We start from the raw sequence: 72,089 nt of genomic DNA on the forward strand, positions 1-72,089 counted from the left end.
AGCAGGCTATAAAATCAACACACATGAATCTAAAGCAATTTTACACGCAAGCGATGAAACAGCTGAAAGGGAAATGAGGAAAACAACTGAGTTTGGAAGAATAACAAACCCAGAATAGCTAAAGCAATCCTTAGTAGGAAGAATGAAACAGGGGGTATCGCAATACCAGAACTTCAACTATACTACAAAGCAATACTAACAAAAACGGCATAGTAATTGGTACCAAAATAGACAGGTAGATCAATGGTACAGAATAGAGGACACGAACACAAACCCAAATAAATACAATTTTCTCATACTAGACAAAGGTGCCAAAAATATGCAATGGAGAAAAGATAGTCTCTTCAACAAATGGTGCTAGGAAAACTGGAAATCCATATGCAACAGAATGAAACTAAACCCCTATCTCTCACCCTGCACAAAACTCAATTCACAATGGATCAAGGACCTTGAAATCAGTCCAGAGACCCTGCATCTTATAGAAGAAAAAAGTAGGTCCAAATCTTCAACTTTTTGGCTTAGGATCAGACTTCCTTAACAGGACTCCCATAGCACAAGAAATAAAATCAAGAATCAACAACTGGGATAGATTCAAACTAAATAGCTTTCTCTCAGCAAAGGAAACTATGAGCAATGCAAAGAGAGAGCCTACGGAGTGGGAGAATGTCTTTGCCACTCATACTTCAGATAGAGCACTAATTTCCAGAATCTATAAAGAACTCAAAAAACTCTACACCAAGAATATGAATAACCCAATCAACAAATGGACTAAGGATATGAACAGACACTTCACAGAAGAAGATCTACAAGCAATCAACAAACATATTGAAAAATGTTCACCATCTTTAGTAATAAGAGAATTGCAAATAAAAACTATCCTAAGATTCCATCTCACCCCAATTAGAATGGCGATTATGAAGAATACAAGCAAAAATAGGTGTTGGCAAGGATGTGGGGAAAAAGGTACACTCATACATTGCTGGTGGGACTGCAAATTAGTGCAGCCACTCTGGAATGCAGTGTGGAGATTCCTTAGAAAACTTGGAATGGACCTGCCATTTGACCCAGCATTCCCACTCCTAGGCCTATACCCAAAGGACTTAAAATCAGCATACTACAGAGATACAGCCACATCGATGTTCAGAGCTCCTCAATTCACAATAGCCAGACTGTGGAACCAACCTAGATGCCCTTCAATTGATGAATGGATAAAGAAACTGTGGTATATATATATATATATATATACAATAGAATATTACTCAGCTATAAAGAATAATAAAATTATGGCATTTGCAGGCAAATGGGTGAAATTGGAGACTATCATACTAAGTGAGATAAGCCAATCTCAAATATCCAAAAGACGAATGATCTCACTGATAAGCGGATGATGACACATAATGGGGGGTGGGGGGGTAAGAATGGAGGAAGGAGGGACTGGATAGAGGGAAAAGAGAGGTGGGTGGGGTGAGGAAAGGAAAAAATAATGGAATGAATCAAACATCATTACCCTATGTAAATGTATGATTATGCAAATGGTATGCTGTTACTCCATATACAAAGAGAAACAACATGTATACCATTTTTTTTACAATAAAAATAAATTTAAAAAAAAGAATTAAAATTTTAAAAGTATTAAGAACCCTAAAAAAAAAAAAAAGGATGGATTGGATGAAACCCATGACCACTTACATCACAGTCCATTTATTTGAAAACTAAATATGAAAAAAAATTCTTGAAAGCCCTGAGGGTTTCTATCTGAAACCATGGGGGCCAGAAGGAAGGAGAATGATACTTAAGTATCTTTTTAGAAATAGAGATGAAAATGCATCCTGAGAAGAAAAGTGAAGAGACTCTGTCTCTAGATATTTTTTAAAAAGCAGTAAAAGAAATTTCACAGGCAGAAAGGAGATGAAAAAAATAGGGGTTGAGGTATGGCTCAGTGGTTGAGGGTAGAGAGTGGGCCTAGCATAAAGCAGGCTCTTGGTTTGATCCTTACCACCAAAACAGCAGCAGCAACAACAACAAATATACAGAAGGAAAATTGAAACATGATAAATTTTAAAAGGACAGTGTAAAGGTTTAAAAATAAATACACATACACACAGAAAAAGAGAGAGAGACCAACCTGAAACCTAAAAGAACTGCCATGGCAAATAAATCACATTTGTATTAGTTTATCATCCAAAATACAATGTAAGTATGAATCCAAACTTACCCGGTTGCATGATTGAAAAACTATGTGGAAGAGAAAGGACAAATCTTACACCAGAAGAAATTTCAATTGATAAATCTAGAAGAATTGAAGGTAATAGAAAACCACTGTTAGAATAACACATTTTATCAAATGCTTTTTCTGCATCTATTGAAATAATCATGTGATTCTTCACATAATGGGGGGGAGGGAAGGGTTAGTGTTAGGGTTAGAGTTAGGGTTAGGGAGGGGGGCAAGTATGGAGGAAGGAAATACTGTATAGAGGGTAAAGAGGGGTGGGAGGGGTGGGGGGAAGGGAAAAAATAACAGAATGAATCAAACAACATTACTCTATGTAAATTTATGATTACACAAATGGTATGCCTTTACGCCATGTACAAACAGAGAAACAACATGTATCCCATTTGTTTACAATAAAAAAATAAAATAAAAAAAAAAAGAATAACACATTTTAAAATAGCTGCATTGAAGATTCTTAGTAATTGGTAAAATTACTAGTAAAGCTTTAAGGAGAAGCAGGATGACTGACTCTTCATGTAATCTCAAATAATCTTCCTCAAAATGTGTATTAATTACTGGACTCATTTTAACAAATTTCTTTAATAGTAGTCCCTCTGGTAAGGGAACTTAATTCCTCCATCCTTGAGCATGGTCTGAAATTAGTGATTTCTCTCTAACAAAGGGAAATGAAGAGTATTAACTTTATAGTAAAGAACATGGATGACATAACCACAAGTGGTCCTAGCAGATACTATCAATAAATAACTTGCACATATTATAGGATGCAGTAAGAGGAAAACCTCATTTTTGTGTTGTTTTTCCAAACTCCATAGCCTAAGTATAATCATGAGGAAACAGCAGAAAAACCTAAGTGGATGGATCTTCAAGATGTCTGGCCAGTCCCTTTCGAAATTGTGAAGATCACAAGGGACAAACACAGACTGGAATCCTACCACAGCTTGGAGTTGAGGAAGGGGGAATGATAACTCATACAATGATTTGATTATGAAATAGAAAAAAATACATTAGCAAAACAAAACAAAGTTGGTTAAATGCAAGAAACTCTTTAGTTTCATTAATAGCATTGAATCAGTGTTAATTTTTGTAGTAACACTTTATACATTTTGATACATGTGTAATGACTATGTTGGATGCTAAATCTAGGGAAACAGGATGAAAGGCATACACATGAATTCACTTACACTTTGCCATTTTTATGTGACTTTAAAATTTTTTCAAAATAAAAATGTAAAAGTTGTCATATTTTATATAGAAAATTGGACCATGTGTTGCCAATAAATAAAGATTCAATATAAAGACAGATAAATTAAAAGTAAAGGAGTGGAAAGTATATATTCTGTGTTAAGAAAATAGTAGTGACTATTTCAATATTGGCCAAAGTTTACTGCAGAGCAAAGAACATTTCCAGAGGAAATTTTATAAATATAATTACAAATATAAATATATTATTCAACAGTACAAGGTATTTATACATCTTTTAATAGCATTTATAAATAATTGAATAAAAATTATATGCCAGAGGAAATAAATAAAACTATAATGATGGTGGACAATTTCAATATTCTTCTTTTAATAAATAATTGATGCAACAAGTAGACCAAAATTAGAAGGGGCATAAAAGAGATGACAAAATTATAAATAAAATTGACCTAACTGACATTTATATGACACCAAATAATAGCAAATGGTCATGTAGAATTTGCAAAGGTAAACGTTATTTTGAGTCATAAAAAAGTCTCAGGGTATTTAGAATGATTCAAGAAAAAATATGTTCACTCTTTGAACACAGAAGAGTTCAATTAAAATTATTAACTTGTATTAATGATAATTGCCATTCTAATTGGGATGAGATGGAATCTTAGGGTAGTTTTGATTTGCACTTTTCTTATTACTAGAGATGTTGAACATTTTTTCATATATCTGTTGATTGCTTGTAGATCTTCTTCTGTGAATTGTCTGTTCATATCCTTAGCCCATTTGTTGATTGGGTTATTTGTATTCTTGGTGTAATATTTTTCTGAGTTCTTTATAGATTCTGGAGATTAGAGCTCTACCTGGAGTATGTGTGGCAAAAATCTTCTCCCACTCTGTAGGCTCTTTCTTCACAACGTTGATAAGTTTCCTTTGCTGAATGGCGATTATCAAGAATACAAGCAAAACAATAGGTGTTGGCGAGGATGTGGGGGAAAACGTACACTCATACATTGTTGGAGGGGATGCAAATTAGTGCAGCCATTCTGGAAAGCAGTGTGGAGATTCTGTAGAAAACTTGGAATGGAAACACCATTTGACCCAGCTATCCCACTCCTTGGCCTATACCCAAAGGACTTAAAATCAACATACTGCAGTGCTGCAGCTACGTCAATGTTCATAGCTGCTCAATTCATAATAGCTAGATTGTGGAACCAACCTAGATGTCCTTCAATTGATGAATGGATAAAGAAACTGTGGTATATATACACAATGGAATATTACTTAGCCATAAAGAATAATAAAATAATGGCATTTGCAGGAAAATGGATGAAGTTGGAGAATATCATGCTAAGTGAGATAAGCCAATCTGAAAAAATCAAAGGCTGAATGATCTCTCTGATAAGCAGACGATGCTACATAATGGAGGGATGGGAGGGAGGGAAGAATGGAGGAAGGATGGATTATATAGAGGAAAAAGAGGGGTGGGGGAAGGAAAAAAATAACAGATTGAGACAAATATCATTACCCTATGTACAAATATGATTACACAAATGGTATGACTCTACTTCATGTACAACCAGAAGAATAAGTTTTACCCCATTTGTTTACAATGAATCTAAATCAATAAATTAAAAAAAAAATTGTTAACCAACTGAGCTCTGGAATATTTCCAAGTATTTAAAACTATGAAATACTAAATAACCCATGTGTCATAAACAAAAAAAAATTCAAAAGGGAAAAAAATATTAAACTTGTTGATGTTCATGAAGTTTGGGAGGAATAGAATAGGATTAAATTCCTTTATATTATAAATAAGAAAGGTCTCAAATCAATGACTTCATCCTTCACCTTAAGAGAATGGGGATGGGGAAAGGGTACAAATTGCACCCCAAGGAAGTAGAAAGGACACAATAAATATCAGCAATTCAAAAACAGAAAAACAATTCAGAATACAAATGAAACAAGTAAAAGATTGGTTCATTGAAAAATCAAGAAAATTGATAATTGTTTATCTGAATTGATCAGTATCAAAAGATAAAAGACTCACATGACCAATATCAACTTATGGCTTCAAAAATTATTAACCTGACAGTAATGAAATAGAATTAGTAACTTTGTATTAGTAAATTTCACAAATAAGGAGTTGATGAATTCTTGGAATGGTACAACCAACCAAACATCTTTCTGTAAATATGTGACCTGAACATGACCAGTATCAATTAATGAAGGGCATTTTTGAGTTAAATAATTCTAAAAGGATGTTAAAAATCAATAGAGAAGGATCTGTTAGGTTTGTTTAACATTTAGAAATTAAGTTAACTGACAGTAACAAAGTAAGGAGAAAAAGAAAGTTATTATCTCATGGAGAAGAAAAGGATAACAACAAATACCAAAAAATTACATCATTTTTTCATAATAACAAAAAAAGAATAAGAATATCTAATGTCACCACCGAGGGTCTAGCCAAGTAAATAAAGTGAGAAAAAAAAGAAAACAAAAAACAGGATCTATTAAGCATGAAAAGGTGCTTCACCATTGGTTTTTCACCATTGGAAAGGATCATCAGTGTAGAGTATCTGAGAGATTGAAACACACACACAAAGACAAATACACACAGAAACAACACACAAGTATACACAGAGACAGAAAAAGATAGACACAGAATCACACCCACAAACAGAAACAAAAACTCACTGAAAAAGACACACTGACAGACACAGACACAGAAATAGAGATAGACGTACAGATAACAAAAATATAGACATAGACGTACAGATAAAAAGACACTTAAACAGACACAGAAAAAGACACACGGACACAGAAATATAAGACAAAGACATACACAAAATCACAAAATAGATTCACAGATACATGGATAAACAGAAACACAAATACACAAAAATAGATATAGAGGCACAGACACAGAAACACAGACATGCAGACGGAGACACACAGAGAGACACACTAACACAGGGACAGAAGACATTGATACAAACACAGAGAAAGACAAAGATCCAGACACATGGAGACACACACAGACAGACACATATACAGGTACATTCATATAGGAACAGACACACAACAAAGAAACAGAAATGGACACTGACATATACAGAGGCATACAAGCACAGAAATACAGGCATAAATATACAGAATTAGAAAAAGAGTGCACAAAGACAGGCACATGGACATGCATGTACACACAGAAAAGACACACAAACAAATATAGACCCTGAGTACACACAGACACATAAAGATACAGTCACACAAAAACAGATATACAGACCGACACAGATGCACAGTGACAGAACACAGACACCACACACAGATACAGACACAGTAAGAGAGAAGCAGACAGAAAGAGATGAACAGAGACATAGAGGCACAGACACCTATATGGAGACCTGAAAACTGAGAAGCAGACACAGTGACACACTGGCATGGAGACACACACAAACACACAGACACAGAAACATAACACAGAATAAGACACACACATGCAGAAATGCAGTAAGAGGAACACAGCACACACACACACACACATAAAACACAGATAAACAGGAAAGGTGCAGACTTAACAAACACAGACAAACAGAAACATACACAGACACACTGACACGAACCCAGAAACAGACACAGAAAAGCCAATACACAGACACAGACACACATGAACACACATACACATAAGAACACACCAAAACAGACACTTTGACCCAAGACTCAAAGGCACATAGAAATAGATACAAACACACAGACATAATGACACAGTGATATTGAGACTCATATCAACAGATACACAGGCACACATAAACATAAAAACACAGAAACACAGACACACTCAGAGACACACAGACATACAGATGAACACACAGAAACACAGACATAGACACAAATATAGACACAGAGGAAAACACACACAAACACAAACACAGATCCAAGAACAGAGACACAAGCACACATCAACACACAGACACACCAAAAAAGATGCACACATACAGACACACAGTAACAGACACATGGCACACAAACACACAGTTACAGAGACAAAGACACACATTGACACACACATAAATGCATGAACTCACAGACACAGACACCCACACACACAGGCAGACACACATACAGAAATGGACATACATGCTGACACAGATATGCAATCACAGATACACCCAGAGACAATGACATACACAGACACATAGAAACCAACACACACACACACACACACACAAAGACCTGAAAACACAGATTCACATAGACTTAGAACACATGCACAGACACCCAACTCCCCCTCACACCAATATAGACATGGATCAATATAGACACAGACATACAGACACACAGACACACAGACATAGCAGATACATGGAGATGGAGATATAGATATGACATACAGAAACATACAGAGATACCCAGAAACCCAGACACACAGAAATAAACACACCAACACACACAGATGAAACAGTCTCACAAAGAGACACACACAGAAAAACACATGAACACAGACACATACACAGATGCAGACACATAGATACAGACACTGACACAAAGACACACTGACACAGACATACAAAAACATACACAAGCATAAATAGAGACACATACGAAGACATAGAAGAATAGACACAGACTCACAGATACACAGACACACATAAAAAGATATATACACATGGACACACAGAACAATACAAACAAGTACAAACACATACATAGACACAATGTCATAGAGACACACAGATGCGCACACGCACACACACACACACACACACACACACACACACACACACAAGGACCCAGGCACACATAGCCAGAAACAGACACGAAGACATGGATGCACAGACACAGACACTTAAACATACACAGAGACACACGAAACCCATACAAAAGCACACAGACATAGGCATACAGATGCAAAAGGAGAGCGTGCACACACACAGACACACACACACATGCACACAATGACACAGACATTGACATAGACACATGCATGCACATAAACACGTACAGATACCAATACACAGAAACACACACAGACACAGATACACAATGAGAAATACAAAGACACTAACATACAAAGAGACACACAGAGAAACATGTGCTAACACAGACCCGCATACAGACCCAACACACACACACAGACACAGATATGGACACATTGACATAGACACATGTACCTGGAGCCATACAAAGACACAGAGACAAAAACACAGACACATATTCACACATACCACACACACACACACACACACACAGACATGAAGACACAGGCACACAGTCATAGACATATCAAGATACACACTGACACAGAAACATGCACACAAACTATTCAGTAATACACCAGATATGTATATATACAGTTCATCTACAACCTATGGTTGTTTTATTTATAATTTTCCTGTTGTAACATGGAGTGAAAGTGATATGCATTCTGTGGAAACTATTAGGTGTTGTGATATTCTCTTATGATGCTGATCTGTGGCAGAAATCCACAGCTCACATTTAACTACACAGCTCACAGTTTAATAAATATAATCAGCTGATATGCTACAATGTTGCTAACCTGTGATATTTTGTAGGTTAGACACACCAAATACATTTCTACCAGCATATAATATATATGGTATGTACTATTACAGGTTATTACCAGTATAAAATACACAAGTGATTTATAATTTATACATCCTTTATGTGTACATATGTATATATATATGCTTAAAATTTTAATCAGAAATTGAAATAAAACCATTTAAAATGAAAAGGGAAGTAAAAGGGGATAAATCTGATGAATGCTGTAAAAGACATATGCTGAAAATTGTAAAACCTTGCTGGGAGAAGTTTAGAAAGACAATTATACAATTTATCATTTATATTATTAATGTACACAAATATTGACAGTAAAACTATAAGATTTCTGAAGGAAAACAGTAAAAAAATAACGTTAATACCTTATATTAGGAAAATATTTATTAGTGATAGGATCAGGACATAAAATCCATTAAAGGGCAGTTGCTCAACAACATTTTATAAAGATAAAAACATGTGGAGCATGGTGGTGCACACCCATAATCCCAGTGGATCAGAATGAGACAGGAGGATTTTGAGATCAAAGTTGCCTCAGCGATTTAGTGAGGCCCTAAACAATTTAAAAAGACTCTCTCTCTAAATAAAAAAAAAAAAAATTTAAAAAGGGATGAGGATGTGGTTCAGTGATTAAATGCCCCTGGGTTCAATTCCTGATAACGAAAATAAAATAATATAAGATAAAATAAAAAAAAACATGCTTCTCAAAGGATACTATTAGCTGGGTGCAATGGAGCATGCCTATAATCTCAGCAATCCAGGAGACTAAGGCAGGAGAAATGTAAGTTCAGGACCAGCCTCTTCAACTTAACAAGATGCTCTCTCAAACGAAGAAATAAAAAATACTGTGAATCTAGCTTAGTAGGAAAGTATCCCTGTGTTCAATCTCCAGTCAAAACAGCAACAACAAAAACAAACAAAAACACTGTTAAGAAAATGAAAAGGCCACAACTGGTATAAAGTATTTGCAAAGCATAATTCACCAAGGATGGTATACAAATGACAAAGAACACAAAAGATGCTCAATATTATTAGCCATTAGGTAAACACATTTTTTTTTCTTTTTCATTTTTTTGGTGAATGCAATTTAACTACAATAAGATACCAGTACACTCATATTAGAATAGCTAAACCTTAAAGAGATTGACTATACCCAGTGTTTTCAAGGACCAGGAGAAACTGAATCCCTCATGTGCTGCTAGTATGAAATATCACAACTTTAAAAAGGTTTGTCAATTTCTTTAAAAGTTACACATTCAGCTACTATATGATCCAATTATCCAGTTTCTAAGAAGTAGTGAGAAAACTTAGGTCTGTCTATACGAAGTCTTCTATATAAGTATTCATCACAATTTCATTTCTGATGGCTCCAAACTGAAAACAAATTGAAATGTTATCAGTAGATAAATGGTAAAACAAACAAACAAATGAAAAAAAATGGTGACATTCAAACAATGGAATGCTGCTCAATACTAAAATGAGTATAAACTCTCAGTATATATCATAACATGGAAGAATCAAAATAACTATGCTTTGAGCGAGAGGCAGCTTTTACAAGTTTAAATACTGCATGACTCCATTTATACACAATTCTAAAATGTGCAGACTACCCTATTGTGTCAGAAGGCCGATCATTAGTTAAATGAGTAGGCAAAAGTGAGTGGGTGGGGAGCAATAAGAAAAGGGCATAAGGAAAATTGAGGAGGTGGTGTACCTATTCATTATCTTGATTGTGGTGATGGATTCACAGATATATGTATCAAAAATTGTCAACCTGTGCACTTCAAATGTGTGCAGTTTATCATGTATCAATTATACTACAATGAAACTGTTAAAAATCAGCTATGGAGCTTTACATGTGTGGAATGACAGTTATGGATAAATAAGATATGGGAATGTCAAGGTTTTCAATGGCACATATTAAATGCTTTCTGTCTATTCACTCTCTGATCCCCAATGAATGAGCAGAGTTTCAATGTCCTGACAGGATACCTGTGGTTCTAAACTCCTGTCCTCTATGAGAGTAGGGCATTCTCGACTTTTCCTGGAAGGTAGAGATTTCAGTCCAAAGAAGGCTGTGGTAGACATCAAATATACAAAAATAGAATGCCAAAAAGGGGGTGACGATTAAGTAAGTTTTCGATTAGAGGTGGTTGTATAATTAAGAATTTGTCTCATATTGTTGTAACTACAGAAACCCTTGTAATTTCTTGATTTATAGGAGTATCTTCATTACACTAATGAGATGACTTATGGTAACTAGTTGATAGCTTAAGAATGGGAGCACATTACTAGGAAGGTCTAGCAGGGAATTGGAGTAATGGGATTTCCAACTGCACAAACTTCATTTGGGTTGGTCAATGATCAAAGTAATCATGCCTAAATTATGTAGCCCCCAAAATGTAGATAACTGATACTTCCTCATTTGTGAATAGATGGATTCAGTGGGAGTGCAATATGTCCTGATTGACAGACAGAGTTCATGGAAGCCTTGCCCCCTCACAGGATTCACACTATGTATAGCCTTCATTAGAAAACTGTAATTCTAGGCATAAAATTTGCTGTAAGTTCTATGAGTCATGCTAGAAAATCATTTAGCAAATTATTGAACCTGAAGGAGTTGTTGTAAACTCCAAATATACACATAGTCAAAAGTATAGTTGCCCTGGGTATCTCTAAAGTGTTATGGGCATCTGATACAAAGACCTTCCTATTGGAAACTATGACCTTGAAATTGTGAGATCTGTGCTGAATCTGAGTGATTACTGCCATAACTGAATTACAGTACATCCAGTAAGGTTGAAATGGAGTAGAGGCAATGAAATAAACCTAAAGCAGAATGGTACTGATCAGTCTCTTCAATTGGTTCATTAATGAAAGGGGGCCAGGTAAGGCTACTACATAAAAATAATATTTTGCATAACTTTGTGTAATTGTATAATTATAAAAATTATTTCTTAGCAATTAATGTGAGAAGGTGGAAGCAGCCATTCTCTGAAATAAGGACTCTGGTGTATGTGTTGAAGATGGATCCTCTTTATACAACTAATGAGTATTCTTTATTTCAAAACCTAGTACCTGAATGTATGATCCTAATTTATTAGTGGATAAGACTGATGAATATTTCTTGTTTCAGAAACTACTATCTGAAAGTATGATCCAAATTTATCAATGAATGAGTGGGACTCAAAGCTATTTTCCATGAGATTTCTAGAAAAATATCTACTTAGACCTAATGTTATTGAAGTGGGCATCCTTCTTGAGAATGGTCTGCTGTGGGACAATATGACTGTGCTGTGCAAGCTGCCTAGGCATTAAGAGAAAGCTGTACTTGGACTTTAGCTAGTAGCCCTTGCCAGTTTCATTTTCTCTCAATGTGAAAGACTGCACAGTTCCTTAAACCTGGGCATATGCTACAACTTGTTAAAATAGCCTTGATTTATCCTCCAGAGAAATAACCTTATGAAAGGAGAAAAAAATTGTTAGAGTTCATTCTCCCTTGAATTTTTTAAAATCCAGGTTATTCTTTACTTCTCAATCTAACAAAATATCTGGATTAACAATTTGTTTAACATATTGGGCTTCTGGTTAGGCTAAAAATACCCCCACCTTAAGAGATATTTGGGCCCTAATCCCTGGAACAGTGTCTTCACAAATGTGATTAAGTGAAGTACCTCAGGATGAGAATATACTGTATTTAGGGTGGCCCTAAATCTATTGACTGCAGTCCCCATAGGAAAGAGGCGATCAAGGAAACTGAGAAGAATAGAGAGATGGCCATGTGAAAACGGATAGAGATGAGAATAATTCTGTCACAAAATAAGAAGTGTCAAGAGCCACCAACATTTGGAGATGCAAAAAGACAGTTAGCCCTCAAAGCATTTGATAGGATCATGACCACACCAACTTCAGAATTCCAATGGACATAACTATGAGAGAATAAATTCATGTTGTTTGAAGGCACTCAGTCTGTGGTAATTTTGTTGTGGAAGTCTTAGTAAATTAATATGAGGAGGAGGTTTTGGTTTCAGAAAATGTATTGGTTTCATTGTGGAGAACAAATTTCAGGTGAATAAATAAGCGTGAGAAGAGGCATAGGTAGCTCACTGTGATAATCCAGGTGAAAAAGAGCAGTGGAGTTAGAGGTATGTTGAGAGGTATGCTAGCCAGTATGAAGTATGTAGGAGGTATTGTGGGGCTAATTGAATATGAAGGGAAAAGGAGAATTGATGTAATTCTCATTTTTTCCTTGGGAAACTAGGTACATGTCATGTACCAAGAGATAGTGAATATGCAGGAAACAGAAGAGTCGAAGGGAATATTAGGAAGTAGAGTAAAATGTCAAATTAAAAGCTAAATGACATAATGTGAAGATGTCCCTTAGTTTGATGTCCAGTTTAGACCATAAAAGGGACTAATACATTTGGAACTCATTGGTTTGGAAATGTAAAATTAATACTCTGGGAGATAACACTACCCAGAGAGAATATATGGTGGGAAGAGAAAAGGTCTTAAGACAGAAGTACACTAAAGATCAGCTTTTAAGGGGATGACGGGAGAAAAAGACACATTCAAAAGATTTGAGATTTGAAAAGAAATTTGTCAGCTCTTCTAGGAATCTATAAGGTGTCTGGAGTTATAGATGTAGGCATGTGTGTGTATGTGTGTGTGTGTGTGTGTGTGTGTGTGTGTGTATTTTCCACACAAGTGAAGAAGTCAAAACTGTGTATCACAGATGAATTAATCATTAAAAGGACAACAGGAAATACTACAAAAGGCATTATAAAAGGAGCCAACTATGGATGAACATGTATAATGAGTGTGTATATGAGAACACTCAACAAAATATTAGCAAATTAAATCCAGAAATGTGTAAAACCATGACATGCCACAGACTTGAATCCAAAGTCTATTTGAATAGAATTTATTTTAGAGAAGATTGTTTAAGATGAGGCAATCTATTTTAATATGTCCCAGAAATAGATCCAGTAAGGAAGTCATATGATAGTTTGGAACGAGGCTTAAATTACCTGGGCCTGTTGGCATGCCCATCTTTCTTCACTGCTCTCCTGCTTGTTATTTTCGGTTGTCCTCATCTGGGGCCCTGGTTGTCCATAAAAGGGTTTTAGGCCATGTGTGGGGAAGGTTTTTTTAATTTTTTTTCATTTTTTTCCTTTTCTTCTGGATCTTCCGTGTCTGGAGGGCATTTATGCGAGTGAGGGAGAAAGAAGGCAAGCTCTGGGTGTGTATTACACGCTTAAACAATTAAAACATTTTCCCATTCACATGTCATGACTGGTCCCTTTGGAGAACCTTGCCCTGAACACTTTCCCAGTTGTGTCAATTACCTATTTTACCTCTCAAACTTTTTTTCAGACCTATTCTTTTGCCTGAGACCTATCTATCTTAATTTCTGCAGAGCTATCTACTCCATCTTCCCTTGAATTTTATCTTTTCTCTCCACATAGCTTCAAAAAATGGCATGTGCACGTTCTGACTCTACTGCCCTGCTCAGTCACAGCCACCTCTGAGACAGAATCGTTGTTGTCTCTACTATTCACACCCTCTCCTCATCTTTCTTTTTCACTTTCATCTTCCTTGGCATCCCTCTTGAACATGGGTTCCCTCTGTTCCATACTATGGCAGAATCATAATTCCTTTCCAATATGCATCACAAGTTATGATTACTTGATTTGTTTTCATGTGGCTCTTTTCCTAGGCCACTTCCCTCCCCCTAAAAAGGATGATGTTACTTCTCACTTATCTCCAGGGATAATGCCCAAAGTATGGCATTTAATAGATAGTTGCAAAACGAGGAAACAAGCCATGTTTTGTAAGAAACAAGCCATGTTTCTTACATGGACTCCTTTGAAAGGACTCCTAATTGGTCTTTATTGCTCTGATTGTTCACCAATTCCAGTCTTAACTTGATGTCCAGGTGACCTTTTAGAAGATATCATGGGCCTTCTCACTCTCTGAGTGCTGGCAGGAAGCTTAGTGAATCTGAACTGGACTATAAAACCTTCCATTATAGTGATGGGCCTCAGATGGACAAGCACGAGCAATGTCTCCCTAGAGAGGCTGTAGGGCATGAGGACTCAGGGTAGAGCCCCTCCCCCGCTGCCTTCCACTGTGGAAAGCAGTGCTGCCTGTCCTTGACAGGTTTTCTTTTCTAGCAGAAAGAGGCCTCACTAAACACAGTCAGTGCCATTGGTTTCTCCCTTAGACTGAGCTAGTTTTCTAAAATGCAAATCTTTCAAGCACATGACAGATATTGTGCAATAATATTTGCTGAACATATTAAAGTGAGTTCTCTGTTTCAGTTCCTTGGCCTGAAAAAGCATCTGGGGCCCATTTGGGGGCTCCAAGGTGAAGGTTACTGCTTATGTGGACAGGAAAGAGCCAGAAGGATTCACATTTCATTCAGGGGCCCTGGGCCCCTGCACTGTGAGCATGCGCACCGTCCACAGGAGACTCTGGGATAACCCCCCCCCCTTCCTCTGTTCGCTATGGAAACCAATGCCAGGACAGGCCTCTCCTCCTATTCCTGAGTCTGCCAAGAACAGCCTATTCCACAGCTGTGTAATCTGTTCCACATTACAGAGTTTGAAGTAACACACCAGAAAAACTGTCTGCTCCAGAATATTTTAAGTTAAAACTTCTTTGTATACTTTCTGTACCCACAGAACTCCTATTTACAGAACCTTGACTCAATGAATAACCCTTCCTGAGTTTCCTTCAGGAGCTATTATTGTCAGCTTCACACTTTTGCTTCTACACCCCTTTACCTGAGAGGACTTATTGCACAGCCAAAAGGTCCCACCCTGAAGATACTCAGCAAGCCTAACTTATCCCCAGTACATTGTTAAAGTTCTAGTCCCAAATCTCACCCTTTTGAGTTAAAGCAATTGTTGATGCCATATAAGCTCTGACTTGCTCCTCTTTACTGTAGTCCCTGTCATATTACTCTTTTGGCTTATGGCTCTTATTAGATAGCTATCAAGCTACTGACCACTCTCATGACATGTGTACACGTGTGCTTTCTTAATTTAAAGGCTACACTGAGCTCTCTTTTGCCAGATCACACCACCCACCTGAGCTATCCTCCTATTACCTCTCTTCTTGGTGGGAGACTGAGGTTTTTCCCTTGGGACTTTCCCTGAGAAGAAGATGTTATCACTTTATCATGTATGCATTTGGGCTTCAAAGGTGATCAGCTCCACAATTTACCTTGTGCTTGGTTTCAAGCTTGAGCATCAGTTCCGAGGCTTCAAACCCTCCAAGTGTAATGCCCCTATGTGGTACTAATCTGAAGGCCCTGCTACGGTATTAAACAACCCTCTTGTGAGAAGAGAGGTGTGATGCGAGCTGCAGTAGAGGAAGGGTCTGCCTTCAGACTGGAAACTTCACCATAGTGAGGCTTAGGTAGATACTCAACTATGAGGTTCATCCCAGGTGGCAACTGGACCCCAAGCAGCTCTCTGGCTGGTGTTCTGATATCCTACTTCAATAGGAGCTCACTTTCACAGTTGTAAAATTTGTCATTTAATTTCATGAATCCATTAAATCTAGAAAGGTGAAATTTGATATAATTTTTTTTTATGTAGTTCTGGGGTCCAAATCCAAGGCTTCGTGCATGCTAGGCAAAGCACTCTAACACTGAAGAACTCACCTAGACACAAGGGTTAAAGCAATTATAACTTAAATAACATTGCAGGTAAAAAAAAAAAAATACAGCCCCTGGCCAAAGTTGAACTGAGATTTAAGTAGTTGGTTCAAACATTTTAATTATTAAAAATATTTTAAATGAACCAAACCACTCATACAAATAGTTGGAAAATAACACATATCCAAATGGAATAAAGGAAAAGAAAATTGATGGCGATAAAAATGTAAGAAATCATGATTATGTTTTAGAATCATGAGGACAATGTCTGTTCAAGAGACATGCTTTTAAAAAGGAATATAACTGACACACTTGTAAAATGTGCTCAAAGAAAGTGAAAGATTTTAATCGATCCAAGAAGTGGTGTGGGGAGTGGGGATGGAAGAAGTGGAGAAGAAGGGAAGGATGAAAATGAAAAAAAGGGAAATAAATTCAACTAGAGAGAAATCTGAATGAAATCAGGTAATTATCCTGGTGAACTGGAAAACCAAATAGTCCTGTTGGAAAGAGTGTTACAAAATTTTTGCCCCCAACTGGGTCCTTTTACTCTCTTTAGATTGTAAAATGAACAAGAAGACTAAGCACTGATTGAGAGTGAAGGAAGCTTTATTCTTGGCCAAGTATAGAAGAAGCAGGAAGAAGTATTCGCAGATCAGCCTCTTGACCCTTAGGGGTCAGGAGGTTATTTACAGAGAGTAAAAGAAATGAGGAGAAGGGATAGGATAACAAGGGGGAGTGATATTCACCGCTTTTCAGAGAATGAGTGATTTTCCATGAATGTGGCTGCCACCTTTTTTTGTTCCCTGAATGGTTCTTTCATGTAGGACTTCCTCATGACAATTACCGACTGCCATGGTATTGTGTTATACTGTTTAGCCTGCAGATGGGATTATAAAAGAAGTAAAAGGTTGTCTGGCTATGTCTCTAGACGCTATATTAGATTCAACTGGTTCTGGCTGGCTCACCTGAAGAGGAACTTCTGGACTTCTGACATCTATCCTCAAAGATAAGCAAGGATAGGGAAGGGTAGAAATTTAGCTAGGTCAGCTCTGCAGTACACAATAGGATACAAGGACTGGTGTTGGAAAGGTCCTTCAATAGTTGACACATGCATACAAACTCAAACAGTGAAACAGCACAGAAAACACTTCAAAATCAACTTACTGGAGGAAAAATTAAGCAAGAAATGAGAAACAGGATGAAGTTGAGCATCTATTGTCCAAAAATGAAATCCCAAATACTCCAAAAGCCAAAACTTCTTGAGCACTGACATGACATCACAAGTGGGAAATTCCAAATCTGAGCTCATGTGATGGATCACAGTCAAAAGGCAGCTGTAGTAAAAATATTGTATAAGGATCTTCGTGTTTGGGTATAGCATGCATATGGAACACAAATGAATTTTATGTTCAGTAAGGGATAAAAACAAATGAGGTCTTTAGAAATACCAAGACAATGTTTTAAATATTTTCTGTTTCAAGGAAAAATAATCAGACTCAAGATAGTTATTTAAGAAGTTTTGAACCTGAGGAAACCCAAGAAGGTCTTACAGATCATATAAACTCAGACACAGATGCTGATCAGTTTCAGGATCCAAGGTTCCAGAGGCTTCAGTGATGATCCCTTTTTCTTCATTTATGATCTGTAGGAGGATGGTTTTATCTTTGTTCATTGTAGATCTGTTTTTCCATACTGAGGTAACAGGGTCACCCATATGTAGCACCTCATACCTTTGGTCATCTGAGAGAGATATTGAGATATTATCCATGGGTCCTATTTTAAAAAAATCATTGTAAAGATTTGTGTGTCGTTCCAACATAGGACTAGTCATGGACAAAGAGACTCCTGGGAAAAGTTTCCACATGAACGTATAAAGGAGGTAGCAGAAATAATCACAGAAAGGGGGGGGAGGTCCTGGAAAAACAGATAAAAAGACATTATCATACAAGTTGTGCTACAGGATTATTAATCTTTACCTTAATGAATCTTAACAGAAAACTAAAATGAAATCAAATCAACTCAATGGAAGTGGAAAAGTCAAGGTCTATTAATTTTAAAAAATGAATCAACTGTTCATCAAAGAATGGATAAAGAAACTGTGATATATGTATATATGGAATAGTATTCAGCAATATAAAGAACAGAATTCTGTTATTTCCTACACAATGAGTGAGCCTAAGGACATTATGTTAAATGAAAAAAGCCAGGCATAAAAAGACAAACACTTTGTGATCTCACTCATATGTAGAAACTACATGGATTTTATAGAATTAGAAAGTAAAATACTGACTACAAGAGAGTGGGAAGAATAGGGGGAGGGGAATAACAAGAGATTGTTCATCAGCAATCTTTATTTTGTACAATAATACAGTTAGTAGGAGTATGTTCTAGTGTTCTATAGCATGGTAGGATGACTGTAGTTAATAATTTGTTGTATATTTTAAAATAGCTAGAAAAGAGTATTTTAAATATTTCTAACAGAAAAATAATAAATGTTTGATGTGATGGAAATGCTTAACTACTCTAATTTGATCATCACACCTGTATACATATATCAAAATACACCATTCTCCAAAAATGTGTATAATTATTATGTGTCAAGTACAAATGTTTTAACAAACACTCCAGTGATGTTGTCAAATATCACATGGATTGATATGGGGTTTCTTTAACTACATTCTGTATTTGTCCTTGTTTTATGAAGACTGATTTGATAGGGAGAGACTGCAAGAATTTTTATTGGTATTTCTCAACATTCCAATCTCAGATATCTTCCTCACAGAGCCCACACTTCCTTGAACAATCCCGACTGTTTCTCCCTCTCTCCCCAACCCCAACTCTCTTTCCATTTTGTTATTTCAATATGAAGATTTCTCTTTTTTTGACATTCACATTGTTTTACTACCAGATTAAATCATTTATGATTCACCTAATAAACAAGAATGATGCCTTTCTGACAGAAAATTAGATATACTCAAAAATATACATCAAGAAGTATTTTACAGATAGTGCAGCGTAAAGTGCTGCACAGGTGTTTGACATTCCTAGGAGACTGACAATCCTAGATCACTGTTTTCCCATTGTTGTGGATATTCTGTACAGGAATAATGCTTAAAGGGACAAGTGGTAGAGGTGCTGCTGAAGGACAAGTGGTAGAGGTGCTGCCTCTGTTCCTATTGGTCTGTCATAGTGCATAATATTCTGTGCAGAATTCATGTATTCAATAGCCATGTACTAAACTCCCATGTGTCAGGCAGCATCCTAGCTACTAGGGATCTCTGCCCTCAGGAAGCATATCTTCTACTGGTGTATTTTATTCTCTGCAGGTGTCCCTGCTTTTCACTTTACCACCTCGGTCTGGACATGTGATGCATTCCACATCTAGGCTTCCATGTGAGAGCTCATTTCATTCTGTCTTCACCCCTTCTCTTTCCTTTCCATCATTTATATGACCTTCCCACATTAGTTTTTCTTTCTTTTTCTATTCTTTCTAATTAGTTTACTAGTTCATAAGAAACTGAAGTTCACATATGAACCTATACCTGTGTCTGGGACACACGTCTGTCTAACTTGATTCTGGGTGGACTCAGGTGAGCATTTCCAAAAAACTAGACCTCACTGTCTCAGAAACTTGAGTTGCTATCTTTCTCTTAAACTTGCCTTCTTCTCCCCTCGCCTCTCCTCACTACTTCCTCAAGCAATGGGAAACCTAGGGTCAATATTACCACCCCTGCTCTACAGACCCTGCCGTCGGGTGCTCCGCCAGCCCCTCCCGCCCTAGCAGCCAAGCCGCGGCGCGCGGACGCGCAGGCGCAGTGTCCAGTGCTGCCGCCGCCCCGCCCCGCCCCTCCTGTCGCTGCGGAAGGCGCCGCTCTCCGCAACGCGCACTTCCTCTCCAGGAGTCCGCGGAGGGAGTGCAGGCTCGAAGAGCTCCCCGAGGCAGAGGCCCTGCCCTTGTCAGACGGCGCAGACATGTCGGAACAAAGTAAGGACCTGAGCGACCCCAACTTTGCAGCGGAGGCCCCCAACTCTGAGGTGCACGGCAGCCCTGGGGTTCCGGTGGGGGTCCCTTCTCCCGCCTCTCCCGCCGCGACCCTCGTAGGGCCACAGAGCCCTCCTGTAGGCCCGACGGCCTCCCCGCAGGCCGCGCCGCCGCCCCACGCCCTGAGCGAAGAGGACGACCCAAAGGCCCTGCAACAGGCCGCAGAGGAGGGCCGCGTCCACCAGCCCCCTGACCCTGTCCAGCCGATCCCACCGCCGCCAGCCCCTGCTCAGCTGGTGCAGAAGGCGCACGAGCTCATGTGGTACGTGCTGGTCAAGGACCAGAAGAAGATGATCATCTGGTTTCCAGATATGGTGAAGGATGTCATCGGCAGCTACAAGAAATGGTGTAGAAGCATCCTTAGGCGCACCAGCCTCATCCTTGCCAGAGTTTTCGGGCTGCATCTGAGGCTGACCAGTCTCCATACGATGGAGTTTGCGCTGGTCAAAGCACTCAACCCGGAGGAGCTGGACAGGGTGGCGCTGAGCAACCGCATGCCCATGACAGGCCTCCTGCTCATGATCCTGAGCCTCATCTATGTGAAGGGTCGTGGTGCCAGAGAGAGCGCTGTCTGGAATGTGCTGCGCATCCTGGGGCTGAGGCCCTGGAAGAAGCACTCCACCTTCGGGGATGTGAGAAAGCTTATCACCGAGGAGTTCGTCCAGCAGAATTACCTGAAGTACCAGCGTGTCCCCTACGTTGAGCCTCCTGAGTATGAGTTCTTCTGGGGCTCCCGAGCCAGCCGCGAAATCACCAAGATGCAAATCATGGAGTTCCTGGCCAGGGTCTTTAAGAAAGACCCCCAGGCTTGGCCTTCCCGATACAGAGAAGCTCTGGAGGAGGCCAGAGCTCTGCGGGAGGCTAATCCCAGTGCCCACTGCCCCCGCAGCAGTGTCTCCGAGGACTAGCAAGGTCTGGAGGCAGATTAATGGTTTCTGACCCTCACCAGGGCTGTGGAAGGGTGGGGGTGAGTCAGTCATTAGAGTATTCAGGATTTACAGTGCAGTATTTCACGTGTAACTTTTAAGTTTTCAGTACAGTGCTTTTATACCTTTTAATGCAATGTATTCATTTGGGTACTATTGAGTAGTGTTTAGAACTTATGCATGTTTGTTTATAAGTAAGCTCAGTTGGTGCTTTTGCTTTTGTGCTATCTTTCTTGGATTTTTTGTACCAGAGACGTGCTAAACTTATGAAATACATTGAAAATTTTTCCATCTTATTCTTTTATATGGGACTGATGATGTGTGTTGGATTGGACTGTTCCTGGAGATTTGGGAAGAACTCACCAGCAAAGCTGGCCTAACCAAGAGAAAAGTCAAGGGCCTTCTCTGTGTGACCTTGCTGGGCACAGGAAACATCCAGTGTGGACTGAACTGATTTGAACTGAAACGGTCTCAATGTGGGCACTTGGCACACTTTATTAAACACATATACATCCCTACCATGAATAAACTTTAATGTAAACATTAAAGATTCTTGTGATACACTCATTTTTTTGGAAAAGTGTAATAACTTGTTAACAAATATGGGTGGGAATGAGGGAAAGAGTTCATTGTACAAAATGTACATATATAATTATTTCACTTTAAAGGATGGAAAATTACTTCTCATGAGTACACATACATGTGTGAACATTATAGTTTTATTTTTTAAAATATGACATATTCATTTCAAAAAACCTTGACACATATATAAAAGTGTAAAAATAAAATTGTCCATCACCACAACACAGAAATAACTGGAAGTATGTAGGATAATTACCTTCATTTTCTACATTTTATCAAAATTAACAGCTGTCTTTTGTGGACAATTAAAGAGTGTGGGATATTATGGTAAGCTCTTACTGCACTTTCACCCATTTATTCAGTCCTCACAAAAATAACCTGAAGATGCAGGAACATATTACACCAATACTGGAGGAAGTAATTGTATTGGCAATGAACTTTCCATAGATCTTAAAGCTTACTCAGAGAAGGAGCTGGGATTTGAACCAAAATAGAATGAATTTGGAGCCCATAACTATCCTACCTGCCTAAAATTTCCTCCCTACCTTCTTGTCCTTATTTACTTTTTAATTCCATGTTAGTCTGCCCTCTTTCTCCCCTACCCCCAACACTCATATAAACCCATAAGCTAAGGATTTTATTTTTCTAACTAATTGTAACAGTCTTTTAGAGAAAACAAAATTCTGGGTGTACAAATTAAAAAGTGAATTTCAAAGAGATTAATTGATGTAACCAGGTCATATTCCCGTTCAGGAGTGAAGCCAATATTTGAAACAATTTTTCCTAAGGGTTGGAGATGAAGACTTCTTCTCTGATGAGTGGTATGAGAGGGACACACGATACCTGGAAGAGGGAGGTGGGGTTGGGGTTGGGAACTTTGTGGCTCAGCAGGCCTTCAGTGGGACACTAGAATGGGATGGGGAGGGTGAGGAGCAATGACTGGATAAAAATCTCAGTGTGAAACTCAGTCCTGCTTGAAGGAGGGTCTTTAATAAGACTGGAAATCTTTTAAATTAAAAAAGTGGAAAAGGCTATTTTATAAAACCTAGAACCTTCTCTGGGGAAGGCAAATAACAAGGTGAACATATTCATATCCAAAAGGAGTAAACAGGGAATAATTTTGGGGTGAGAGAACTGATCAATGGATTTGGAGCTGGATTCCCAACACTTACTGGCATAATTTAGCAGGTGGATGCAGGTGCTGAAAATGCTTAAAAAGTCTCGTGTGCTGAGATAAAAATCCATCTCGTTTAGTAGCTTATTCTGTGGGTGTAAAGGATGGAAATTAGGGAACTTTCCACAATAACCCAGGTAGGGGTGACAGGGATTTAATATCACCTCTAGCAGGGAGTTATTGTGAATATCACAGCTGCCTAGAAACTTTAGGATCATTGAGAAATCTTATTTCCCCGAAAACCACCCAAAGACAAAACAAATCCATCTCCCTTCATTTAAAATTATGGAGCTATCCAAGATATTCCATTTCTGGAGCAGTGCCACCTCTGTCATTCCTGTTATGTCATGATACCAGTAATTTTCTCTAATATCCTTAAACTTCTGTCACTGCTGAATTGACTTCTTGCAGCAACTGTAAATTCTGTCCAATGTTTAGTTAAACTCAGGTCCCAGGCAGACAGTTCCCTCAACTCTGTACTTAACTCTCAGTTAAGTGCAACCAAGATCCTCTTTGCTGTGGGAGGCATGGCGAAGCACACAAAGTCACTGGCACAGACACTTTGGCCATGCCTTAGGAGAGCAGAAAGTTTGCAGTAGGACAGGATTTTGCAAAACAAGGAGCTGACTCCAGCAAGGCACATGTGTAGAGCTGCTCGACCGTGCTGTCTCAGAGACAGCCAAACAGACAAGCAGGCTTTGCAGATGTGAAATAAGCTTAACTCATGACACCTGGTCTGACAGAGACAGCAGCTTGGGGAGTGAAGAGGGAATAGCTGCCTTAGATGTTCATGCTGGGTTCTCAATTAAAAGGTTGTAGAGTTTGCCAAATATTTTGTAAAATGTTTGTTTCTAAGATTCTGGGATGTTTGATTCAAGAAAGAGTCAGTGAATTCTCGGTTCCAGGCCAGGATAACAGTGTAGTAGTGCTCAGACTGCTGTGGCTGGGAAAGAGTTTGCTAATTCTTTATAACATGTGACTTTTGCTGCCAACTGGAACCCATTTTTTTATGAACACTCATCCGCACATTTCACTTTAATTGAATTGTATTATTAAAGCCATGGAGGGCAGAAAGAACTTTTGGAAAATTAGTATAACTTATGATGACATCAAAGTTAAGCTTTCTTGGAAGGAAATGAATGACTTTCAGTAGTATCAAAGAGGAAAGAGATGTTTTAAATGAACTAATGTATTTAAGTATTTCTCTGCTTGAAAATTCACTGTGCCTCCCTCTACCTTGAATCTTACCTGGCCAATTCAGAAACACCACGTCATAGATCTCCTTGCTGTGCTTGCAGGGCTAGTTGTTTAAACTCCTCCCTCAAAATACACATGCCATTTATAAGTAAGTGCATCTTGTCACTCTCTTCCTGTATTGTTAAGTACTTAAGAGTAAAAATTGTATCTGGACTGTTAACTATTTCCCTGATGTTTGACTTGGAGCGTAAGCATATGGATGTCCTCAATAAGTATTTGTTAATCAGGTGAAGAATCTCAAAACATTAGAAAAGACCTACCACTCCTACAGAAAAACAAAATCAAATGCAGAAAAGAACCTAAAGCTTAGAAAGTATAGATAAGTTGAAATCAGTCCAAGAGAATAAACAATGCAAAAAAAAATCAGAAACAATATTGTTTTCATGAAATATTCCAACAAAATAAGCCAGTATCTATTTAAAAAAAAAGAACAAATACTAGAAATAAACAACTTCTTGCTAAGTAGATGGAACAGTGACACAAAAAGGTCAGTGACCCAAAGGTAAACTCAAATATCAAGTGATAAAAAAAAATCGAACAGAAAAACCTCATTTGTTAAATCAAGATATTTTATCAATTGATGAAAGATATAGTAAAAGTGAATATCTGGTATTAGCAAGAGTGAATTGAAGTTGTCATTTTAGTGCCCTGCTATATTAATGACCACATTCTGTCTTATGCACTCTTTTGTAATACATATTGAATATCTAATATGTTACAGAGGCAGTCAGTGTTGGGAGGTAGGGAAGAAATAGTGAATAGAATAGACATTGTCCTGTGGTCACAGTGCATTCACAATGTTGAAAGAAACAAGTGAATAAAAAGAATTATACTTCAGTACAGTGAGTGCCATCCTAGGAGAAGTATGAGGACAAATAGGCACAAACAGGTGCACCACAACTTAGATGTTCCAAGAGAAGTGTGGTATAAATTGGAAAGAGAAGTAATTAACAGCATGAAAGAGGTGTGGGGAAAGGTAGACTCAGCAGGGTGGTTTATTTTGTTTGGGAAACTTGTGTAAATACACACAGAATCATATGAATCCATACATTTTCTGGAAAAAATAGTAAAAAGAAGGTGGGAAATAAATGTGTAATCAGAATGTCTAAAGCATACTTGTTTATATCTTAATTTGCCCCATTATTCTTTGTTTCACCTACCAAGTTAGAACCCTTAACTGTACTGCATATTTCCCCATATTTAAATTGTATCTTGTGCTCCATTATTTGCAACCTATTTAATATATAACAATCTTTCAGCTTTTATTGTTGATATTTGTTGTAGTCAGTTATCTCTTGTTGTGACAAAATTTCTAAGACAAACAATTTTAAGAGGGAAAGACTTATTTTGGCTTATCCCTTCTGTATTTTGCTTTGGGCTGGAGGCAAGGCAGAACATCATAGCAGAAGGGCACAGTAGAGGAAAGCTGCTCAGCTTATGGCAGCTGGGAAACACACACACACACACACACACATACACACACACACATAGAGAGAGAGAGAGAGAGAGAGAGAGAGAGAGGATATCAGGGACAAGATATTTCATTCCAGGGCATGCCTCCAATGACCTACTTCCTCCTTGTTTCCACCATCTTTCAATAGTTCATTCAACTTTGTACTCAGCAATGGATTCATCTATTAATGAAATCAGAGCCCTCAAGATCCAATCACTTCCCCAAAGCTCCACCTCTGAACATTGCTGCATTGAAGAGCAGACCTCATTAATGACCACATGAGACTTTGGGGGACATCAGGTCAAACTATAATGACGTATAAATTTACTTATTTATATATTTATTTAATAGAAATTTATTGAACTTAACCTTGTGTTAGGAACTCGAAGATATTAGTGAATTAAACAGAGCTGGCCTTAAGGAGTGTACAGTAGTCCCCCTTATATTCTACCCATTAGTCACTTAATAGCCATCTTTGTTATTAGATCAAATATTCGGATATCATAGTTCTTCAAGTAACCCTCATTTTACTCAAAAATACTGGCAATTCTATAACAGCATAGTATTATAATTGTCCTATTTTATTATGTTGGATTTAATTGAGGGATGAAGGAATGGGGTAAGGGACACTCAGGTTTCAGACTTCAACATAGGGTGATTATTGATGGTGAGATTTAAAGAGTAGGAAAGAGGGAGGAAAGAACAGTCTTCAGATAAAAGCAATAAAGACTTTATATATAAGGTCCCTATGGAGTATTACACTTATATCCAGAGAGAAAGAGTAAAGAGAAGTATGTTCATGATTGTATTCTGGGAAACTGATACATTTCCATGTCTAATAGTGAAGGAAGGGCTGGCAAAGGGACTTCTAAGAGTAAATGGATGAGTGATATAAAAGTAAGCCAGGAGAGTGTTGGATCATGGAAATCAAAATAGAAACATTTTGAGCTGAAGGAAGTTGTCAAGGGTGTCAAATGTTGTGGAGGTATGGTAAGTATTTGGGAGGGGGCATTTGCTTTTAGTAAGACAGTTGCTGATAGGAGAAGAGATTAAGGGGAATTAAGTTCAGAGGCATATCATCACATCATGGGTTCAGATTCATTATGAATTCAGGTGAGAGATAATTGTGTCCTTAACCAGGGAAAAAGGGATGAAAATGGAGATTAATGGGAAAAAGTTAGAAATATTTTGAATTAAGTTGGCAAAAAAAATCAATGATTGATTAAATGCTAAATAAGGACAAAGAGGATTCAAGGATTATGGCCAAATATCTGGAATCCACAAGTCTGGAGTAATGTCAATTTTTTTTTTAAGTTTTGGGAGCATACAGAGAGCAGATTTATGTGGAAGAATGATTAATTCAGTTTTAGTCATGTTTAGTTTAATTTAACTGTGAGCTATACAAACAGAGATGGTCATTTGATTGGGAAGAAATCCATAAAAGAAGTATAAATTAGAATCATATTAACTCATGAATGGGAGTGAACAAGAATGCTTAGGGATGGTGCATGGATTTATTTAGGTAATCTGTGCTTTCCTTGAACAGTTTAGGTAGGAAATTCACTCTGCACTTTATTTTCAGACACCAACACTGGCTATCCTTGGGTGTTTATGTTACTTTTTGTTCAAAAAACCATATGAGTTTGGGAACCTGGAGAGGGCGAGCAGAGAGGTACACGGAGGAGTATTGAGGAGAATTAACGGGAGGACCAGAGAAAGAAGGCTCAAATAATATCAAGAAATAATGGACAGAGATTAGTAACAAAGTGAGATTTAGAGGATGTGGTTTAGAAATGCCAAGAGAATAAGGGGATGACCAGTTGTGTTAGTTAAAATAATTGAAATCACTAATAAAGCGATCAGTTTCATCTTATGTAGAGCAACTTCAGTGAAATAGATATTGACACTTCAGTGAACTGATAATCAGTAGCATGTGAGTGTAAATGATTTGAAAACTCAGTTTCAGATGGACAGAAGCCAGTATTCAGGGAGTGTGTAAGACATAAGACATACAGCATAAGTAGAATTACTAGTCTTCAGCAGAATCAGGAATACATGCACCATAGGGACTAGGTAGAATAATAAAATGACTGATCAATGCATGCCTGTTTATATCTGTGATGGTGCTGTATTTTCTCAGAGGTGTGGCAGAAAAAGAGACAAAGACAGTCCCAAAAATGTCCCAGAGACTGGAGAAGATAGGAATATTCTTAGAATGGTCTGTCATGACACACTCCTACAGATACCAGAAAATCTGATTTACCAGTATATAAAAATAATGATAAAGCACCACCACATTTCTCATTTATTCCAGGAATACAGGTCATTTCAAAATTCAAATGTCATATTCACTATGGTAGTAATCTCATTTCAATTTATGCATAAAAGGCATTTAAAAATTTCAACTCCTTGTCATGATATAAACACTTTTAATGAGTTAGATATAGAAGGGAATATCACTAAACCTAATTGCTCTTATGTGACTTTATTTTTCTTTCATAAATAAAGAACAAGCAGCATTTGAGTATCTGTGCCTGGTCTATTTAACTTAATATCATATCTTCCAGATCTATTCATGTTGCTGCAATTAACAGAACTGCATTTTTTATGGCTAAACAATATTCCAACATGCACATATACTACATTCTATTTTTTCATTCTGGTAATGGACACATCTATTGATTCCATAGCCTGGCTTTTATGAATATTGTTGCAATAAACATAGGAATGCAGAGAGCTCTTTGATGTACATATTTAATTTCCTTGATATATATGTATATATGTCTATATATATGCATATAAATTCAATAGTGCAACCCAAGTATTGAATTTCAATTTATTAAAGTTCAGATTTTTAAAAAAAACATTAAAATTGCTATGTTTGGTGGTGCCTGCCTCTAATCCCAATAACTCTAGAGACTGAGGTAGAAAGATAACAAGTTCGAAACGAGTCTTAACAACATAGTGAAACCTTCAGCAACTCAGTGAGAAACTGTCTCAAAATAAAAAGGACTGAGAACATAACTCAGGGATAAGGTGTCTCTAGATTCAATCTTCAGTTCCAAAAAACAATCAACCAACCAACCAAACAAACAAACCGAAACCAAGAAAAGTACCCCTATAATTAACAATGTTTAATGTTTAATAGTGGAAGACAGACTGCATCCCTCTAGATGGGATACACAGTACAGTGTCCGCTCTAACTTTCCTTTTCAATTTGCTAGTGAAAATTCTAGCCAATTTAACAAGAGAGAAAATGAAGTAAAGCACAGACTGAAGATGAAGAAATGAAGCTGTCTCTATTTGTAGACTTTATGACTGTATATTTTTAAAATCTCAACTGACTGATGATAACAAAATGGAAATATCCTAGTGCTAATATGTGAGTTTTGCAAGGTCACAGGATGCAAAATCAATTATATTTCTATTCATTAGCAATAATGATTGGAAAATAAAATGTAAAATTCAGTACCATTTATCATAGTTCAAAATATATGTACAACTAACTGTGCATCAAATCTGTATGTTTAAAGTATATTTAATACTGTTAACTGAAGGAGACCTAAATAAATGTAGAGAAATGTCATGTTTATATATTGGAAAAATCAACATAGGAAATAGATCACTTAAGATTTTATAGGAGTAATAACAATCGTATCAAAATCCCAGCAGTTTGCTCATATTTGTCCTGATTTTAGCACTAAAATTCTCACCTTCCAGAAAGCCCCTCTGAGGGATATGTAAAATCAAATATTTTGGCTATAAGTGAAGCAGATTTGGGGGAAAAACTATAAAAACTCTGATTGCAACTCCAAGATGGGCTGGATTCATTCAAGTGTGAAGTAAGGATAGAACGTATTTCATGTTTTCTATAGTCACCATAGCTGTTTGTTCCCCTGACCACTAATGTTGGTGACCATGATTTGTAGCTCACAGGGATGGACCATCTATTATGGAATCACTTTGACTCAAGCAACTTAAATGTACTATTGAACCAGGCTGTAATCATGAGTGCTTGTCAATTTTGGCTTTACCTGTAGATTAACTGTTCTGATTTTTATCAATTTTGTGCTAGTTCGATTTTCAATGTTATATTTTTAATGTTATGAATATTGTGACCATGTTTTCTAAGAATTCAGAGAGTGAAAACAAGAACAATTGCAGTATGAAGGCAAGCGTTCCCAGAAGGCTAAATGATTGTGTTAGTTTAATGGCATATGAAGGTTATAAACAACTGGATTAGAAAGAGAAGTAAAAAAGAGCATGTTGTACAACACACAGAAATAATTTGTGATTGGGCATTGTAGACAAAATGATGCAAACTGTATTTCTGTTTTAGTGCTACAACAACAATGCACCACAGGTCAAGTGGCTTAAACAACAAAAATCTCTTTCCTCACAGTTCTGAGAAGCTGAAGTCTGAGATGAAGATGTCATCAGGGATGGTTCTTTCCAATAGCTGTGAAGGAAAGAGCTTTGCAGGCCTCTTTCTTTGGCTTACAGATGGCTCCACAATGTCTTCCCTCTCCATAGAAACCACATCCGACAATGTGTAGGTGAGACAAGCAAGAACAACTGTCCCTTGGTATCTGTGGGGAATTAGGTTCAAGACTCCTCTGGATTCCCAAATCCATGGATGCACAAATTCCTTATTTTAAAATAACAAAGTATTTGCATATAACCTATGTACACCCTTCCATGTGCTTTTGAACATCTCTAGATGACTTTAAATACCTAATCCAATGCAAATGATATGTAGATAGTTGTTATACTGTATTGTTTAGGGAATAACGGCAAGAAAAAAGTCTGTACACATTTAGGACAGATGCACATTTTTCACATTTTTGATCTGTGATTTGTCGAATCCATGCATACAACCACAGGTATCAAGAACTGGTTGCATTTCTAAATGGGTTAAATAAGAATATTTATTTGTTTATTTTCTCTGTCTTCTAAAATGATGCAACAGATGAAAATTGCAGCTTAGATATACCATATGAACAAGCATACATCATTGTATCATTTTTTTCAATTTCTCTTTGGAAAAGAGTGAAGTTATATTTCCTAACTTACAAGTTGCCGCTAAAATGTTCTCTGGTCAAACAAAATAGGAAGTGTTGACAACAGATGTATTGGTGCTTTTCAATGTGCAGCTGATTCTGTTAGATCTTTTAATCAATCAATCATGCTTTCCATTGTATATAAAATGATGCATTAATTAATGGAAACACACAACGTACCACACCTCTTAGTCATTTTAACATGAAAAATAGAGCTTCCAATTATCTTCTTGGTTTTTATGAAAATTTTAATTAAACCAGAAAAAATATAAAACAATAGATTATTTATATCTCATTCAAATCCTAACTAGATGATGCTCATCCATATGCATAGTTGGCAGACAGTACATATGTAAATTTGGCAAATTTCATTCAGTCTAGAGCTTCCTATCAAAGCAAATGAAAATATATTACTTGCTAAATGTCTCACATTTTACACAGTACTGCTAAAAAGGGCTACGTATGCTTGGTCGTGGTTGTTGAGGCTTTCATAATTAGCATTTTTGATAACTTTTCAATTTTTTGAAAACATGCAGAAACGTGAAGATATTGTTGGCCTTAGAGAAGTTGAAGAACAAAGTATCCTTATACATATACCTACATGACAGAGCAGGAGATCACTGCCAGTCGTGGAAAAGACAACAATTTTCTGATTTGCCATAAAATCATATTATCAAAGCATGAGAGAAAACTATCATTCTGTAATTTGGCAATGCATTGAGGTTGAGAATAAATAAAAGGAGAAAATAAAACAGAAAATTACATGATTTTCACCCAAAATTTTGGTGGTCTTTGAAGAGGTGGGAAATAACTGAGAAAAGGATCAATCAAAGACATCTGAGTTACATGATGTTATGTTCTGGTTGCAACAAAATCTGATAGAACAAAAATTTAAAACATAAACAAAAATTCCTCACACTGTAGGGAAATAAGTTTATTTCAGAGGAGAGCCAAATTAAACAGGACTTTCTCAATTTCTTGTTAGAAATTGTAATTTATTTGGAATGCAAATTCAAATTTTCAAGTTCAAATTATCTCTAACTTGAAAAGAGGGTTAACTTATGATGACATCCAGAACAAATAGAAAAAAGCCTGCATGGAGTAGAGAAATAAGACTTTTTTGGAGGAGATCCAGGTAAAACAGGACTTTCTCAGTTTTTTGCTAGAAATTGTAACTTATTTGAAATTCAAATTAAACTTTGTGAGTTCAAATTACCTCTGTGCCTTGAAAGTATTTTTTCACAATAAAGATGGTTAACTTACAATAATATCCAATTTGCTTGCACATTTTAGATGTCCATAAGTTTTATTATAAATTAATGGAAGCAAAGGACCTCATGGACAAATAGCTGGTCTACAAAACCAAGCCTGTAGGTTCAAGTGCCTGGGTATTTTTGAAAGGAGTAAACTAATCCTTATAATTCTAAAAGTCTGCTGTTGCTGATGGATATAATTCTAAGAATTCCATGCTTAAACTCTCTTGTTGAACACATAGTTAGCTTGATACATTACATTGGATTTAATCTTGGAATTAATGCAATGTGGACTTCATGAGAGCAGAGCAACAAGGTTAGTTACATATTTGACTTCTGTACACAATTTCATCAGTACACAAAAAAGGACAATATAAAAGTTGCAGGCATTATAAAAATATTGTTAAAAATGTAAATCAGAAAGAGTAAAATATCCCACTGTATCATGAGACAGAAATAATTATGTCATTGTTATTTTGAATTAAATATTGGGAATATTCTATTGTTCTTTCTAATTGGCATTCTTCTTCTAAAACCCAATTATTTATATAAAAAATAAAATACACCCTGTAAGAGTTACATATGTAATCAATAGTTAAAATGTTATATCAAGGAACATTATAAAATATTATATTTTCACTTACATAGTAGTCATAGTATTTTTATCATCTCATTAGTTCTGCCATTAATTACAACTAATTGCCATTATTAACCAGTTAGTTTTGTTTTAAAATATTATTTATGTCATTTAAATGACTCAGTATAACATAATTTCAAGGAAACCTCTACTTTTGTGTATTATATTTTAGTAGTATTAGGTGTGTAGTTATTACATATTGCATTATCTTGATTTATTTTGCCTGCTCTGACTGTTCTTGATTTACTCACTTAAAATCTGACCACCCTAGATATAAACAAGCCAATTATAAATTTTATATTAGAAAGCAAAGGAACTAGAATAGCTTAAAATGTGTAAAAGGTGAATAAAGCTGGAGGTGTTGCTCTATGCCATTTTACTACACAATTTGGCAATCAAAGAACTGTGGAATTTGGCGGAGGGATAGACACATAGATCACTGGAGCAGAATAGAGAACTCAGAAATAGACCCACACAAGTATAACCAACTGACCTAACAAATGTACAAAAAAAAAAAAAAATCAACAGAAAGACAGACTTTTGAACAAATGATGTTGTAATAATTAGAGATCTGTAAGCAAAAACATATTCACAAACCAACCTCCAAAGCTTCAACATAAGATTCACACCTCATACACAAATTAATTCAAAATGTAGTAGAGCTTTAAATGTAAAAGTTTAAAACCTTTAAAGGAAAACATAGGGGGAAATACTTATAGAGTTAGATGAGTATTTACTAGGACATTAGAAACATTACCCAAGAGAGAAAGCACTGAAAAATGGGACTTTGTGAAGATTAAAGTCTATTGTTCTCCAAAAGACACAGTTTAGAGAAGGAAAAGATAAGACATAGATTTGGGGAAACGTTTGCCAACAGTTAAAAGAGGTAATTCCATCCAGGATATAGAAACAACTCTCTAACCTCAACATTAAGAAAATGAACAATCCAATTAAAAATGGTCAAATATTGTAATAGACACTTAACCAAAGAGGGTAAATGGATGGCAACTGATCACATGAAAATATAGTTGACACCCTTAGCCATCCATCCAGCTGGATGAAAGGGACTCGGGAACTAGGTAATATTTTTCAAATTCTTTTATGTTTCAAAATAAAAAAGTTGAATGAATTATTCTGTCAGAAACAGAAACAATAAAAAGTAATTAATTTTAAAAGAAATGTGTGGCATTCATCATTTTGCATGTGAGAAAACTAAAGTTCAACATTTTACATATAGTGTATTGGAAGAATAAAAGGAAAAAGAATAATGATTTTATAGGTTTGTAAAATCATTAAAGTTCACACAATATAACAGACTGTTGATGATGTTAACAATAATGGCTAGTGCTTACAAAGCACTTGATAGGTAATGCTTACAACAAGCTATTGATATGTATTATTATTACTACCTTTTTACAGATCAGGAAACTAAGGCACAGTGACATTGACTGGTATAGCTCTGATCACAGAACTTGTTAACAACTTTATGGGACTTTTCACCTGAGGTGGTCTGATCCCAGAATCAGTGTAGAATTTTTAAAATATGTAAAATAAAATTCTGAAAGGCATGTAAAGAGAACATAATTGCAACAGGTAGAAATTGTCACCCTCAGAATTTTGATATGTTCTTTTTGATGTATCTGTTTCCATCCTTTCCTTGATTCATTAAAGAATAGAATAATGACTGAGTATGTATGATGTGACTTGTTCAAGGAATGTGGGCTACAACACTGAATGAAGGATACAAACCCGACCTGCATGGACCACAAGGTCTCAGGGGAAAGAAAGATAATACAATGTAAAGAAGTATAAGGAAATCTCAGGTAATAATTTCTAAAGGAGAATAAGGGATTACAATTAATAGGAAGTTACCAGGAAAACCTGTCTGATTAGATGACCCTTAAACCAAGGCTTGAAGAAGTGAGGGAACGAGCCATGGGAATTTCTTGGTAAAGGAAGAAAGCATTGAGGACATAGAGCATAGATTTTGCAGTTGTCTGGGTGCTGGGACTGGATTCAAGGTCAGCAAGGATGGAATTGGGTACGGAAGATGGAATGTGGTAGAGAGGCGGCAGGGTCATTTCCCACTGCCTCACTTACATGTATCATCGGAAAATCTCTTTACACATCCAGCACTTTACATTTGTTGTTTTCTTTATTATTTGTTTTAAGGAATGCAATGATTTCTTATCCAGAGAGAATCCAATGTGCAAGTGATATTGATATGTCCACTCCCCTGCCACCTGTCATCAAGGATATGTCTTTGGGTGTCTTTAGAAGATGCGTTAAGGGCACCCTGACTAGGGCTTCATCTCAGCTTTCCTTGAGAGACCTCAGTAGAGATATTGTCAATCTCGATACGGCATTGGCAGCAGACCAGCACAACACATGGAAACTCAACCCCAAAACCCTTCCCACTGGTTCAAGAAGGAATTGAGGTCTCTCAAGGCAGTTAGTAAAGGGTGTGGCTGAACTCTTCTGCCACCTTGTGACTGATTCCATTTTTCCCTTTCCATCAGATTCATGCTTCTCTAGAAACTTGTACAGTGAACTTAATTTTCAGAAAAGACTCATACTGTGACAAAGAATAGTGGGATGAGAAGATACAAATGACTTTTCAACGTATAGCTAAACCTAAAGAAGTACTGAGCAATGCAATGGAGAGAGGGTAGTGAAGAGTGGGCCATGGGACATGTACACATCATGAGTGCCTGTGAAGTGGAGAGGATGGAGAACCAAGGTTAGGTGTGGAAAGGAGAATCTAAGGGGTCGAATGGCAGCATTCTCTGTATGCCTTTCCTTCTTTTAATTCCACTTGATTGTCTGAATCTTCTGTATTAAAAAAAATGCCTAAGCTCCAATGGTTTCAATGTATCATTTCTCTGTGTACTCATTGTAGATCAATACTACACATCTGTGGTCTAACAAACTTGGAAAATTTACCAGCCTGTCCACAGTCAGCCCCCTTTCTTCTTCCCAAGAGCAACACACTAAAATCTACCTTCACTCTTTCAAGCTCACCCTGTCCTACTTCGTGAGGAAATCTAGATGATGTCAAAAGCCCCATCGAGGCTTTGTTACTGTACTGTTTAAGATTGATCCAGCTTCTCTGAATTTTTTCCTTTTATGAATATAAGTACATCCCATCTCCTGTAAAATAGAAATTGTCCTTCAGCTCACCCTGGCACATTCTCAGTCTCTTCCTCTTTACTTCATAGACCTATGTCCTGAATATATTCAGTGCTTCCCATTACTGGCAGTAACAGCAGTGCTCTTTGTCACGTATTTTCCATTATGTTCTGCACTGAGCATTTCACAACTCAGGGCACAGATATGCAGCCCTGTCTGATAGTGGAGTGTAGTAAAATTATTCAAAATGTCATTTTAAATTAAAACAAGCATGTAACCATCAATGAGTCTTGGTTAATGCATTGTCATCATTATTTTTGATCCTGTCACATTTTGAAGTAGAATGCACACTTTGGGTAGTTATTTAATAAAAATCATGCAATTTCAAAGAAATTTAAGGGTCAAACAGGGCCATTAGAGTGGTATCTCCAATACTATTACACAATGATGAATCTCCTATGTCTTTTGGGGATTATTTGGCTATAAAGTTTGAGAAAGTGAATACTTCCACTAGGGTGGAAGCAAAAATTCAACCCCAATCAAAAAAAGCAATATGGATAAACCATGAAGCAGTTCAGAGATACCTAAATAAGTTAAATTCTAGAAATGACAAGACCTTCCTAGGAGCAGAGGCCCATGACTGCTTTGATCTCTGAAGGTAATGCAGAAATCAGAACAAACCTCTCCATACCTGGTTGTAATGAGAAACCAGTCAAATGATTAATGAATTTTTATTGATTTCATATTATCTAGCTCTACAGATGAGAATTCTGAGTGTCTGAAGTCTAAATCAACCTGCTATATTTTTCTTTCAGGGCTTTCACTGAGTGTCGCACACCAATAACTGGGAGAAGAGCAAAGGAGATGAAGGCTCAGGGGCTCTTCCCTGAGGGCAAGGTAGTGGCTAGGAGAAGGCTGACCAGGAGAGCTAAAAAGACCCCCCTGAGGTACACAGAGCCCTCCTGAGTGCAAGGCAGCAGCCTATAGGGACTGTGCATAGAGAGAGAACACTGACAACAGTCCTTTCAGAGGTGCACAAAAGCCTCATTAACTGTGTGTCCCTGGCCTGACAGAAACTAGAAGCAGAGTAGTGGAGAGAAGAGCAATCTCCTGAGGCTGGAAAATCCAGGAGCAGAGCTGGGAAGTAAAGAAAACTCCCCTGCTGAACCAAAATATTTGCAAGCTGGTTTTAAAGGAAGGAGAATGAGAGAAAGAGGGAGAGAGGAAAGGACAGAGAGAAAGTAATTTTACATATTCATAAAACAAGCAGCTGAGCCTGATGCATAGATATTTGAAGTCTCACTGGTCTTAAATTTGAAGCTCTGCTTCAAGGAATGCCTTTCTCTCACCCTCAAAATATGTTAAGCCATCACTGCGAGGCTGAATCTAAGTATAGTTGCAAGAAATCCCAGATCTAACTCAACCTCATGCTAGATTAAGTTCCACAAGTTAGTGGTCTGACAGATGAAGAATCTTACTTTGTTTTGTAGGAGAAAATACTATTATTTTCAGTCTCTAATATCTTATATACATCATCTTCCATACAATAAAATAATTTAAGAATCATGGAAAGAAGTGGAAGAATGTGATCCATGGATAAGCAAGGAAATGATCATTTAAAGGAGACTAAGATATAATCTAAATGTTTGTATTGGCAAATAAAGGCTTTAAAATAACTATAATCAATATAGAAAATAATAGAAAAGTAGATAACATGCATGAGACAATGAGGGATTTCAGTTGAGAGATAAACTATATAAAGAACAAGTATGGAAAGAGGATAATAGAAAAATACAATATCAAAATGAATAATTCATCCAGTGGGTTTAAGAGCAAACTGAATATAGCAACAGAACAAAGGATCAATGAGAATGAAGGTAGATCAGTGGAAAATAACCAAACTGAAACACAGGGGGAGAAAATGCATAAAAGAGTATTCAGGATCCATGAGGCAGTATAAAAATACACATATGTGCAATTGGAGATACAGGATAGGAGGCAAGAGAATAAGAATTATTATCTGAAGAGATAATGGCCAATGATTTTGTTAATATGGTGAAATGTATTAACCAACATACTCTATAAGCTCAGTGGTTCCTAATAGAACAAACACAATACTTATTATTATCAAACTGCTGAAAACCAAAGATAAGGAGAAGTACATAAAAACAGCAGAGGAAGAGAGAATGTTACATAAAGTTGAGCAACAATAGAAGTGGTGACTTAGTGATAGAAGATAACCAAACATCTTTTTTAAAATTAAATTTATTTTTAAAGAGATACTTAGAAGCACACAAATCGTACATTTTAATGGCATAGAATGTGATGTTTTGATACATGCAGGTAATCTATCTCCTTAAATATTCATCACTTCTTTATGGTGAAAGCACATCAAATCTCTTCTTCTAGCTTATTGAGATATACAATACATAATCACTGTATGTGTGTATCCTCCTAATGCACAACACCACACTAGAACTTCTCCTAACTGCAATTTAGTTCTTTGATTGACCTCTCCCCTTCCCTTTCTCTTCACTACTCTCCCAGCCTCTGGTAACCACCATTTTACTATCAACTTTCGTAAGATCAATTTTTCAAATATTCTACATGTAAGTGAGATCAGATGGTACCTGTATTCTTTCCAATAAACAGTGCTGGGAAAATTGGGTATCCATATACAGAAGAATGAAATTAGACCTCCATCTCATCAGTTATAAAAATCAACTTAAAATGAGTTAGGGTTAAATGTAAGATCTAAAACCAAATCCTAGAAGAAAACATAGGGCAAATACTTCAAGACTTTGAGGGTAAGGGTGTTTTTTTTTTTGTTTTTTTTTTTTTTGAGAAAGTCTCAAAAGCACAGGAAACAAAAGCAAATGTAGACAAATGGGATTATATCGAACTAAAAAGCTGCACAGCAAAGGAAAAAATAAAGAGACAATGTATAAAATGGGAGTGATTATGTGCAAGCTAGTTCTTGCAGATAAACACTATGAGAAATGCTAAGGAAAAATTTTTAGACTGAAGGAAACTGATACTAGATGGGAGTCTGGATATGTAGGAAAAAGTGAAGGAAATCAGAAAGTGTGCATGTGTGTAATAAAAACATACACAGTCATGTGACAATTAACAACTGGGATACATTCTGGGAAATGCATCATGAGGTGATTTTGTCATCTGCAAACACCCTAGTGTGTACTTACACAAAGTAAGGCTGCTACGATGACACTAGGCAATATAATCTTACAGGACTATTTTCAAACACGTGGCTTGTCTTGATAAAACATCATTAAGCAGCACATGACTGTAATGAAAAGTACTTTAAAATTATACATATGTATTAAGCACACTTAAAATCCCAGTGGCTCGGGAAGCAGAGGCAGGAGGATCGCAGGTTCAAAGCTAGCTTCAGCAATGGTGAGGTGCTAAGCAACTCAGTGAGACCCTGTCTCTAAATAAAATACCAAATAGAACTGGGGATGTACTGCAGTGATTGAGTGACCCTGAGTTCAATACTGGGGAGTATCCTCCTGCCAAAAATATATGTATTTTGCCTCTTTCTCTTCTTATAAGCAAAACTTGGAAGAGCGCTTATTCTTTCCTTTTAAAAAAACTATTTAAATCTGAAAAAATAATAAGCAAGAAACTACCAGAAAGAAGAGCAATAAGTGTTGATGCTCTATTGCACAGAAGTTGATGTTAGTTAAGAAAATTGTATTATGTTATCTAAAATAACTAGAAGAGTGACTTTGTCATTTGCTGGAAAATGGATGGATCTGGAGACTATCATGCCAAGACAAATAAGCCCATTCCCAAAAGACCAAAGGTGAAATGTTCTTTCTGATATATGGATGCTAACACACAACAAGTGGGGAGAGCGAGAAAGAATAGAAGTTCAGGAAATTAGACAAAGTGGAAGGAACGGAAGGAAGGGGGACAGGAAAAGGAAAGACAGTGGAATGATTCTGACACAACTATGCTATGTACATATATAAATACATGTATAAAAAGAACAAAAATTAAAAATACCAAATAAAATAAAATAGCTAGAAGAGAGGATTTCTGAATGTTTTCATCACAGAGAAACAATAAATGTTTGAGATGATGGATAACATAAATATTCTTAATTGATCAACACAAATTAAATGTACCAAAACACACTGTGCTCCACAAAAATGTACAATTATGATCTGTCAATAAAATTAAGGAAAAATTAAACCTGCATACCCAGGTGTGGGTTCAGAAATCCCATACCTTTGCTTTTGTTTATCAATTATGTGAAACTACTCCACTTAATATTATAATGTTTCCTCCAAACTGCAAGTAAAGACTAGAGATTCTCCTCAATAGCTTTATGCCCATTGAACAAGTTCATATAGGTGAAGAGAGTCCTATAGCCCACAATAGCATTGCTTCCACTCATTACCTTAATGAAGATTAATAACTGATTGGTCACCAACACTTATTGCATCTTCTTGCCATCCCCTCCAACTTCTGGATGTTAACAACTGGTTACCTTTTTCATCGGTGGCCAGGCATTTGTTGTTGCCCAGCAAATCTCCAATTCTCTAGGTTTCTCCTGAGAAATAGATGAAATATGTTCCCAGTCATAAATTCCTTTAATCAAACCTATTTTTATAGCAACTCTGATTTCAACAAATGCTAAATCCCATCACATCTAGAAATCTTATTGTAGCATTTAATCCACATATCTTTTTAGACTCTTCTAAAATCATCAGAGTAATTTTTCTCCTGAATAATTTTGATCTGTGGTTGGTTGAATCCATACATACAGCCACAGGTATCAAGAGTTATGACGATTCTCTGTTTATTTTTCTCCATTGTTTTATCACCTTATAACATATATCATAATGTACTTATTATGTTTATTGTCTCTCTCTCCACACTAGAATGTGAAGTATAAGGGGACAGAGATTCTTGTGTTATGCTTCGCTGATGTATTTCTAGAAACTATAAGACTACTTTGTACACAGCAGTTCAATATAATTTGTTGAATTAACTTAAAATGTATCAGATATGTACATGTATGCTTATAATAACTTAATATATATTATTTAACGTAGTACTAATTTATATGTAACAATCTCATATAAAAATATATTCTTAAAATTTTGCATTATTAGCATATTATAGTTATACATAATAGTGCAGTTCATTTTGACATATTCATAAATATATATATCATAATTGGTTCCCTTGCAGTCTCCAATGCATATCTTTCCCTCTTTTTCTCCCTCCCTTTTTTTCCTCTCTCTTTCTGTACTCTACTGGATTTATTGTTATTATTATTATTATTATTGCATTATTAATATTTTGGTGGTTTCCTGGGATTGAACTCAGGGGCACTCAACCACTGAGCCACATTCCCAGTCCCGTTTTTTATTTTATTTAGAGACAGGATCTCACTGAATTGCCTAGTGCCTCACTTTTGCAGAGGCTGGCTTTGAACTCATGATCCTCCTGCCTCACCCTCCTGAACCACTCAGATTCTAGGCATGTGTCACTGCAGTCGACTATTGTTTTTTAAATTGGTGCATTATAATTTTGCATAAAAGTATACTTCATACATTTATATAACATAATTTGGTCGATTTTATTTTGTAGTTCCTCCTCTTTCCCATCCCTCCTCCCTCCCCATTCATCCCCTTCCTCTATTCCAGTGTGATTTTTTTAAAGCAATTGGCTATTTAAATCAAATACAGTCATGTGTTGTGGGGATTTTAGAACATATAAATGTAAAAAGAGTTAAAATTAGAAGGCAAAAGTGATGAGAAGCTTAGGTGCAATTATACTGTTATAGACCCCTTATTCATGAAGTAGATAGTGCTAAACTAAAGACACATTTTATAATGTGTAAAACAATCATTACCCAAAAAAGGTATAAATCAAAAGTCCACACAAGAGGTAAAACTGATTTCTAAAATATTTGATTAATCCTGAATCAAAACCAAATCATAGATAGTATATATAGGAAAAATACCAATATACAATCAACTTATACCCTACCCTATCAGTAATTACATTAAATGTCATTCAAAAAGAATTCCTTGAAAATCAAGAAATTAATAGAATTAATTTTTAAAAATCACAACCTGAGTCTGATGATTAATTTTTATGAGTGAATTTGCATAGGCCATAGATGCCAAGATATTCAGTTCAACATTAATCTGAATGTTTCTGTGAGGGTGTTTTGATGAAACTCACATTTAAATAAGTAAAATGAGTAAAGCAAATTTCCCTCGGTAATGTGGGTTGGTCTTGTCAAAACAGTTGAAGGTCAGAATAAGAAAAAAAAGCTGACTCTTCCTCAAGAAGGAGAACATTGTTCCTTCCTGATGAACTCCTAGCTGGGACATCAACTTTTTTTCTGCCTTTGAATTCAAACTAAAACATCAATTCTTTTTTGAACTTTAGCCTGCAGCCTTTAGCCTACACCACCAACTTTCCAACTTCTTGAATCTTCAGACTCATACTGGAACTAACCATTGGTTATTCTTGGTCTCCAGCTTGATGACACTCACCCTGAAGATTTCAGGATTTACAAGTCTCCATAATTGCATGAGCCAATTCCTTATAATAAATCAGTCTTCCTGCCTGCCCTGCCTCTTTCCCTTCTCTTCCTTCTCTCTCTCTCTCTCTCTTTTTCACACACACACACATGCATGCACAGAGGCACACACACCAAACGTAAACACAGATGCTTTCCAACTTATCATAATTGTAAGTAGGAAGTACCATTAAATTTAGAAGTGCATTAAATATAACTAACCTATTAAACATAATAGCTTAGCTGAGCCTACTTTAACATGTTCAGTTCAGAATACTTACATTGTCCTATAGTTGGGCAATAACATATAACACAATAAAGTGTTTATTGTCCTTCAAACACATGCAGATGGTATTTTCTAGACATGAGATTCAAAAATCATATACATGCACACTATATATATATAGTGTGTGTGTATATATATATATATATATATATACACATACATACATATACTGGTGACACAGAACACTGTAGAATATCTATTGTTTCCTCTCTCAGTTACATGGCTGATAAGTCGCTGCAGCTCACTGCCACTACTCAGCACTATGAAAGAATATTACTTATCGCTAGCCAAGGTAAATTCAAAATGCAAAATTTAAAGTATGGTTTCACTTTTTCACCATTGTAAAACTGAAAGATTATGTCAGAAAACTGTTAGTTCATAATTGATTGTACAGGTTGAATGTGAAAGATGCAAATAAACAGAGAATATAATTACCCAATGTGGCTGTGTTGGTATCAAAACAAGAAATAAACCTCAAAACAGGAAGCATTAACAGAGCCAAAATGTCATTTCATAAGAAATAATGGGTCATTTCATTAATAAGACATCACACATAATATGTGCTACTCAATAAGAGAGCTAATAATATGTTAAGTTAAATAGCCAATCAAAGTAGGAGAGATAGACAAATCCACAACCATATGTGGAAATTTTATCACACTTCTTTGAATAATTTTAGAGCAACCATATTAAAAACTCAGTGAAGATATGGATGATATGAACAATATGGTCAAGCAAATAGTCCTAGGTGATGTTTATAGAACTATATCTCACAACATCAGAATACATTTTCTGTTCAAGTACACACAGATTGCTTTTCAAAGTAGACTAATGCCAAGCATTAAACTGAGTCTCAATATGTTTAAAAAGATCAGGTCATATTGAACATGTTTTCTGATTGCAATAGGATTAAATCAGTAATTAACATTATTAAAATTTGTATCAAATAGCAAAATATTTAACACTCCCACATGTTGGTGCAGGAACTGACTTTTTACCAAGATTCTTAAAATGCAAGAAATGAAACCAAGAATCAATAAATGAGACAGAATCGAATTTAAAAAGCTTCTGCACAGCAAAGGTAACAATTAGGTGCACAATGAGAATGGGAAAAGATTTTTGCCAGCTACTCCCCCATTAGGAGATTAAAATCCAGAATATACAAAGAACTAAAAAATCTTAACACTAAAAACCCAAATAACCCAATAGAGAAATGGGTAAAAGAACTAAACGGATACTTCTCAAAAGAAGAAATGCAAATGGCTAACAAATATGTGAAAAAAGTTCAGTATAATTAGCCATCAAGAAAATGTAAATGAAAAGATGTTCAATGTCATGGGTCAACAGGAAATTCTAAATTAAAGTAATGAGGCATCACTACATACCTATTAGAATGAATAAAGTCCAGAACAGTGACAACAGAAAATGCTGACAAGAATGTGGAGTAAGAAAAACTCTCTTATTGCTAAGCAAGAACAGAAAATGGCACAGACGCTTTGGAAGACAGTTTTGTCAGTTTTTTACAAAACTAAATATATTCTTACCACGCCATTTGGCAAGCAATTGTACTCCTTCGTGTTTACCCAATGAGTTTAAAACTTATGCCCACACAAAAATCTTTACATGAGTGTCTAAAGCAGCCTTATGCCTAATTGCCAAAATCTGGAAACAGTAAAGAAATCTTTGAATAGGTAAAAGGAAAGAAAGCTGGCACATATACACAACTGAATATTACATAGCAACAAAAAGAAATTACTAACCTGCCAATTAATTGTTTTTGCCAATTAAGATTTTAAGCCAGCTTTATTTATAATTGCCAAAACTTGAGCAGCAATTAAATAACCTTTTATATATTTACTTTCTTATCCATAGGGAATATGTTTAAGGATCCCAGCAGATGCCTAAAACCATGGATAGTAAACACACTGTGCTATTTCCTCTACATGCATACTTATAATAAAGTCTAAATTATCAATTAGGCACAGGAAGAGATTAAAAACAATAACAAAATGGAACTGTTATAACATTTCAATAAAATTGCTAGCAATTGTTTTGGGGATCATTATTAAATAAAATAAATTTTACTTGAACCTAAGCACTGAAAGAGTATGACAGTTGATTAGACAACTAAGATGGCTATTAAGCCACTCAAGGTGGATAGTATGTGGTATGGATACACTAGAAACAGAGGATTTATGGGGCATAATATTGTGGGATGTGCAAGACTCATCTTTCTATTCAGAATGGTACACCATTTAAAGCACAATTTTTTATTCCTAGAATTTTCTGTTTAATATTTTTGGACCATGACTAACCAAGGGCAACTAAAACTAAGAAAATGAAACTGTGATTAAGGAAGGGCTGACTACTACATATAACATTTTGGAAAAGGAAAACCTTTGGAAAATCAATAATTGTCGGGGGTTAGCAGGAAGAGGGTGAACAGGCAGAGAACAGAGGAATTTAGGGCTTCATTTCCCTAAACAGCATAGCATAACAACTGTTTTAGTAGTATTTACATTATATATTTATAATTTGAGATGATTTAAAGTATACAGAAGGATGTGCATAGGTTTATATGAAAATACTATACCATTTTGCATAAGGGACTTGAGCATTCTCAGATTTTGGTATCGATGGGAAGTTTCTGGCAGCAATCTCCCATGGACACCAAGAGATGAGTGTCTGATATTTTGGAAGAGGCATGACTATGTAGGCAGTAAAAAGACAAGAGTTTGCCAGGGACTCAGCAGGATAGAGCACAAGATATTTTTATGGCATTGAAACTATTTTGTATTATAATGTACAGTCATTTGTTGCTTAACAATCAGGATGCATTCTGAGAATCAACTCATTAAGACATTTCTTCATTCTGCAAACATCTGAGAATGTACTTACACAAACCTACATGGTAGAGCCTAATACATGTCTCAGTCATGTGGTAGGTAGTGTCAGTTGTTGATTGAAGCAGGGTTTAACAGTGTATGGTTGTAGTGGTGAGCATGTCATTAGACATTTTTCAAAACCTATTGAACTATCATATCTCCGAACCATACCACTGCTAGATATATATCCAAAAGAAATCAAATCAGCATATCAAAGAGATAGCATCACTCCCATGTTTATTGCAGCACTATTTACAATAGCCAAGACAGGGAAAAAAAACAATGTGTCCATCAACAAATAAATAAAGAAACTATGGTGTGTATACACAAAGGGATTCAACCACAGACACACAAAAAAAGAATAAAACTCTGTCATTGCTGCAACACGTTTTGTTAAGTGAAATAAACCAGGCACTCAAAGATAAATACTGCATGTTTTTTCCTATAAGTGGAAATTTAAAAATTGATTTTATAGAAATAGAGTAGGATACTGGTTGTTAGGGACTAGGAAGAGGCTGGGAGGGGATAAAAGGAGGATGAATGACAAACACCAGAATATAGTTAGATAGGACCCAGCTCTACATTGTGGTGTGTGTGTCAGGCGACGATAGTTTAAAACCATTCATTATATTTTATAAAGAACTAGAAGAAAGGTGTTTCAAATTTCTTAACACAAAGAAATGATAAATAATTAAGGAGATGGAAATGCTTATTAGACTGATTTGATAACTACACATTGTGGACATATCATAAAGAGTGAATCCTAATGTAAACTGTGGATTTTAGTTAATAGCAGTGTACCAACATTGGCTCACTGATTGTAGGGAACACACTAAAGCAACATGTTAACAATAGTAAAAAGAAAGAGACACACCAGGGAAATCTCTGTAGGTGAGAGATCCGCAAGAGAAGTCTCTGAACTTTTCCCTGAAATTTTCTGTAATCCTACCACTGCTCTAAAAATATTGCCTGCTAACTAAAAATTAAAAGCATTAACAAACCCCTACAAGGACACACCATTTCTCCTCCCTTGTAATATCTAAAATAAAATGTCCAACAGTGTCAATTTTGACAAGAATGTGAAGCAACTAATAATTGCAAACTGGCTAATTGAGTCTAAAATTGTACAATTGTTATTTCACATTCACTAGAATGACCAAATCAAAAAGATTAACACTACAAAATTTTGCAAGATTGTAGAGTATCTGTAGTTCTCTTGTATTCTGAGAGTGTAAAATGATCTAACTCTAATATGGGGAACTGTCACAGTTTCTTATAAACAAACATTTACCTTCTGACCCAGCCAGTCAACCCCTAGTTATTTACTTAAGATAAATGAAAACATATGCTCAGAAAAAGACCTGCAAAAGATTTTCAGCCTGACGTTTTTCATAATAGCACCAAATTGTAAATATCTCAAATGTCAAAAGGTAATAGATAAAACTGTGGAGTTATAAATATAATGGAATCATTTCAGAATTTAAAAAATAGAAAACTTCCAATACATATTTACATTTTTTATAGATAGAGTTTTATTTGGAAGGTAGATACATATTCAAGGGAGAATGTGGGTGAGAGATAGACCAATACATATTTACATTTTAAAACTGTGTTGAACAAAGGCATCTGGACACACCAAAAATGGCATAAACTATGCTGTTTCTATTACATGAAATTTGAAAACAGGCAAAACAAACTGATAAAGAGAAATCAAAGTGTTTGGGAAGGTAGACAAATTGACTGAAAAAGGAAAATGATAACTTTCTTTGATAAGAAAACATTTGCCTTGTTTTCAGTATTGGTTACCTGGTAGCAGAGCTTATTAACAGACTATTTAAATCTGTGCATTTTATTATAGGTTAATATATCCAAGTTTTATCCATTCATTTATTCTGAGACAGGGTGTCCCTATGTTGCTGAGGCTAGCCTCTATCTCTCAATCTTCCTGCCTCAACCCCTTGAATAGCTGTGATTACAAGTTTAAACACATCCAGTTTAAACAGTTTAAAACTAAACATATCAAGAGTGGAGTATGAATGTATCTAAATTTCAGGAAAAGGTTTGGGCAGCCCTGGTGTAATTGTTAAGAATGCTGGCTTTGACAACAAACATACCAGGCTTTAAATCTGGTTTCTGTCATTTATCGCTAGATTGTAGACAAGGCAATTAACCTTTTGAGCCTAAATTCTTGACACATAAAATGAGACCACACACATGGATTTTGTGAAGAATTAATATATAGTGTATGTAAAGCTCTGAGGATGGTATTTTTATCAAATAATAAGTATTCAATAAATGATACTTTTACTATTTTAATGAAGTCTTCAATTCTTTTGAAAACATTTTATGTCTGTTATCTCTTGTGCTTTGTTTACTTTCCTGCTCAGCCTGTCTATTTGGAGAACACTCAAGACTCTTTCACAGCTTTGAATTTTTCCCCCTTTACAATGCTACAATCAGCACGACAGCCCCACACCACTCATGTTCCCGGCAGAAGCGAATACATAGTTATCTGCGTCAGTAACCGCCAATATAGATTTTAAACAATGCTACAAAGGCTTATTGCTCTAAAAATACCATATTAATATCCCTATGTGACGAACAATAAGATCTTTCATCAGATTTTATTTTTTCATCTGTAATTTCATATACAGCGTAGTACTGGGCATCTAGCAAATACTTAACAAAAGCATTTAATAAATAAGTAATTTTAAAGTTTATGAAGACCATAACGACTTGTTTTACTCACAAGAACTTTCGGCAAATCTAACAGCTACGTAGGAGTGATAGAGGCAGCTCTGGTGCTAATCTTATCTTTCACTCAACAGCCCCTTACTGACCACTCAAAGCAAGCTAGGATGCAAAACAAGGCTGCAGCCCGCTCTCAAATCAACCATTTTCCTGCTGTTCTGACACTACCTTTAGTTCTCCTTCCTCCAATTCTTTTCAATTATTTTTCACACCTCTATTATATACTGATGCAGTTCACTGACAGCCTTTCTCTATCAGAGGACTGACAGATGCCAACATTCTATGAGCATTTTGTCTTTGGGTCCCCTTTGTTTCTACAACCCGTGAATTTTCAAGCTGTTTTATAGAGAAGTAAGGAAGGGAAATTTTGACAATGCTTGTCACAGAGAGGTTGAAGAAGAAGACAATGCACAGAGAAAGGTGATGCCACAAGAAGAGAGATTCGTACAGATCTCTTTAGGACTTGCAGTCTAAATGTCCTCACCTCAGGGCATATTGGGCTTTTGCTGTTTTGAAGATGGTCACTTTTCACAATGTGGTTGTATGTCCTGTGGTTGCTGGGGTGTATTTGATGTTGGGGGTGAGCAATTTATAAGTATCTAAATTGAGCTCCTCAAGTGGCCTGGGTCTGAAAGCATCCATTGTCTAAAAGATGCAGATATCTTTTCTAAGAAGGATAAACTCTGTGTACCCACTTTACTGGCTTCTCAGAATCTCTGGATATTTAAATCCCGAATTTTCTCTGTTGGTTCACTAAGGTAATCAAGGAGCGGCAAAGGTGTAAATGTATGACTTGCTTATCTTTCATTTCTAATTACACCTACATGGTTTATTTTGTTTCTCTGAATGATTTCTAATCTGTTCTTTCTTGCTTGTGTGTTGGCTATTGGTGTAAGTTGGGGTTCTTTTCACAGAATGGATTTGGTGGGAGTTGACATTTTGCGGCAGGACTATTCATTGAGGTTCAGCGTTGGTGAGGATAGCTTGGTCCTACTGGTAGCCATTTATCCTGTGGGATGACCCACAGTAGGGTGGACTAAAAGTCAAACCTATCACTACTCTGAAAAACAAATGGTTAGTGGGAGAACTTAATCTCTGATTAATTTATACATTTGAGTTAGAGTAGGATAAAGTATGCTTTAGTGAGGGCAGAAGTGTCATAGGATTAAAAAATGAATTGACTCACCAAAGCATCCACAGTCAGAAAAAGATGTGACTGGGTTGGTGATAGGGAAACATGAGGGTTATGTACTTGGAATTGGTCCCACTGAGGAGTTCCTCAAACCTTATGCAATGAGGAACTCTTAAGGGAAACTGGGCAATGAACCCAAGGGAAAGGACTGAATATTGGGAAGTCTGGAGGCATCCATTCTGTAGAAACAGCTGTCTGTGTTTCTGTGTTCTGTGTTCAAGGCTTTGTGACTTCTCTGGGTATGCACAGGAGTGACCTATCATCAGGGACCCTGGAAAAAGTCACTCGTCTTTGAAAAGAAGAAGTTCCTGAAGTCATAATATCCCTTCACTGAAAATCACTGAAACATCACCTCCAAATTCTCCTGTCATTTTTTAAGGCATAGTAACATTTAGAGTGTGTATATGTCTTCCTTTTGATTTATAATTACCAAATGATAACTTAGGAGTGGGGTATAGCCTTCATCATCCTTTTCCGCCCCCTTGTGGCATCTTTTTCTCACTCTGGACTCTTGCCCTAGGCTGCAAATAGCCCCTTGTACATGAAACAGCCTTGATATTTATTACTTTGTATGTTTACAGACAACTGCTCAACTAAGCTGAGATTGTCACTTTGGTTGGGCAGAGTAGTATACTCTTACTCAGTAGGTTTGGTGTCTTCTTCTTTATCTGTTAGTGCACTATCTGTCTTGTTTATAAATTAGTTTTTATAAGTAGTTTTCCCAGAATATTTGTCCTTTACTCTTTGTTGTTGTTTTTTTTTTTTTACACCTATTTGGACCTACTTATTTGCTCATTTTCTGGTGCATTTCTTTTGTTTTCATATTAAAAATTTCTTTCTCACATCATCATCTCATCTCAGCCATTCCACAGGCAGTTTTCCCCATACTGACAATTCTGCCTTTCACAGATTTTTGTCACATCTGAATTTCCAAGATTTCCTTGCTTTCTCCCTTTACTCTTTGCCAGGGTTTTTCTCTATCTCTAATATGCCTGTATTTTTCAAGACATATGTTAGGAATTTTACTCTAATTACCTTCTTCAACAACCACATTCACTCCCACATCTGTTTTCCTAAATAGTTAAACTGGACTCCTAGCTCAGAAATCTTACCGGTACACCAAGTGTGCCTTCAGGGCATCTCTGCGTGGCTGTCCCACAGCACTACAAAACACCCCATGTCCCAGTCTGTACTCATGATTGCTTTTCCCATATTCTTTCCACTCTGTCCCTGAGAGAATAAACTATCCCAGAAATTTCCCTCTTTTTTTTTTTTTTGAGACAGAGACCTGCATACCTTCCCTATTTCTTAAACTCCTACATTAAATTATAATAGCTGTCTCGTCTCGTATAGCTGAGGAGTCTCTTTTACGTCAATGTGCTTCATATCTGAGCTCAGACCACACCGTCTCCCCCCTTTTGGATACCTTCCATGTTGCCAGTGGTCTGTCCCCACTTCATACTGCAGCACAGGGATTTTTCTAAAACATAAATCTGTTCCTGTCACTCCCCTGTGAAAACTCATGCATGAATAGTCTGACTGGGCTGCATTTGGGGACTGGAGAGTGTGAGAAGGGATCTTGTGTCAGCCAGGACTTTGGTAGACGCCCCTCTGCTCTATCCACTTGTGGTGGTCGGGGGCGGAGAAGGGGCGGGATTGAGCCCCCTTCCCCCCTCCTTCTTACTGCGGAAAGCTGCAGAGCGAGCAGCACTCACTTCCTATTCAGCATTCAGCAGGGAGGGAGCTTCTGAACAGCCACGTAGGCATTCTCTTCTCTCTGGAGGAAAAGGCCCAGCAGCTGTCGGAGGAAAAGACCCACCAGCTGTCAGCCAAGGGACATGTCGCAGCTAAGTAAGAATCTGGGTGATTCGAGCCCTCCAGCGGAGGCCCCGAAGCCGCCTGTCTATAGCCGCCCTACGGTTCTGATGCGGGCCCCGCCTGCTTCCTCCCGGGCTCCTCCGGTCCCTTGGGATCCACCTCCTACTGACTTGCAGGCTTCATTGGCCGCTTGGCAGGCACCTCAACCTGCCTGGGAGGCTCCGCAGGGCCAGCTGCCTGCCCCGGTGGCTCCGATGGCCCAGCCTCCTGCCCTGGGGGCCCCAATGGTCCAGGCTCCCCCGCTGGGGGGTCCGATGGGCAAACCCCCGACTCCCGGAGTCCTGATGGTCCATCCTCCCCCTCCGGGAGCCCCTATGGCCCAGCCTCCAACTCCGGGAGTTCTGATGGTGCATCCTTCTGCTCCCGGAGCCCCCATGGCTCATCCTCCTCCTCCGGGGACCCCAATGTCCCACCCGCCCCCTCCTGGGACCCCCATGGCGCACCCTCCCCCTCCTGGGACCCCAATGGCGCACCCTCCCCCTCCGGGGACCCCGATGGTGCCTCCTCCACCTCCGGGGACCCCGATGGCGCATCCTCCCCCTCCGGGGACCCCGATGCCTCATCCTCCTCCACCGGGGACACCGATGGCGCATCCTCCTCCTCCTGGGACGCCGATGGCTCAGCCTCCAGCACCGGGAGTCCTGATGGCCCAGCCTCTGACGCCAGGAGTCCTGATGGTCCAGCCGCCTGCTCCAGGAGCCCCGATGGCCCAGCCTCCACCGCCGGCAGCCTTGATGACCCAGCCTCCACCTTCTGCAACCCCGATGGCCAAGCCTCCAGGTCCTGGTGTCGTGATGATTCATCCTCCAGGTTCGAGAGCTCCGATCATCCAGCCTCCCGTCTCGGGAGCACCGATGGCGCAACCAGTGGCCCCCCCATCACAGCCTATGGCTTCTTGGGCCCCGCAGGGTCAACCTTTGATCCTGCAAATCCAATCTCAGGTCATAAGGGCTCCTCCACAGGTTCCCCAGGGCCCGCAGGCCCCCCAGGTGCAGCTGGCCACACCCCCAGGGTGGCAAGCCACTTCTCCAGGGTGGCAGGCACCCCCTCAAGGCTGGCAGGCCACGCCCTTGACCTGGCAGACCACCCAGGTCACCTGGCAGGCACCTGCAATTGCCTGGCAGGCACCACCACCTGTGCGCCAGGGGCCCCCACCCATCCGACCCGGCCCCCCACCCATCCGCCCTGGCCCCCCTCCTGTGCTGCGCCAGGCCCCACCTGTGATCCGCCAGGCCCCACCTGTGATCCGCCAGGCCCCACCCATGATGCGCCAGGCACCACCACTGATCCGCCAGGCACCACCGCCCATCCGACCGGCTCCACAGGCTCTGCCCACCCAGCCACAGCTCTGGCAAGCCCTGCCACCCCCACCTCCACTGCGGCAGGCCCCGCAGGCTCGGCTGCCGGCCCCGCAGGTGCAGGTGGCACCGCAGGTGCCTACGGCACCACCAGCTACGCAGGTACCTGTGGTGCCACCCGCTGGCCCGCAGGTGCCCCAGCCAGTGCTGCCGGCCCCGCTGTCTGTCCAACAGGCTGCCCCACAACAGGCTGTGCACTGCCCATCCATCATCTGGCAGGCCCCCAAAGGCCAGCCTCCAGTGCCACACGAGCTGCCGACATCGATGGAGTTCCAGGAGGTGCAGCAAGCCCAGGCACTGGCCTGGCAGGCGCCAAAGGCACCCACTCACTTCTGGCAGTCCCTGCCTGCCCAGGAGGCCCAGGGTCAGGCCCCTCGGATCGTCCAGCTGGAGCAGCAGCAGCCCTTTCGGGGGGCTCAGGCCTCCCAAAAAGCCGTGCAAATCCAGCTACCCACCCAGCAGGCCCAGCCCACGGGCCCGCAGGCAGAAATGCCCGCAATGCAACTCCAGCCTTCCTGGCAAGGCCCACCCCCCGTCTTGCAGGCCCAGCCCGGAGCCCCCATAGGGGGGGAAAATTTTCCCAGGGGCTCCAATAAATCACTCATGACTCCATCAGGAGAATCCAGGGCCTCTTCTATAGAACCTAGGGGCTCTTCTAAAGACCGTAGGACTTCTTCAAAGGAAAAAAGGGCCCCTTCAAAGGACCGCATGATCTTTGCTGCCACCTTCTGTGCTCCAAGGGCAATGTCAGCTACCAGAGCACACCAGGCACCTGCCTGGAAAAATTTGCCTGCCACATCGGAGACCTTCACTGCCACCTCAAGGGTCTTTCCATCTACCTCCCACTTCCAGCCTGCCTCTTCTAATGCCTTTAAAGGCCCTTCTGCCACCTCAGAGAGCCCGAGGTCACTGCCATTTGCTCTGCAGGATCCATACGCCTGCATCGAGGCCCTGCCTGCCGTTCCTTGGGTTCCACAGCCTGATGTGAGTGCCTCACAGGCATCCAAGGCAGTGCCCACCATCCTGATGGCTACAGCAGCTGCCCCCCAGGCAGCTGCCCCTGTGCAAGAAGCCTCCCAGACCGTGGAGCCACCACGTCGCTCGGGCAAAGCCACCCGGAAGAAGAAGCATCTGGAGCCTGAAGAGGACAGCAGTGGCCATAGGATGGCCATGCATGACTGGCAGGGCCCACGGGCCTGGGGGAACCTCAGCTTGTGTGACTGGGAGGTGCAAAGCTCTGTCCAGGTTCTGGGTGACTGGGAGTGCCCCAACACTCCCCGGGGCTTGAATGGCTGGGAGTGTCCTAGCACCTCCAGGATCCTGAGTGGCTGGGAGGGGCCCAGCACATCTTGGGCCCTGAGTGCTTGGGAGGGCCCAAGTACCTCAAGGGCCCTGGGTCACTGTGAAGGCCCATGTAGCCCTCAGTCTCTGATTATCTCTGAGGTCCCATGTCTCTCTCAGGGGTCCAGTGCCATCCAGGAGGATCCCAGGGGGGAGAGTCAGTCATCGTCTCCCCCAAATGAGAGAGCAAATGCATTGGTGCAGTTTTTCTTGGTCCAGGACCAAGCCAAGGTGCCAATCCAGCACTCGGAGATGGTGAATGTCATCATCCGAGAGTACAAAGACGAGTGCTTAGATATCTTCAGCTGTGCCAACAATAAGCTAGAGTGTGCCTTTGGTTGTCATTTGAAGGAAACTGACACCCAAAACCACTCTTATGTCATCATCAACAAGCTGGGGCATCTTCAAGGTGGTTTCTTGGCATCCTATTTAGACCGGCCCAAGTTTGGCCTCCTGATGATGGTTTTGAGCCTCATCTTTATGAAAGGCAATTGTGTCAGGGAGAATCTGATCTTCAGTTTTCTGTTCAAGTTAGGGTTTGATATCCGGGGGACACACGGTCTCTTCGGAAACATGAAGAAGCTCATCACCGAAGTGTTTGTGAGGCATAAGTACCTAGAGTACAGGCGAATTCCTTGCACTGAGCCAGCAGAATATGAGCTCCTCTGGGGGCCCCGAGCATTCCTCGAAACCAGCAAGATGCTTGTCCTGAGGTTTTTGGCCAAGCTCCATAAGAAAGATCCTCGGTGCTGGCCATTCCATTACCTCGAAGCGCTGGCAGAGTTAGAGTCCGAAGATACGGACGAGGATGAGCCTGATGCCAGTGATAATCCTGATGACCCCACCAGCAGTCCCCCTCCTCAGTAATTGGTGTTACAGATCTTGTTCCTCTTGTTCCTTTGGGTCCCCAGTCAGAGTCCATTTACAGGGTGGGGCGGGGGGACATTTTGTTTCTGGTGTTTTGTTCCAGTTCTATGTGTGTGACTTTGAAATTTCAATCTGGTTTTGTATCTGCCAAAGCTTTGTAAGTTTTCATGTGGTGTTGATTTTCATCTGCTACTGTTCTCTTTGGTATTTTGGCATTTGTATTTTTAAGTGAGATCTGTGGTTCTCTGTTTTTTGTTATAATTGTTATGTTTTGGTATCAGAGTTGTGCTGGCTTTGTGAAATGAATTGACAAGCTATCCATCTCATTCTGGTACAGTTTACGTAGCAGCGTAATAGGTTGTTCTTTAAGTGTTAAAATGACTCATCAGTAAAACTGTCTGCAAAAAAGTAAATATCTATATCTATATATAAAAATATACTTTCAGCATAACATGGAAGCGTTTGTCTTTATTCTAATTTTTACCCTAGGTGCTGGGAGCCAAGTTTCATCATACTCTCTGTATAGACATAAACACCAAGATTACTATCAGTGATAGTAAAAACCATGGTGACGAAGCTATTTTCCAAGGAGAGTACTCCATTTATCCTTACAATGACACTACTTGTGGTGGGTGGTAGAAATGTAAGATTTTCATTAATCCAAAAGTGAAACTTCACCCGTCAGGAGTCAGAATCAAGTGGGGGTTGTATACCTCATCTGATTTAATCCTCACAATAATCCTTCCAACTAAACATTATTCTTATTTTGTAGGTGAGTGTGTATGACACAGTAGCTAATTAAATTGTACATGCTAGTGCCAAGCCAGTAAGGTTGTAATTTCAAATAGTGTATTTCATTAAGGGTAGGGGGAAGGAGGATCGTGGACCTGCAGGATCACAAATCTCCAGGTGTGTTAGACATGAGAAGAAACAAAGGGATGTTTGTCAGTCATGTGGCCCAAAGGGGTTGTCCAGCAGCTCAGCATTGGGTTTCATCAGCACACTGGAACTGGGTTGGAAACATGCTCCCCTGCAAAATATCGAGGCTTATAATAGGGAAAAGGAAAACAAATTAGGGTTCAAGTAGCTTGGAACCCTGCAGATCAAAGCGGTAGTAGTAGGTTAGGATGGGGTGACAGGAGGGGGTTTCTGTGGGACGTGGAGGTCTAGGGGAAGCTTCTGATAGGGAAGGCTTAATTCTAATTCGGGGGTCGGGGCGTTATGTTCGAAGTGGTTAAATAACTGCACTCAACTCTTTGGTACATGACCTACCTGGTGGGGATGGAAAGGGAGAAGGTGTGACTGTTTTAGGGAGGGATATCCAGGTTCACACAAGGGTGGTATACACAAAAAGACTTTCCTGAGATCACGACTCTTCTCCTGGGTGGGGAGCATTAGCCCTGCTTGCCACCCCTTGTCCTGTTAGAATACAGAAAGTCAACCCCACATCCCACTCTCAGAAGTCCCCGACGATAAAAGTGGCGATGGTGGGGTTTGTCTGCCACCTAGCGTCCAGTTAGTGGTGCTACAAGCGCTGCCGTGGCCGCCGCCCCTCCAGCGGTGCTAACTACCTGCATTATGACCTTTGCCTACAATTTCACCAATACCCTTGCCAACATTCCTTCTTTTCTCTTACATAATAGACCAAGGTGAAATTTTCTACCCGCCCCAAGTCTAATGCAAGCTTCACTCAGTGATCCCTGCTGCCCTAGGTCCTGCGGCTCTTGGGCTTAGGAACCTACAGTAGGGAGGAGAGAGGGTAGAGAGTCTATTTCAGTGCTCTCAAAGCCAAGCTGTCTAGGACAGTCTGAGCCTATGCCTACAACTTGCCTGGCTACAAGTGATAGATCGGCAAGGTGTTCATGTGCTCAGGTCCTCCGGAAACTTGGAGGGTCCTTCCGCTTAAAATCAATCGAAAACAAATGCCTGTTGAAGGTAACAGCAATGGCCCAACTGGGAACTACCCACCCCCCAAAAAAAGTGTGGCTGAGAGAGTAAACTGGTACGTTGGTCTAGTATTTCTCGCTTTGTTTTACTTTGGAGGGTTTCTAACGTTTTATAATCCAAGCCATTTACCCATGGGGTACATGAACATGTTGCTCTTTGTGGAACACTTGGAATATAACATATGATGGGTGCCATACTGACGGTGTGGTTGGCTCTACTTCACAGAAGAAAAGTTTACTTCCTAATTTATAATCTTCCATTACACATTTCACATTTATCTCATAATAGATTACAAACCTAATAACTAGCTTTAAGCAATGCTAAAGGCTAAAAAAGAACCCCAAAACCTAAATTTGATTGAATTATGAGATGTAAATTATAATAATAACAAAGCATTTTTCATTACAAATGAAAAGTGAAATAAAATTTCCACTGAAAAGTTTTATAACAGTTGATATTATGAAAGCAGAAGGCAGAAAATGAAGACCAAGAATATATAAAAATACAAGGTAATAAGGAGTGGAAATCAATTCAAGTCCTGGTAATTTGAAAGTGTGAAAATGTGAATAAATGTTGTACAGAGGATTTTGTCATTCAATGGCGATAAACTAAAACCCCCATAAATAAATGAGCAAAAAAACAAGCGACACAAAAAAAGAAATACAAACAGCAAGTAACCACAAAACTCTTGCATTTCCCTAGTACTTAGAGACAGAAATTTTAGGTGAGTATGCCTGCTTTCTTTGATTAAACTGGCATAGAATCAAATCAAATCAAATAGAACATCAATGTAAATAAGCTTCTTATGAAACCAGGACCCTCAAATACAACTGACAAAACTATAAATTACTAAAATTTGCCCTGAAATCAATTCATCCAACTGCATCTTCAAGGGGTTTATACATTAATACTATTCCCACCTAGAAATTTCTCAGCTGGGAATATATCAAATGGAAATAATCTGGGGATGGCAAAGACTTCTTCACCGGGAGAGCTGCTCATGAAAGTATAGGATACCTAGTCTGGACAACCTTTACAGAACCATCCTAGATCTGTGGTGGTTCCAGCAAATTTCTGCTGAAAGGACCACAGGCTACCTCCAAAAACAACTTGCAGTTTGCTCCAACATCTGGAAAGTGGAAGAATGAACACACAAAAATACATGCTGTAGAGTATTATAGTCTGTGACTGAAAAACTTTAAAGTGTGTGCTAGTATAAAATGGCCATACAACAACCTCAGTAGGAGCCCTTTCACATTAAGCCATACCATTTCTAATAAGAAGCTGAAGAATAGTTCATGTTTTATATTTTTAATGTATCAGTTAAAATAAATTTAATTTAAAATTTTATAAATTCAAAAAGTATTTCATGAAGTGACTGCATCCAGCCTATGCTGTGGATGGTCCTAAGTGATAAGTAACTTAATATCTTAGGGTACTTTTCTAAGAAAAGATTAGCTGAATTTTGGAATAATTTCATTGTAAATCATTCTTCCTGAGAGCAATAGAGAAAAAAGCCAGGTGCTTGTCAAAGACATACATCCACCAACCTTGCCAGCAACATGAATTAAAGATTGTGGCTGTGATCAGTAAAACACTTTCTAGGTTGAGGGACTAATTAACCCATGTCATTAATTTAGCTTCTGAGTGATAGGACATCCACAAAGTGATGCTGCCTTCTCATCAACTACCATAATACTCAAAGGGATCGTCATTCCAGCATCTCTGCACCCAGATGCCCAGGCTGAAAACTTGGTAACCTTCTTCCTCCTCTGATCAGTTGCCAGGTCATACGAGCTTTTCCACCTTACTTAGCCAGTGTTTTTCCTTTTCTCCATTGCTGTGGCAACCTTTTCCTCTCTCTCTCCTCACTGCTGCCCCTCCTTCAGACCTCCCCATTAGATGCCCAGTGGTCGCTGTGCTATCACGGCACAGAGGCACACGCCTCATAATGCCTTGCCTGATTTAAAGCCTGGGATGGCTCCCAGTGTTCAGCTCACTTTCCACATCATGAAGGTCAAGAACTTAGAGGGGGATTAACAGAAATAGGAATTTATGAATGAATCCAGGGGTCCCTCTGCTGGACAGTTCTAAGAATTCCTCAGATTCTGAATTGAAAACCGAGGTATGCTAACAAGGAGGGTTCTAAGGGGAAGAAACCCTTGACATTTAGATCACAGACCCATCTTGCATTCCCTAATCCCCAGCCTGGAAGGGTCCAGTGAAGAAATGTTTTGTTAGGATAAAAGATCTGACTTTTCTGGAGAGAATCACTAGGAAAGGAAACCAGTGTGGAAACATCTTTCCTGAGTATTAGCAAATTCTTTTTCACAGATCTCCCTATGGATTCCAGTGTGGACTTCATAAAAGGATCTGTATAATATTACTAACCCAGTAGACCAATCTTCTATCCCTATAAGTTCTGAGAATTAATCCTGACCCTTTCTGATTAAAATATGACCCCTATTGGGAGCCTCCTTCGTTATCATCTCCCGCCTATTGCGTTTGGTGGCACTAAGGAAATCACACTGACAGTCTCAGGAAGGTGTCACTCTCACGTAAATGTCCTAGAGCTCTGCAAGCTGCTAACTCACCTCAAGTGAGACTCATTTTCAGTGCTGTTACTTGCTCAAGGTGAATTCAACTAGAGAATCACTGTTAGCAGAGGACTGGTGGCATCTAATGCACCAGCAATAACCACAGAAGCATTTCCTATGCCCAAGAAAGTGTCTGAAGTGTGCATAATCTTCTCCTGAAATAGAGCTGGAGCCACAAAGTTGTGGAGTGTGACCATTGGCTTTGTTTTCTTATTGAGATTGCTATAAAACATCGTTCTGAAATAATTGTAAATTTACAGGAAATTACAAAGACTGTACAAGGCAGTGTCATGTATCCTTCATCTAATTTCTGCCAATGTTTACAATTTACTATGGTACAGCATCAAGTAAATATGGTATAACTGTGGTATAGCATCACGAATGTGGACCTCTATACCACATGCATGTCTACTTCAGTGCCACTCTATCACACATGTAGATCTGTAACCATCCCTGCAATCAGCACGCAAAAATGTTACATCCTAAAAAGACTTCTCTCTTTAGAGTTCTACCCATTCCTTTCCCACCATCCCTAACTTCTGGCAGTCACCACTGTGTTGTCCACTTCTGTGATTCTGTCGTTTTGAGAATGTTATATATGTGAAATTATACCTTTGACTCTGGCGTCTTTTCCACTCAGCATAACACCCTTGACATCAGTCCAAGATGCTGCATGTCTCAAAGACTGTTCTTTTTTAACACTGCTAAAATATTTATGTATGAACCAGATTTATGTTGTCTCCAGTTTCAGACTACTACATAGTTGCTATGAACATTTGCACATATGCATGTGTTTTCCCACAGACATAAATTTACATTTATCTGTCATAAATATCCATGGGTATAAATTGCTATGTCATGTAAGTTTATACTTACCATCCTCATTGTTGTTATTACTATTTCATAAAAGTGCCAAACTATTTTCCAGAGTTGCTGTAATATTTTGTTTCCACTGGCAATATTTGAGAGATATGGTTTCTCCACATCCTAGTCAACAATTGGTAAACTCATTTTTTATTTTAAGTTAAACTGTCCTAATATGTGTGTAGTGACTTCTCATTGTTATTTTAATTTGCTAGCAGTGTTGAACATCTTTCCATATGTTTGTCATTTGTACAGCTATCCCTTCTATCTTTTACGTATTGGTTCCAGGGTGCTTCACTGATACCGAAGTCCGAGAGTGCCCTACACTCCTATATAAAATAGGACAGTATTGACATATATTGTATTCATAACCTCCTGTGTACTTGGAGTCTCTCTAGATAACTTACAATACTCAATACAATGTAAATGCTGTGTAAATAGTCATTTACTGTATGGTTGAGGGAACACTAACAAGAAAAAAGGCTGTTCATATTCAGTACAGACACATTTCATTTCTAATAATTTTGATCCATGGATAATTGAATGTGCACATGTGAAACACTGGGATACGGAGTGCTGTCTGTGTATTCTCCTTGGCAAAAAGTCTATTTAACTGCTTTGCTGAATTTCTAAATGAATTTTCAGTTCTGAATTTGTCGGGCAGTGATAAAACACTTTATGTATCCTAGATATGAGTCCTTTGTTAGATACATGGTTTGCAAGTATTCTCTCCTGGGCTCTAATTTGGTTCTTCATCATCATAATAGGGTCTTTCAAACAGTCAAACATTATTGATTGTTTTTCTTTCATGGTTAGTGCTTTGGTGTCACATCTAAGTACTCTTCACAGATCTTAACTCCCAAAGATTTTCTCCTAAATGTTTGTTTTCATTTTATATTCAAATCTATAATCTATTCTGAATTTGTATAAGGTATGAAATTTAAATCAGTAATATTTGTTGCAAATACTATAATTTAAACAATTAATTGCTTTTGTGATTTGCAAAAAAAACCAGTTGGTCCTCTTTGTATGGGCTATTTCTGAGTTCTAGTTTCTGTTCCATTTGTGTGTGTGTGTGTGTGTGTGTGTGTGTGTGGTCACAAATAATGTACTATCATGCACACTGTAGTTGTGTACACATTGAATATTCCTTATTCAAAATTCTTGGGACCAATGGTGGTTTGGATCTAGGATTTTTCAGATTTGGGATTTTGGGATTAACTCGAGTATGGTGATTCTTCTCATTTTCTTTTTCAAAATTATTTTAGTTATTCTAGATTCTTTGATTATTTATTATTATTATATAAATTTTGGAATACATTTGACTATATCTACAACAAGTCTTGCTGGGATTTTGACATATTAAAATTATGTTAAACAGCATATTGAATGGGAGATAATTGACATTTTAACACATTTTTTCTTATTATTCATAAACATGGCATGTCATTTTATTTACTTCTATCTTTTTTATTTTATTAATGTTATTTTGTATTTTTCAGCATACAAATCCTGTACATGTCTGTAGATTTTATTTTGTTTTTTAATGATTCTAGATTTTGTTATTTTTAAAATTTCTGTTTCTCCCTGTTCAAGTCTAGTAGATGGAATTACAGTTGAATACTATATGTTGAACATATAGCCTGAAAAAATCTTGCTGTACTCAAATGTTTGTTGGGGAGTTTTCATATAGATTCCTTGAGGTTTTCTTTATGACTATTCTTCCTTTCCTTTCTATATTTTGTGTATTTTTCTTTATTATCCTTGTATTTATTTTGTTGCCTTCTGGAGTGGCATACCATTTCCTTCCCCTCCCCCCCCCCCGATATTAGAATGAAGACCTTCAGTCTTTTCCTGTTAGTATGATGTCAGACCAGGCACAGTGTCGTATGCCTATAATCCCAATGGCTGGGGAGGCTGAAGCAGGAGGATTGTGAGTTCAAACCCAGCCTCAGAAACTTAGCAAGGCTCTGAGTAACTCAGCAACCCCTATCTCTAAATAAAAATATAAAAAGGAGCTGAGGTTGTGACTCAGTGGTTAAGCAACCCTGGATTCAAACCCCAGTAGGAAAAAAAAAAAGTTAGATATTAGTTGCAGGTTTTCTGCAGATGCCCCATATCAACTTGAGGAAGTTCCTTTGTATTATTATATTTCTTTTCATAAAGGGGAGCTAAATTATGTCCAGAAAAATTTCTGCACTGAATGCTATGATTGTAGAATGTTGCCTCTTTAGCCTGTTAATATTGTGTGTTACTCTATCTTTGAACGTTGAACCCACCTTATGCTCCTAGAATAAACACCTTTTTGTGTATGTGTGTGTGCCTGCACATGTTTGCCAATAATTTGCTGGTATTTTCACATTTATACTCATGAAACCTGCTGTACATTCCTATTATTATCATTATTATTATTAACATTATTTTGTCTGATTTTGTTATTAGTGTACTATTAACTTCATAAAACGAATTGTTCCCTCTCTTCTATCAATTCCTATTGATTCTTCTATCAATATATTTCTGTAAATTCCTCTTTAAATATTTGTCAAAATTCTCCAGTGAAACCATCTACACATTGAGATTTGTTTTCTTCAGCAAGCACATTTATAATTTCCTAGTAAAGCATTTATATGACGGTGCATTTAAATCTCCACCAAATAATGTCTACATGTGTCAGTGCTGGTGTCTGTTATTTTTTTACTCTTCATACTCTTGTATTAAAAGTGACTTTTTCTTGTACCATGAACATTTTGGATATCATATTATGAAACTTTGGCTCTAATTAAAATTTTCACTTTTGGCAGACTTTATTTTTTAAGAAGACTGTACCCATGGGAAAAGGAGATGCCTTGTTGAGGATACAAGTCCAGGTTCCCCCCTCAATTTCAGAGATACCCAGTGGATGGGCCTCTCTATTGCTGACCTAGGTAGGATGGAGGATCAGATTCTCAACTCTGCCTTAGCTGACACCACCCTGGCTTGGAGGAGAAAAGGTCTCTTTGTACTGCTCCTCACCTGACCTCTAATGACACAGAAGACAAGAAGGGGAAACCTCATAAGCACTGGGAGGTTCTGCAAGCCCTGGCTTCCCACCTTTCATCCTCTGACATCACCCCAGCAGGGAAGGTGCTAGATGCCAGTCAGAGTCTCTGTTCCTGGGTTTATCTCCATTGACACCACACTGTATGAGTTTTCTGCCAACTGGTGGAGGTGATAGTCCTAGATTCTCATGTAGCTTTCTCTGATACCATGCCTGCAGGGCAGTTGGGAGGGGTGGAACCCTCCTTATCACTAAACAGGGGAGAAAGTCCCGGCTCCCCACTATGCCTTGAGGACAAGGGGGGCATGGGTCACAGACTCTTCTACTATGTTTTGGCTGGAATAGGAAAGTTATGGTTCAAATACTTTCTGTCTTATTAGGTTTCTCATTTCTTGGTCTTGTGACTAGTGATAAGAAATTATTCAGGGACTGTTTTTTTTTTTTTTTTTTTTTTTTTTGCTTTTTAATCTGTGCCTATTTGTTTTGAGGTTGTTGCTTCTGCAGCTCTAAGTCTGAGATAGATGAGTGAAAAAATTACCCCAGGTGTTACATATTGATAGTACCACCCACTCTTCCAAATGCACATGCGGAAACCTTAATAGTTAATGCGACTGTGTGTGGAGATATAGAGATTACTAAGGTTGGCAGAGAACATATGGTGGGGCTTCATTAGAAGAGGAAGAGACACCAGGATGCATGCACAGAAAAAAATCCTTGTGAAGGTATAGTGAGAAGGTGCTTCTGAAGAGGTGCCTACCCAGCATCTAGGGAGGCAGAGGCAGGAGGATTGCAAGTTCAAAGCCAGCCTTAGAAACTTAGTGAGGCCCTAAGTAACTCAGTGAGACCTTGTCTCTAAATAAAATATAAAAAAGGGTTGTGGATATGACTCAGTGTTTAAATGCCCCTGAGTCCAATTCCTGTAATAAATAAGGAAATAAATAAATAAATAAATAAATAAGAGGACCCTCAGAAGAAGCCAAACCCACTTGTGTCTCTGAATTTTCAGCCTCTGCAACTATGTGAAATAAGTTTCTATTGCTTAAAGCACCTAGTCTGTGGCATTGTGTTACGGTAGTTCTTAGCAGATAGATACATTACTGACAAATATTCACTGCTGTGGTGTGTGTTGGTTCTTAATGTCCTAATTTTCTTCCTCTCTCTATTTCTAGGTGTTATTTTATTTTGATTTGTTTCATGTACACTGTCCAGGACATTTAGTGTAATTTACCAGATAAATAGGAGGAAGAGCATTACTTTATCTTGTCATCTTGTCTGGAACTTGGCACCATTTGCAAGATATTTTACAAATGCTAGATATTTTTAGTTTCTTGCAATTCTGTCATCATGACATCTTTATTTTTTTCTGTTTCCAGGATTTCATGAATGTTATTTAATGTTATTGGTTATCTTTTATCTACTTTTTTCCTGATTGATATAGTTCGAAAATAAGGTATCCCCCTCAAAGTTCTTGTGATAATGCAGAAATATTCAGAAGTGAAATTATTGAAAAATATGGGATTTATGGAAATATAGAATTATGTGAAATTATTGAAACTGAGAACAGTAGCCTAGTTGGTTAGTCCTACTCTGAAGGGGAGGTAACTATTGGGAGGTGGGGTGTGGCAGGAGGAAGTGGATCACTGGGGACATGACATGAATGAGTTCATCTTTCCTGAAGCCCCTTCCCCCTCTTCTTCCCAGCTGCTATGAGGTGAGCAGCTTTCATCCACTTTCACCGTTCTGCCATGGTGTTCTGCCCCACGTTGGGTCTAGAACCATGAATTTGGCTAACCATGGACTGAACTTCTGAAGCTATGACCTAAAATATACTTTTTGTCCTCTGGGTTTATATTTTTAGGTATTTTTGTCACAGCTATGAAAACCTAACAAAGAAACTGGTACCAGGAGTGGGATGGTACTGTCACTATCCTGACCAAATGGCTTGGAAGCCTCTGGAACTGGTTTTCAGGCAGAATTTGGAAAACTTTGAAGATTCAGGATAGAGAAGGTTTATTTAGAATGTTGTAATAATACCTTAATGGATGATTCTGGTGAGAGCTTAGCAGACCAGAACACTAATGCTAATGTGTCCAGTAAAGAATGTTCATGAAGTTTCAGAGTAGAATGAGGATTCTATTGGGAATTGGACAAGAGGGCATTCATGTTACACCCTGGCAAAGAACTTGTCTGCATTTTGCCTATACCATGAGACTTTCTATGAGACTGAAATTAAAGGTGATGGACTAATTAATGTGGTGGAGGAATTTTCAATGTAGCACAGTCTTGAAAGTGGCATGGGTATTGCTAGCAACTTTTAGTCAGGATTACTGTGCAAACTAGGACTAGAAAGCAGAGAAGAAAGGTTTTAAAAACTTGGAATTTGGCCAGAAAAATGCATATAAAACTTAAGTGAAGGAAGTTATGGTTATTAAATAGATACTGTCACTAAAATGAAGCTAAGTACTTTGAACAGAGACAATAGGAAAGATACCTTGAGGACATCACAGGAATTATCAAGACCACATGCATTTCAGGCTGAAGGTTGTAAAAGTAAAAATTTCTTTTGAGAAGAGACTGTGGGTGCACCCTACTTGCACAGGGGGATCTGGAAAATTGTTTCACCATGCACACCCACACAGTACACCAAGGCCACTGCAACTGTGGCCCCAGGAGGTCCAACTGATGCTTAAGCTGGCAGTAGATCTTGGCTTTGTCCAAGTGGTACTGGTTCTGCAGGAATGCGAGATGCTGGAGTAAGGGGTCATGAAGGGTTCCACCAAGACTTCTAAGAAGGCCTCCAAGACAAGGCAAAGTTAAGCAGAGTCAAAGACCAGTAGGCTGCCCCTGAGAGGGCTATGTATGAAACTTTGAAGGATAAGCTGAGTTCAAATGGAGACCTCAGGAATTAAGAAGTGCCAATAATGTGGACTGTTTGCAAGAGAATCTGGTGACTGCAGAGAAAGGCAGGCTAAGAAAGAGGTCATGAGAGCTCTAAGCAACAAAGCCAAAAGGGTGGGGCTTCCCCAGATTGTTGGAGATCACATTTTGCTCCCATATGACTCAGATGCTAGATGTGGAAGCTACTGGGCTTGTTTACCCAGCCAAGTTCCAGTCTTGTTTTGGTCATATCCCTCCTTTTTATGCCTGTATTCCTCCCTTTTTAAATGAGAATGTTTAGTCTGTGCATAATATATTGGATGTATATAAGTGTCTTTTTAGTTTTACAAGTACTCACAGCCAAGTGTTTGCCTTGTATTTCAGAGTCTTTGGATTGGGACTTTTGGGCAATGCTGAAACTGTTAGATAGTGGACTCCTGGAGATGGACTAAAGACATTTTGCATTGTGAGGTAGACTTAAGCTTTTGACAGAATGTTACAGTTTGGATATGAGGTGTCCCTCCAAATCACCTATTTAACACAGAGATGAAATGATTACATTATAAGAGTTGTAACCTAATCAGTCTTCCCTAGTTTGAATGGATTAATTGGGTGGTAACTGTAGGCAGGTGGGCAACTAAAGTAGCTAGGTCACTGGTGTCATGCCCTAATTCATGGTTCCTGCAGCCCTTCCTCCTTCTTTCTCTGTATACCTTGAGTATACAGGATACAATAATAAGACTAAGTGGTTCTCATATGTAGAGGTGGTAAAGACAGAGAGTTCAGTAGTCTGGGGGCTCAGACACTATCGTTATACCAGCTAGCATGTATTTTTGAGGTTTCTGTGCAATAAGTTGACAGCAAACATTCATTTGCAATCTTGTGCCATCATTCATCCCTAGCTTACTATTTGTGCAGAAATATTCAGCAAGAGGAACACCAGTATTTCAGTTAATTTATTTGTGCATTAACCAATAAGTTTATAAAGAGAGTTAATAGGCATCTGTGATTGTGGAAAGCTCCCATTCAGATGATCTGTCATTTGAAAGAGTCTTTTGTTTCTGCTTCATGTTAACTCCTTACTTTTCAAGAAGGGGAACAGTGTGCACATTGTCTTAGGAAATTTCAAAAATAGAGCGAAATGGCAGGTGATTTTCCTATTATGATGGAAGCTTTATTCTAATAGGAAGAGATAAATACTAACCAAACAATTAAGTATCAGGCAGTGATAGTAAACTAAACAAAGTCCATTGTAGATGGTCTCTGATTTCCTATGGTTTGACTTAATGATTTTTCAACTTGAAAACTGTGCAAAAGTGAAATTACTCAGTAGAAACTCCCCTTTGAATTTTGTTCTTTTTCCTGGGTTAGTAATATGTGGTATGATATGCTATTGCAATGAAGGGTGAGGACGCTGAGGTTCAGCCCACAGTTAACCATGCTACCTTGAGGGTGAACAATTCATGTTCTACTATGCACTGTGTCACTAAGTTAGAATGTTAAGTGCATTTTTCAACTTATGATATTTTCAACTTGCAATGGGATTACAATTATGTAACCCCATTGTAATTTGAGAAGAATTTGTAAAGAGAGTAAAAGGACTCAGTAGATTGTGTCATAGGAGAAGCACTCTGTGAAGAGTAATTATTCAGAATGATATTTTAAAGGAAGAATGAAGACAGTCACATAAGTATATGGGAGAATACATTCTCAGTGAAGGCATTAGTGCCAATGTCATTAAGAGGAATTACTCATGGATTGAAAAGAGAACCAATTTAATCATGCCCAGAACAGCCTGATTATCAGGAGTGAGTAGGATGATATGAGGTGGCAGGTGTAAAATTTGGAGAGTCATGACTTGCCTACACAATTTCAGGATAAATGCAATCTATCTTACATATTTTCCATCAAGTTTAACTTGTGGTTCCATGTGTCTCCCTAAAATAGGAAATGCCAAAAACTATATTCACTTAAGGATTCTTTTCAATAGGCACGTAATCCTACCTCCTATTCTCTAATTTGGGACTCAAACAGTGTGGTCATCAACAGAAGGTATATCATGGTCAAAATGTTCTATGCAGATATTGAAAAACTAATTTATTTTGCTTGTACTCAGGCACTGTTACCAATTATTGCAAAATTATTTTCTTTTTGTTCATTTGAATGTAACACTTCAGAATCCATCTCCATTCTTCTTCAAACCCCATTAATGAGAAATTCATAAACAAGGGTGTGTAGCAGACTCTGTTGCTTGCCATTTCCTTCTTCTCCCCTTGGCCCAATTTTCTTCCCTGTTAGTAGAGACTTACTTTTTAAAGGGTGTTCACTCTTTCTATTGTTGTTTATCTTTTCCCTGATTCAAGGTTAGTTTAAAATAGTCATAATAATTCAAGTATTATCCTCCATTGATGGATGTGAGAAAAAAAAAAACTAATCAGAAGATTTTTCAGAAGTGTAATTTTAAAAAGTATTTTTAAAAGGAGATGAGAAGATAGCTTTCCTTAGCATTAAAACTATCATACCTACATGGGACCTGTGTAGTTACCTTACAATCATGAGAGAAACCTCTGCCAACAATCCAGGAGCAAAGATAGAAAGCACCACGGACTTCAATGATAAGATGAAACCACTGAATTAAAAAATTCTGTAATGTTCTACCATTGGGGCATTTAATAACTACTTTTAGTTGTTTTATTTTACTTATATCTCCATAAATCTGAATTGATCACAAGTATTTCATAGTTTGATTTGGGCAATGAGTTGTCTGTTGTCTCCAAATAGCCATGGAGTACTGGTTTCATCCATCAGCCTGTTTCATTGACAATATTATACGTGGTAGTGTTTCCATGTCAGTTGGATATTTTTGGAGATCAGTAAAATCAGGACAAACATTAGATGGAATAGCTCATCCATCTCCTGATTTTTTCTCAAGTGTTAACTTATTTAAATGCAAAATATACAGAAGTAGTAGTAACCTAACTAATGATAGTAAATCCTAATAAACCCCTCTTCACTTCTGAATCATGATCAACTTACAGACCTTGTTTCAATCATCTTTACCACTTGGATAATTCATAGTTAAAACAGATCTAAGCACTCATACAAAATGAGTATACCTCTGCCTGGTATGTCGCCTTACCTGAGAGTGGCCCAAACATGTTCTGTTCGAGTTTGCAGTATTTTATATGGGAGGATAGAGGTAGCCACTGAATTTCCCTGCTGCCAAAACACTTCATTTTTCTTCTACTGTAGAGCTGTGCCTAGGGTTTTCTGTCATGTTCTAACATCACCCATTCAGAATTTTGGCACTGAGCTACTGAGTCCCATCCCACCTTAGGGCACTTCCCCAACTTCTAGAAAGTATGAAGTGTCAAAGTGGGAGTCTTCCTGAGCTTTGGGAAGACTTAGCTTTTTGTCAATTCAGGCAAATAGATTAGAAGATTTCCACTGCCAGGAAGCAATGGTGCTGAAAATCTGCAGATAATAGAGAATAAAGGAAAATGATAACAGCTACTCTAAATGTCAGACAAGTTACGAATATTCTAAAACATGTAACTCCCTAACTCATTTTCTCAGGGTATGTTTACTACACATATATCACATGAAAACACATGGTGCTATGGTTTTAAAGTGTCCCCTGTCCTGGGTTCACTTGCTGGAAGTTTAGTGCACAGTGTGGCAGTTTTGATGTGGTGGGACTTCTGAGAGGTGGCACCCAGTGCAAATTGATTAGGTTGTGGGGGGATTCACCCTCAGAAGAGATTAATTAATTCTCATAGGGTTGAATTAATTCTTGTGAGAACTGGTTCTTATAATTCAGGACCACCCCACATGCTCAGCCCCTTTGGTATGCAACATTTTTCTTTCTACTTCTACACTAAGCTGTGACGCAGCTGGTTGGTGGGAGAAATCAGATGATGCTACTGCCATGCTGTTTGCATTTTTCACTTACCAAATTTGTGATCCAAGTAAATATCTTTTCTTATACATTTCCCAGTGTCTGGTATTTTGTTATAGCAACACAAAATGGACTAAAACACAGGTTACACACTTTTTGTGGATTATCACATTCAATTTTCTTATAGATTCTTTAAGATAAATAGATAAGGAAAGCATTATATACACAGTGAAATACTATTGAGCCATAAGAAGATTGTGATTCTGTCATTTGCAGCAGGGACGGTCATTAAGTGAAACAAATCAGAGACAAATATCCCATGTTATCACTCATTTGTAAAAACTAGAAGACCTATCTCAGAAGAATGGAGTGGAATGACAGTCACTAGAGACCAAGATGAGCAGAGCACGGGGTGGACCCAAAGAAGTTAGGTGAGGAGTACAAAACATTGTCAGTGTGGGTGCAGTGGAGATCTCGGGAGGCTGAGGCAGAAGAATTTTAAGTTTGAGGCCAGACTCTGTAACCAAGCAAGACACTAAAGTATAACTAAAGAATTAAAAATATAAAGGCTAGTGAGGTGTATCAGTAACAGAGCATCCTGAGTTCAATTCTCTGTACTGATAAATAAATACATAAAAATGAAAAACGACAACGAAACACTGCCAGATAGAAGTTAGTTCTTATTTTCGACAGCACAATAGGGTAGCGATTGATTACAACAATGTATGATAGAATTTTAAATCACTAGCATACTGAAAGTCCCAACAGAGACTGTCAGAAAAGTGAATAAGGATCAGAGAAAGGGGTCATGGAAGGGTTAAAGGGGTTATGAGGTTTTGGGAAATGACCCAAATATGTTAAATGCACCTACGAATATGCCACAATGAAAACCACTATTTTGTAAAATTAATATGCCCTGATAAAATAAAACATTTGGGGGGAAATGTCAACACATAGAAATGATAATATGTTTGAAGAAATGGACATGCTTATTATACAAATTCGATCATTAAACATTAAATCTATGTATCAAATTATCACACTGAACCCCAGAAATATGTACACATGTCATTTCTCAATGAAAAATAAAATAAGTAAAATGAAATTTTATATGACGTTTATTTTTTCTGAGTGTTTGAAAAGTTATGATATAAAATATCTAACATATCTTCAATGCAGCTTCCTAATTATACTTAGTTATCTTCAAATATTATACTTAGTATGTGAAAAGGAAATAATTTTCTATAAATGGCCTTATGAAACAGAAATGGTTGGGTTTTTTTGGATAGACCTGGATTTGATTTTAATTTCAATTATACTTACAACTTACAAGACAAGGGGAAAATTATTTGGTTCCAATATTCTTACTTTTCTGTGACAGAAGAAAATAACCTATTTGTGAGATAAGTAAATTATTTTTATATTACAAATGTCACCATAAGCTTATAAAAGCTTAGAAAATTTGTGAACATCATCTAAATGTTGAAATTGGGATACCAAACCAGTTTGAGCAACCGCCGAGTCAGCCTTAGGAGCCCCAGGGCTATTTTGCTCTGTTTT

The 72,089-nt window shown here is 38.1% G+C and overlaps 2 protein-coding genes across 2 annotated transcripts; both read left to right on the plus strand.

Annotated features, from left to right (window-relative positions):
* The first annotated feature begins 20,525 nt into the window (after nt 1–20,525).
* NDN (necdin, MAGE family member) lies at nt 20,526–22,205 on the plus strand. Its single transcript, XM_079129393.1, has one exon. It carries the CDS (start codon nt 20,643–20,645, stop codon nt 21,618–21,620), a length of 978 nt encoding a protein of 325 aa, XP_078985519.1. The 5' UTR covers nt 20,526–20,642; the 3' UTR covers nt 21,621–22,205.
* Nucleotides 22,206–51,606: 29,401 nt separating this feature from the next.
* On the plus strand, nt 51,607–55,706 carry MAGEL2 (MAGE family member L2). The gene has a single exon (XM_079126546.1). It carries the CDS (start codon nt 51,704–51,706, stop codon nt 55,307–55,309), a length of 3,606 nt encoding a protein of 1,201 aa, XP_078982672.1. The 5' UTR covers nt 51,607–51,703; the 3' UTR covers nt 55,310–55,706.
* The last annotated feature ends 16,383 nt before the right edge of the window (nt 55,707–72,089 follow it).

This window comes from Sciurus vulgaris, assembly GCF_902686455.1.
Source record: "Sciurus vulgaris genome assembly, chromosome: 2".
NCBI lineage: Eukaryota > Metazoa > Chordata > Mammalia > Rodentia > Sciuridae > Sciurus > Sciurus vulgaris.

What these genes read in the sequence shown, in the direction of transcription:
- NDN (XM_079129393.1), top strand. Translation starts at nt 20,643, where the DNA reads ATGTCGGAACAAAGTAAGGACCTGAGCGACCCCAACTTTGCAGCGGAG.
- MAGEL2 (XM_079126546.1), top strand. Translation starts at nt 51,704, where the DNA reads ATGTCGCAGCTAAGTAAGAATCTGGGTGATTCGAGCCCTCCAGCGGAG.